This window comes from Eptesicus fuscus, chromosome 2 (assembly GCF_027574615.1).
Source record: "Eptesicus fuscus isolate TK198812 chromosome 2, DD_ASM_mEF_20220401, whole genome shotgun sequence".
NCBI classification, from domain to species: domain Eukaryota; kingdom Metazoa; phylum Chordata; class Mammalia; order Chiroptera; family Vespertilionidae; genus Eptesicus; species Eptesicus fuscus.
This window is the reverse complement of record NC_072474.1, coordinates 102523214-102594803: the sequence shown is the minus strand read 5'-3', so window position 1 is coordinate 102594803 and position 71590 is coordinate 102523214. Positions and strand designations below refer to the sequence as shown.

The following is a 71590-nucleotide window of genomic DNA, read 5'->3' as shown; positions in this document are numbered from 1 at the left end:
ATTCCAAAGACTAGACACACGCAAAGCCTCAGTAAAAGCCTTACTTCCTCTAAAGCTTCAGACAGCCTCATATTTTTCTCCTTACTTGCCCCAAGAATTCTTGGGAAAGCATTAGATGTATATGAATTCCCGCAGCTGGTAAGGCTGACTCATTCCTGCCCCTGGTTAGGCCTGACGTCACCTCTCTCCCTGTATCCGGGTCCCTCGGGGCTGGCAGTGCGGCTCTGCAGGGAGAACCTAATCGGATCCAGTCAGCCCAATGCGCAGGCCAGCGCCTCAAGGCTACGGAGGCCACAAAACAAGAGAGCGGAGGAGAAGAGGTGGGAATTCATTTCCTTTAGGCTCGTCTGATTTCCTTGGGGCCTGAGGACGGCAGGGCATAAATAGATAATCAAAGATTTTTACTTCCCCAGGTAAGAATTATGTAATCAGAGGGTGCTACTTCCTTTGTTATTTGGAAACTTCACTGGAAGAAAATTCTCCTTGCATCTCAATTACACGGAGCATCTCCCCTCTGCTTTGACGTGGATGTCTTCACGCTCAAGTCAACAGCCGCTGAAGCTAATCAGATCATTCTGTGTAAACTAATACACACTGGAGTGTTAGAAATATATACCCCCTTTATGATCTTTTGAAATGTGTGTGTGTGTGTGTGTGTGTGTGTGTGTGTGTGTGTGTTCGGTGGAGAGATAAAGAATAATATGGATAACCCCTTTCAAAAATAGCCTTATTTCCCTCTCCTGGACCCATTAAGCCCAGGAACATGGCCTCAATACCCCTTCACCCCAGAGCTTCAAAGATGCCAAAGGGCCCGGCTGGTGTGGCTCAGTGGTTGAGCATCGACCTATGAACCAGGTCACAGTTTGATTCCGGTCAGGACACATGCCTGGGTTGCGGCAGCTCGATCCCCAGTGTGGGGCGTGCAGGACGCAGCCAATCAATGATTCTTTCTCATCATTGATGCTTCTATCTCTCTCTCCCTCTCCCTTCCTCTCTGAAATCAATAAAAATATATATATTTTTAAAAAGCTGCAAAAGGGCTCTGTCCCACCCCCATTCCGGGAAGGTAAACTTTTTAGCTTCTCTTCGCAGAGGGAATCATTCTTCCCTCAGTGTGTGACTTCTGACCTCCGAGGCTTCAGCTCCCCATTGCACATGACTCCCAACTCTGCTCTTGACTTCTGAGCCCAGACTCTGCCATCTGCCCTCCTCCTGGACATCTCCACATATTGATCCCCCAGGCATCGCCAGCTCCACTTGTCCAAGCCAAGCATCCCCCATCCCACCCTCAGCCCACCAAACCTGCTCTTCTGACAGCACCATGGCTATCCCCAGTCTCCTGAGCCAGGAATCCAATGCCCCTGGTCAGCAAGTCTTTGCTGGGAAACAAGACTCACTCCCACGGTGCCCACGGCCGAGCACAGGCCCACACACATCAGCCAGGGAAGCCTCGCTCTGCTGAGAAGCCACCTCCTTGCTTGTCTCCACATCCAGGCAGTTTTGCCCCCTCCATTTCCTCTCCCCTTGCCCTAGTTCAGGCTCTCAGCTTCTTTCCTACACCTCCCCAAATGTGGGTGGAAGTGTGGTTCAGAGCAGAGCCCAGGACCAGACCACCGGGGTCAGAGCCTACCTCCACCCCATTTCAGCTCTGCAATCTGAGTCACATCAGTTAATGTTCTGTACCACAGTCCCCCTCCCCTTAAATAAGAATGATGCCATGGGGACATTTAGAAAAAACAGGGGTTGACAGGACTAAAAAGAAAAAAAACAGGTAGGGTTTTGTAAGTCAAGATACAACATTAAGGCTATTATATAGGTACTTATATAACTAGAGAGAGAACAAATTTTCACAACATATTTTATTGACAAAGTTCAAAATCTATAATAATAATAAAAGCATAATATGCTAATTAGACTGGACAGCTGAACAACCTTCTGGACGTCATTCCGGATATTCTTCCAGATGAAGCCACAGCAGCAGGGGCCAAGGCAGAGGCAGTTAGGGGTGATCAGGCAGGCAGGCGAGTGGTTAGGGGCAATCAGGCAGGCAGGCAAGTGGTTAGGGACAATGAGGCAGGCAGGCAGAGTGGGTAGGGGCAATCAGGCAGGCAGGCAGGCAGGCGAGCAGTTAGGAGCCAGCAGTCCCGGATTGCAAGAGGGATGTCCGACAGCAGGTTTAGGCCAGATCCCGCTGCAGGATCATCGGCAGTCAGACATCCCCCTGAGGGGTCCCAGATTGTGAGAGGGTGCAGGCCAGGCTGAGGGACCCCACCCCTCCGGTGCACGAATTTTGTGCACCAGGACTCTAGTATAATAATAATGGAGGCCAATTTCATTTTTAACACAGGTCTGCTAATGAGAACAATGGAATTCACTTTGGGGGAAGGATAACATTTTGCTTAATTAAGCTTCAAAGCTAGTGTTCCCCATCATCAAAATCTATTGCAAATGTTCATCTGTGAAAACCATTCTTAGCTCCTGGGCTAAGGGGTAAGCTGGATTTGGCCCACAGGCCATAGTTTGCCCACTCCAAGGAAAGAGTACAAGACAGTGCAAAGTACTTAACACACCATGAATATACAAAGGGTGTTGGTTATTGTAACTACTTCTTACCATCCTACCTACTTTCACCCTTGGCTTCCATCATGTGAATGCTTAGGGTTTTCTTGAAGTGTTTCATCCCTCTGAGCAAAGGCTGTGTCTTTATCTCCTTAAGCATCCTCTCCTGCCCTTCTCTCTTCTTCCATCTCTTCCCATTCTTGAGGGATTTGTCCATACCACCCTCAAGGTCCTGCTCAACATGACCCTTTACAGAGACCCCATCTTTCTGCTGTAACATTTGATCATTAATTTCTTTCTCTTTAAATTATGACTGGAAACTATGCATTCATTACTCATGACGTCTCAGTGCTGTGCCTGATCATATTATGTGCTCAGTAAATATTAGCTGAATAAATAAATGAACTTCCTACATATGGACGGAAGACTCAGCAGAACCCTTCCTTGATGGCCCCCGTTCCCAGGGAGATCTTCATTCTCTGAGTACCTAAAGTGTTTGGCCCTCATCGATTTTCCTAAAAGAGACACATTCTAGAATAATGGCTAAGTGCCTTGGCTCTGGGAACAAGTCCCAGCGTCATCACTTCCTATCTTTGTGGGTTTATACAAATGACTTAACTTCTCTGAGCCCCACTTCCTTGTTGGTAAAAAGAGGATAATAACGATACCCACCTCATATGTTGCTTGCATATTAGATGAGATAAAGCCTGTGAAGCACCCAGCATGATGACTGCTCTATTGCTTTGCTCACATTGAGTAATGACCATGGTTTAAGCCCTTTCATTAATACGTTGAATCTTCACAATGGCCCTACCAGGTAGGTACTATTGTTATCCTCATCTTACAGATGAGAAAGCGGAGGCACAACGAGGTTGTATAACTTGTCTGTGGTCACACAGCCAATGGGGAAGAGCCCGGATTCAAAGCTGTGATGCTAGCTCCAGATAGTAGACATCTCGCTCTGGGTAGAGATGTGCCTCTTCTGCAAGATTTTAGGCTCTTGGAGGGTCAGGAATGTGCTACAGAATTATTTGCACGCTTCCTAGCTACCAGCACAACACTGCCCATGGCAAGGCTCAGTGCCTATTTCCTAATTCATTTGCTCATCGCTCCCCTACCCTGGTCCATAGGAGGGGTCCAAAGAATCTTCTAGAGAGATTTCCTCCTGTCTAGGCCTGAGCACCAAAGAGCACCTTTGTGTGTTAGAGAAGGGGGCAGGAAGGGAAGCAGAAATGAGAGTAACGTAAGAGAGGAGTGCAGGTGGGGTGTCTGGGGAGAATTTCGTCTGCTTCTACAGCCACCGTGGAATTTGAGTCTATCTTGGAGAAGTTCTATTGCCTGCTGGGGGCACCAACCCCACCATCAGTGAGCAGCTGGGAGGATACTGATCAACACAGGCTGATTCCACTGATTGTCTGTAACATCACTGCCCCTCTTAATCAAAGTGATGTCATCCTCTGATTTCGGAAAGTGAAGGATAGCAAAATTAATGATGGCTCAAGTGGGCTCCTAATGGCCACAGACAGCCGAGGGGCTGTGGGGCTGCCGAGCTGCAGAGCTCGCTGCATCCCAATGATGTGTGCAGGCATTTCTTTGCTAACAAGGGTGCTGTAAGTCTTAATTACCCAGAACCAAAGCCTCACCTTGCTGCCTGTCCCCTGGGAGCTCCCTGTGAAGTCAGTGGGAGCTTTGCCTGCAGTTCCACCCATTGAAAACTTGCCTGCAAATGTTTGCAAATTACCTTGAGTGCCTCTGATGGAAACCGGAGAGATTTATTTATTTTTAGAATGCTGGCATAGCCCGTCTCTGCCTTGCCTGGCATATACCTCAATGTTCCTCCGATTCCACTCCCTTTACCTCTGATTAATTGTGAATTTCGGACCTCTTTTCTTTGTGGCTGATGGTGATCGTTGCATCTCTTAGGTCTTGCCCTCAGCCAAACCATCTAGAAACGTCCTCTTGTTCTCACCCCTTGCTTAGCAGCTCTTCCTCAAAAGCCTAATGCATTTTCCATTAGGAGAACTGATCGGCCCTGTCCTTTCCAGAAGTGGCATGCCCAATCTCCCCCACGTGGAGGAAGTTGTGATCCCCCTACACTGCTCTTCCTTCCCTATGCAAGTCCCAGCTCCCCCTGACTGGGGGGCCGCTAATAGCTCAGAGCTGCTCCCTTCTGGAGACTTGCCCTGGGAGAAAAGCACCAGGCATTTTCACCTGGAGGTGCCTGGGAGGCTCTGCCGTCCCTCTGGGGACTGCCCACAGCCAGGACTGCCTGATAATGAGGCACACGGCTGGCCCCCAATGCACAAGAGCTCCCGAGGGGGTGAGGCTGAGGCTAGACCACGTCTCCACCTGCCCTTTTCATGCCTCCTCACACCTTTCCAGGTTGTACCTGAGAGCCCTCCTTCAAGAAACTGCTTGCCCAAGAAGCCAGTCTCAGGCTCAGCTTCTTGGCAACCCTACCTAAGACACCTCTACACCACCCTTCCCATTGCAGGCAGAATTGTCTTTAAAACCTCACCCTGATCATGTCCCTTTCCTTCGTAGAGCCTTCTATTCCTTCCACTGGCCAAACTCCACAGGCCTGGCACTGCTTACCCCTCCTGCCTCACCTCCCATTACACCTTCTGCCTCACCTAAGAGGGCACTTTTTCCAGAGGCTCATCCAGGCCCCCCCCCCCCACCCCGTTGTTGGTCCTGGGGCATCTGTGTGTGTACCCACAGCCCTCTGTACTGACACTACCGTAGCTTCCCTCATATTGGAACTTGTTGCCTGCTTGTCTTTCTCCCCCTCTAGATTGCAAACTCCTCTGGTATTCCCAAAGCCCACCAGGCATCTGGCCCATATGAGACTGTCAATAATTATTTGTTGAATGACGACATGAACCAGTGAATAATTGAACTAGATATTTCATAAATGTTTAGTAATGACATCCTAACTCTAACTTCAAGTTAATGTAACAGGTCAACATTTGCCTACTTGTGGTTTATCTAAAGATTTCTAAATAGAAGACCTCACTGGAAATGTATTAAAAGAATTCAATGTTTTCAATATATACCTATATGCAATTACCTACACTGAGTGGCCAGATTATTATGATCTCTGAACGTGTAATAATCTGGCCACTCAGTATACACACACACACACACACACACACACACACACACACACATATATATATATATATATTCATGCACCGGGCCTCTAATATATATCTTATATATATATCTATATATATAATATATAGATATATATATTAGATATATATTAGAGGCCCGGTACATGAATTCGTGCATGGGTGGGGTCCAGCCAGCCTGGCCAGGGGGAGTGGACATGGGCGGTTGGCCAGGCTGCCTGCTGGTCGAACTCCTGGTCGAGGGGACAATTTGCATATTAGCCTTTTATTATATAGGATATACACCGAGTGGCCAGATTATTATGTGTTCAGAGATCATAATAATCTGGCCACTCAGTGTATATGCAATCTGGCCAGGGTGTCTAGTATAATCAATGTGTGAATGGGCCCCAGTGTCTCAGGAGGTTTCTATTTTTTTTGGTCCCTTTGGTTGGCAATCACAGACCTCCCAGCCCCACCAACCTCTGACTCTCTCACCAATCCCTTGCTGAATTTCAAATCCCCTTGCCTGCTCCCAACAACAGTAAAATAAACAAATAAGAAACAAAACAAAACAACCAAAGCAACTGTGCAATCCCAAGTGCCAGAGCCGCTCTGCTCATCTGAGGAAGAAACCTCAGTGAACAGCAGTGAACCATGCCTTCAAATCTGCCACTTCACAGCCGACTTTTCAGAAAAGCATCACCCTGCGAAGAAGTCGCTCTTCAGTGCAAACCCAGTGCCTGGCAGAATCCCCCCGTGCCCCGACTTGCCTGGCTCTCACTTTGGAACTGGGTGTATCAGTCAGGAGAGGTGCATTAATTCCCAACGTCAACACAGACCGAAACACTGACACATTAGCAAATTACCAGTGATGGGTATGCAAATGGAACAAGAACAAATATTAAAACAGCCCTATCTCTGTTTGCCGCTACCGTGTCTTGTCCAAAATTCATACAAATATTAATCCTCCTGGGATGTTTAGCAATGGACTATGTCCTAACATTAGCATACGTGGTAACATTCTTGAGGAAGTTAATAATTATCTCTTGTTAGCAAGATCAACCTGCTTTCACTGCGGGGACAGAAAAATGTTTTGACTTGCTAAGCTAAGCGAAACACCGTGGTAGGATAAATTAGGGCATTTACACTAACGATAATAAAGACACAGCTATAGTTCCCCTCTACATATAATGGATAAAACTGACAGAAAATAGACACAGTCCTAATAGAAGAATGCGTTATGAGTGGTTGGTTGAGACACAAAGAGACAAACTTTCTTCCACTGCTTATGTTATTATGGCTAATATTTATTAGGCACCCACTGTGCATGGCAGGACTCTTATCAGGGGCAAGGATAAAAACAAATTACTACCTGTCAGCCACGGGCACAGTAACTTCATTATGAGACTAAGCAGTACTCTTATTAAGTCTTTGGAATCTATTAAAAGTCTCATTTTGAAACAATGAACCAAGAGGAACAAATTTATGAATTGTGGATCCTCACTATTAACCCAAAGACTCAGCCTTGGAGAGAGAGAAAAAAAATTCCTAAGAAAAAACAATTAATTTCTGCCAAGGAAAATCTAAGAACATACGTTCGCAGGCCCAGCCAGATGCCTCTGGCGGTGCTGTAACAGAGATGAGGCAAATATCTAATTTCACAGGGAAAAAATTTATAGACTAGACTGAATCAGGCAGAGTCCAGAAACCTTCCCTGCTGGGTTCTCAATCAAACAGCACAATAAATGACAATGTCCTCACACATCCCAGATGTCCCTCTGATTTGGGCTCTGATCAGTATCATGTTGTCACCTCCGCTGATGTATCCAGACATAACTCACCCTTTGCATTCACTAGTTAAGTTTGCTTAGTGAACCGAGTAGATTGTTTGCGAAGTTGGCCATAATAAATCCTCACATCCGTGCGTGCACATCTCTCTGCAATGTCACTTTGCTCTGCCTTCTGTCAAGGGGAAGAGCTTATTCATCCCTGCCTTGAACACGGGAAGGCTTTGCAATGTGCCTCGACCAAAGGAATGCAATGGAAGAGATGTTTTGGCGATTTCTGAGCTTAAGTCTTAAGGGACCTTGCAGCTTCCATTTTTAGAACACAGGGCCACCAGGTAAGGAAGCCTGGGATAGCCATCTTGAAGATGAGAACTCAAATGGAGAGAAAAGCCCAGCCCACAGCTAGTACCAGCTGCCAGATGTGTGTGTGTGTGGCCATCTTAGACTATCTAGTCCCAATGCTATGGACTGAATGCCTGTGTTCCCCTAAAACCCACATGTTGAATCCCTAATCCCCATGGATGTTTTTTTTTTTTTTTTAGTTTGTTTGTTTAAATATTTTTATTGATTTCAGAGAGGAAGGGCGAGGAAGAGAGAGATGGAAACATCAATGATTGAGAGAGAATCATTGATCGGCTGCCTCCTGCACACCCCATACTGAGAATTGAGCCCTCAACCCGGCATGTGCCCTGACCGGAATTGAACTGTGACCTCCTGGTTTACAAGTTGATGCTCAACCACTGAGCCACACCGGCCTGTTGCTATGGTATTTGGAGGTAGGACCTTTGGGAAGTAGTGAATACGGTCATGAATATGGAGCCCTCATGAATGAGATTGGTGCCCTTATAAGGAGAGAGGTGATCTGTTTCTGCTATGAGAAGACACAGGGAGAAGGGATCCATCCACACATTGGGAAGAAGAGTCCTCACTAAATCAGCTGGGACCTTCCTTAATCTTGGACTTCCCAGCGCTTAGACCTGCGAGGAATCCATTTCTGTTGCTTGAGCCACAAGGTCTATGCTATTTTCGTTACAGCAGCCTGAACTGAGTAAGACACTGAGTCAGGCTATCAGGGGACTCCAGGAGAGATTCAGCAGGAGGGCCACCCTGTTGAACCCAGCACACTGCCGACCCTCGAAAGCATGAACAAATAAAATCGTTACTATTTTAAGCCGCTAAATTTTAAAGCAGTTTGTTACACGGCACGAGGTCACCAGACAACGACAATGTGACAGGCTTTAACATTTTGTGCATTATTTTAAAAGAGAGATTCTTCTATAACTCCTTGTACAGAGCAGCAGCTCCCAGGACCATGCTGATTTGTGAAGCTAAGGAATTTCTTCTCATTTCTTTCCCATCATCTCTTACAGAAATGCACACCGAGACTGAACTGTTCCCCTTCCTTTGCCAAGGAAATAATGAAAATTGAAGGCTCAGAAATGCTTGTTCAATGGTTGACTGGTAGTTTGTTTACAGAGAGGTGGGTTGAAAGGCAGCCCCAGGCATTCTCATCTGAAAGTCAGCTCCAGGCCAGCTCCAGGTTGAGGCCTCGCCAACCCTGCCACAACGGCAGCACCATTCCCAAGACCCTGGGGCCAAGGGCAGGCCGCTGGGACAGGGTCCCCTGGATGGTGCATCAGTCAGGGCTCTCCAGAGAAATAGAACTAGAGGAGAAACAGAACCAACTCTCTTTATATAGATAAATACCCTGAGTGCCAGATTATTATGCGTTCAGAGATCATAATAATCTGGCCACTCAGTGTATATCCTATATAATAAAAGGCTAATATGCAAATTGTCTCCTCGACCAGGAGTTCGACCAGCAGGCAGGCCAGCCAACTGCCCATGTCCCCTCCCCCTGGTCAGGCTGGACCCCACCCATGCACGAATTCATGCACCGGGCCTCTGATATATATAAACTGAGTGGCCAGATTATTATACGTTCAGAGATCATAATAATCTGGCCACTCAGTGTATGTATCCATCTGTATACATACAGATCTCTTTTTATATGGATGTATATAGTTACATGTATGTCTATATACATGTATATAGACATGTATATAACTAGAATACAGATATTGATATATCAAAATAGAATATAGGTATAGAATATCTACATCTGTCTATATACACATATGTAGACGCATATATATCTATACATACATATATAAAGAGATATCTATCTATTTAGAGAAGAGGGGAAAAAGAAAGAAAATTTATTTTAGGGAATTGCCTCACATGATTATAGAGACTTGACCAGTCCAAAATCTTCCATGATAGGCTGGAAGATCAAGGGAAGAATTTCAGTTTAAGTCCAAAGGTAGTTTTCAGGCAGAATACCCTCCTTTTTTATGGAGGTCAGTCACCATCTATCTATATATATAAAAGCCTAAGGGACCGGCTGACTGGCCAACCAGGTGACCGGCCAGTAGCTATGATGCACGCTGACCACCAGGGGGCAGTTGCTCAATGCAGGAGTGGAAACCACAGGCACAGATACATAAACAGACTGATGAATCTCAGAGGGAAAGGGGGAGGGGAGAGAGTGGGAGGAGATTAATCAATGATCTTATATGCATACTAGAGGCCTCCGGGGATCGGGCTGAAACCGGCTCTCCAACATTCCCTGAGGGGTCCCAGATTGCGAGTGGGTGCAGGCCAGGCCGAGGGACCCCACCGGTGCACATGCACCGGGCCTCTAGTTTAATAATAATGGCTTTCTTTTCATTGAATAGTGAGCACTTCAGGTACAATATCTCATTTACTCATTCTAACAACCATTTTACAGATGACAGACTGAAGTTCAGAGAGGTTAACCAACCTTCCCCAAATCACACAGCCAACTAGCATTCTAATCTAGGAAGTCTGACTCCCTAAGCCCCAAAGCCCAAATTCTTCACCACCATACTCTGAAAAAAACAAACAAACAAACAACACAAAAAAACCTAGGGACACCAAAGCCCAAATTAAGCTCTGTACTCAATCAGGCCAACTAGGTATCTTGGGCCAGAAATACCCACTTTGTTAGATGTTTTAAAGTCACCAAAAAAAAAAAAAAAAAGGTAAGATTGAGGCCTTGGCCTTGAGGTGTTGATGGTCTAATTGACAGGAAGGCACCCATTTGGGAGATAATTATGACTGACATCTCCCCTTTCTTTCTTTCTTTGGGAGTATGGAAAGTTTAAGTTCATCCACAGGGCACACTTTAGCTATTAGGGGGCTTCACCATTTCTAATGCGTTGGCATTTTGCTCTCCAAACACATCAGCAGGTGAATGCATTTTATTGGAAGAGTTCTGTCGGTGCTGAAAACATAAAGAAGTTGAGCCAATGCTTAAAATGCTAGGCAGCAGGTCCAAATGGTTGCTAATCACTACCCTAGGCAAAGCGCTGATTAATTCCGACTTTATTTCCTCTCATCCAGAGTCTTCTCCCACATCTGTGCTGCCTACCTGACTCGCAGGAATGGGCAGGGGTGAGGGCTGGTCAAATGACAGTGCTACCCCAGCCGGCAACCACGCACTGTGTGCCTTCACTGTGTTATTAAGACAGTGGCTTGCCTAACCAGTGTGGCTCAGTGGATAGAGCATCGGCCTGCGGACTGAAAGGTCCTGGGTTCGATTCTGGTCAAGGGCATGTACCTTGGTTGCGGGCACATCCCCAGTAGGGGGTGTGCAGGAGGCGGCTGATTGATGTTTCTCTCCCATTGATGTTTCTAACTCTCTATCCCTCTCCCTTCCTCTCTGTAAAAAATCAATAAAATATATTTAAAAAAAAAAAAAAAAAAAAAAAAGACAGTGGCTCCAACATCAATCACAAAGGAGAAATCCTGAGACCCGTATCCTGGAAGCGGAACAGCCGTAGAACATAAAGGAAGGCCGACGCCCTGGTATTAGCTGTCCGCTGCCTTCAGGCACTTGCCTGTCCAAAGCAAACAGTGGGGCCCCAGGCAGCCACAGGGGCCAGGATGTGCTCAGAGGGCAGGTAAAGTTGTCCTACAGGGTGGGTCCCGGTGCCAGGTATGCGGAAGCCTGGTGACTTCACGCCGTGGCGAAGGGGAGCCCGCCTGTGAGGTGGGATGGATGGAGAGGGTGGGGCTGTCGGGCTGCTGAGGTTTGTCCTATAGCTGGTTGGGCCACAAGCCATCTTAGGCAAGATTCAGAAAAACATCGGTTCCCAGAAGTGGAACCCCCAGATGACTGCATCAATTTCCTCTGGCTGCCATAACAAAGTACCAAAAATAAAAAACTGAGTGGCTCAAAACAACAGAAATTTCTCGCCTGGCAGGTCTGGAGGCTAGAAGTCCTAAATCAAGGTGTCAGCAGGGTGTGCTCCTTTCTAGAGCTCGTAGGGAGATTCTGCTCCATGCCTCCCTCCCAGCTCCCGGGGTCAGCGGGCAACCCTTGTTGTTTTTGGTTTGTAGATGCATCACACCAATCTCGCCTCCATGCATATGCGGCGCCCTCCCTGAGCGTCTGTGTCTAAGTTTCCTTCTTATGAAGACGTCAATTGTATTGGATTAGGATCTGCCCTAATGATCTCATCTTGACCTGATTACATCTGCATAGAGCCTATTCCTAAAGAAGGTCACATCCACAAATACCAGGGGTTAGGGCTTCAAGATACCTTTTGAAGGGATACAATTCTACCCATAATAATGACACTAATGGGCTCTCCCTCTCTGGACTGTGAGCAGTTGAGGGATGGGCACTATCTGATTCATTCCTCATCCCCAGTGCCAAGCTCCAAGGCTGGCAAAAAGCCAATGTCCAGTAAGTGTTGAGTGAATGAATAAGTGATAGCTTTAGCCAGATCAGTATGATCAGAATTATTTGACCAAAAATCTGAGTGCAAAAGCCTGGCTCTATTACTTCTTTCCTGAGTGGTCTTTGGCAAGTCTCCTAGTTCCTCTGGGCCTCAACTTTCTCCTATCTAAAATGAATATCACACAACATGCAGGATGGCAGTAAGAAGCCAAGAAGACAGAGTCTATAGTAGTAGGTGCCCAGTAAATGGGTGGCATTGTTTTTAAAGGCAAATCCAAACTTAACCCTACATTCTACCCTCTATTTCACATTTCCTTACTTCACGCTCATTCCATATCAATTCTTCAAGACTTTCAAAAACCTAACACACAAGCTAATATAAGTGTATTGATCACGATGCTTTCAGTTGACAGTGACAGATTCCACATTCAAACCACAGTTGTAAAAAGCGGGTGGGTGGAGGGTATCCTATATAATAAAAGCCCAATATGCTAAGTGTCTGACTGTTCGTTCAACCATTCGACCAGTCACTATGACGTGCACTGACCACCAGGGGGCAAATGCTTTGACTGGTAGATTAGCTTGCTGCTGGGGTCAGGCCGATCAGGACTGAGTAAGATGGGCCAGACACGCCCTAGAGTCAACCTCCCATGGTTCCTTCCCAGCCTCTAAAATATTTCTTCTAATTAATTTTCTTTCAATGTGCACGAGTCCATGCACCAGGCCTCTACTTAGCTATAATGCCCTACTGTTGTGGCTTCAGGCTGGCCTTGATCTTGCCTGGTGGGACCTGGTTAAAGCTATAAGGAGTCACCTCACCAGGCCATGTTCCAGTCTCCCTTGCTGGCAAATTCAAAGTTAACCCTACATTCTACCCTCTATTTCACATTTCCTTACTTCACGCTCATTCCATATCAATTCTTCAAGACTTTGAAAAACCTAACACACAAGCTAATATAAGTGTATTGATCAATCCGTTATCAGGGATCTCCTGTCACTCAAGCAGGCTCTCCTCCAGTGGCTGCCAGCAGCCTCAGACTGAAATCTTCTAGCCTAACAACCCCCGAGAAAGACATGGCCTTTCTCTGCAACATCAGAAAAGATCTAAGGAAGATCCTAATTTGCTTAACTTGGATGGTGTCCCTGTCAGAACCTGTCACTATGGCCAAGAGCACAGGGGCTGTGGATTGGCCAGTTCTGGGTCATGTGAATGAGGAAGGGCAGAGTGAGCCTCCTGTGGAATGGGTGCCCTTCAGAAAAGAAGGTTCTGCTTTATTTTTTAAAATATGCTTTTATTTATTTCAGAGAGAGGAAGGGAGAGGGAGAGAGAGATAGAAACATCAGCGATGAGAGAGAATCATCAATTGGCTGGGCTGCTTCCTGCAGGCCCCCAACTGGGGATTGAGCTCACAACCCAGGCACGTATCCTGACCAGGAATCGAACCGTGACCTCCTGGTTCATGAGTCGATGCTCAACCACTGAGCCACACTGGCAGGGCAAGAAGGTTCAGTTTTAGAAAGGGGAGCTGGAGAGATTTAAATAAGAAATGTCCCTGCCCTGTAAACTTCCCATAGAACAGAAAGACCAAAGGTGAGGCTAAAAACCATCAGGTTTCTGCAAAAGTACTCAGTGTAATTTTTGAAAAAACAAAAACGGACACCATAGCTTATATAGGATAACTTGTTGCTTCAATAGAGTGGCATAGATTATTGCTAGGGATGAGGAGGGCTGGTGGAAGTGACAGGCTGATGTGCCTATCAGTGAATCAGCTGTTGTCACTGGGATGTCCCTGCCAGCAAGGGAGACTGGAGCATGGCCTGGTGAGGTGACTCCTTATGGCTTTAACCAGGTCCCACCAGGCAGGGAAGTGGAGTAGGGCAGGGCACAGAGGAAGTTCTGTGGCAGGAAAAACAGTGTGCCCACCCGTTTCTGTGCCAAGGAACACCCTGTCTGAATCCATGTGGGTTTGCCTCACAGTGGTTTTTGTTTTGTTTTGTGTGTGTGTGTGTTTTGTTGTTGTGTTTTTTTTCTTCTCGTGTTAGTTTTATACTAGACTCTGGCTTTATGAAAATACCCCATAACTCAGGTTTAATTTCCCAAGGGAAGACATATGTGAAACAACCATCAGATCTTTTTTCCCTTCTTTTTGCTACTCTAAGCAAACTGGGAAATGTTTTCCCCTGAGGGACGATAGTTCGGTCACTCACACAATAATCATTTTCATGCTATTTGCTTCTTTTCTTTTTAAATTTCCTAACAGTGTTTGCATTTAGCCCTCCCCATTCTATATTTCCACGTTTTTGAAAAAAGATTTTTTTATTAATTTTTTAAATAGAGAGGAAGGGAGAGGGAGAGAGGGAAACACTGGGGATTGAGCCCACAACCTGGGCATGTGCCCTGACTGGGAATCAAACTGGCAACGCTTCTGTGCACAAGACGACTCCCAAGCAACTAAGCCAATGAGCCAGGGCTCTCCATTTAAAAAAAAAAATGAGAAAGACAGATGTCATGTCCATGTTTAGGGTTTTGTGAAAATTCAACTTAACTTGATGGCCAGGGGTGGGTGCAAATGAAATGACTCAGTAATGAAATTAGCTGGCATTTGCAAAGTGTTTTACAATTTATCTTGCACTCTCATTTTATCGTCACATAACCACAAGAGGCATTATCCCCATTTTATAGAGGAGGAAACTGAGGCTCAGAGAGGTAAATTAGCTTGCTAAGGTGCCACACATAGACTTGAACCCACATAATAATAGCTGAACTTTACTGTTCTAAACATTGGCATTCAGGGTCTCATTTAATCCTCTTTAAAAACTTATGAGGTGGGTTATGGCTATTATACGTCCATTGACAGATAAAGAAATTGAGGCTTAGAGGGTTCGATGCATTGGCAAAGATTCAAACCCAGATCTATCTCACTGCAAATGTGTGTCCAAAAGCAGTCCTTCTCCCAGGCCTCACCTGGCTGGGAAAACGCCTCACCAGGTGGGGAGGTGGGAAGTAGGGCTGCACCTCAGGCCACTGCATGGGCTGCGGTCAGGTCCACCCACCACTGGGCTGGAAAGCCTCCACCTGCCCAGCTGGCTCGGTGGACGAGCTATTTCAGACCTTGGGCATTCAGAAGTGCTGAGGCAACCTGGACAGGAGCCCAAATGCAGAAAAGAAGGTGCCCAAATGACAGAATACCAGAGTGAACAGCTGCCTGCCGGCCTCACCCACTGAAAACTTGGGATCCCCTACGTCCATAACGATGCCATAGACAGAAAGAAATGTCTGGTCAGCAGAGCGGTCCCAGCAGGTCCGACCCTGGACTGCAGCCGACATGGGGTGTGGACTGATGCGGATATGCGGGGAGGCAGCTGGTCCATGGCCAGTTCCTTCTCCGGCAGCTAAGCACAGCCCTGGCATCTCTCACCAACCTCCTCTAAATGACAAAGCTCCCGCTTTTACAAGTTAATCAAAATCCTGACCCTGGATGAGAAAGAAAAAAAATATACTCCATTAATTAAAATCTCAAAAGGTGCCAATGGTAACAGCCTGCAGATGCTTTCTAGCTCTGCTAATCCTGTCAGGAGACCAGACACCAGCCATCAGTGCGAGAGTCACAGGTGCTATGATTAGGCCTGAGAGCATGTAACTGTGACAAGCAGAATAAGGAAGATTTTTTAATCCTCCCGAAATCCTTAGCTTTTGAAGGAAATGAAATAATTAATGAGAAGCAAGGCTTTCCCTGCCTTTCCAAGAGAGGTTAAATTTCCAAGAATCTTTTCCATACAATAGTGTCTCTAAAGCGCCTGGAGAACATAAGCAAAGGATATCTCCAGCCATGCGACGGATATTTATTGAGCATCTACTGTGTGCCAAATATTTTGGAAGGTGCTGGAGACACAGCGGGGAGGTAGATAAGTCCGTACACTCGTGGTGCTTACAGTCTAGAGTGAGGGACAATGATTAACATGTGAACAGGTAGGTTGAGGGTGCTATAGAAAAGAAAGCAAGGGGATGGATGGATGGATGGAGAGTGGAGGGGGCGAGGACTACCATAGACTGTGTGGTCAGGGGCAGCACTCTGAGGCCATGTCACTTGAACAGATCCTTAAAATAACAAATAAAACTGGGCCCAGGGCATTTCAGACAGAGGGCCCTGCAGGTGCAAAGGCCCAGAGGCCGGGTCAGACTTGATGTGTTCCAGAACAGACAGGAAACTTGTGCAATAATTGGACCCACGACTGTGAGAGGAGGGAGGGAGATGAGGTGAAGGAGGTAGGCAGGGACAAATGATCTAGGACCTTCTCAGGTAAGATGTTTGGATCTTGTTTGAAGTGATTGGGAAGACTTTGGGATACTTAAGCAAGGTGCCATACAATCTGATTCCAGCTTCTGAAAGTTAGCCCTGGCTGCTGTGTGTAGAATGGTTATGGGGGTGGGTGGCAGGGAGTAGAAGGGACAAATATATTCAGCAGGACTAACAGTCCACATTAGATACTATTGTCTCTGATGCTGCCCAACAACATTTTTGATTGACTTTACTACGCAGGGATAGTAACTAGTATTTTCAGAGTCGATTTCTCCATTGTTTGCAGAGTTCTGTCATTTCAGACTTTCTGGGGTCTTAAGGCAGTATTTTTATTTTATTATTTTATTTTTAGTTGTGGACATGAAGTTTAATGAAGAAATAACTTAACCATGTGGACTTTATAAACTTAAAAAAATGCTTTGTAAAAGAACTCGTTCAAAGAATAAAAAGACAAGCCACACCCTGGGAGAAGATCTTTGCAAAATATATCTCTGAAACAAGATTTCTGCTCAGAATACACCAAGGACTATAAAACAAACAACCTCAATAAAAACTGGATAAAATCTCACCAGACTCCTAGCCAAGGAAGACATACGGTGTGCTTAAGGCAGTATTTTTATAGGCTTATCTACCCTTTTATCCTTCTAGGAACTCAGGAGTGGACCAGGAACAAGGAGAGTTAACTATAAAGAGTTAAGAATGGCCCTGGCCGGTTTGGCTCAGTGGATAGAGTGTCGGCCTGCGGACTCAAGGGTCCCGGGTTCGATTCCGGTCAAGGGCATGTACCTTGGTTGCGGGCACATCCCCAGTAGGAGGTGTGCTGGAGGCAGCTGATCGATGTTTCTCTCTCATGTTTCTCTCTCATCGGTGTTTCTGGCTCTCTCCCTCTCCCTTCCTATCTGTAAAAAATCAATAAAATATATATATATTTAAAAAAAAAAGAGTTAAGAATGTACGTTGACCAGGATGACCAGTGGAATAGTTTTGTTATTCTCCAAGTGTGTAGAGGCGGTATAATTGTATCTTTGAAGTACTGAAGATACACCTGCTCTGTAACATCCAAGAATGTGGCCACCGTTCGTTCCAAGGTGATGTCCTTCGGGGAATGGTGAGCACGTGGGCAAGGGACCGTGGGCCCCAGAAATGCAGGTGCTACAGGGGAGAAAGGCTAAAAAAAATCTGTCTCCATTTCTTGCACCAGCTCTTCACATTCTCATTGAGGGACTGCCATGGTCTGAATGTGTGCCCCCCTGAAATTCACGTGTTGAAATCCTAACCCTCAAAGTGATGGTATAAAGAGGTGGGATCTTTGGGATGTGCTTCCACCATGAGGGTGGAGCCTTCAGGAATGGCATTAGTGCCTTATAAAAGGGTTCTAGAGAGATCCCTCACCCCTTCCACCATGGAGGACACAGTGAGAAGGCACTGGCTATGAGCCAGAAAAGAGGGCCCTTACCCAATTGTGCCAGCACCCTGATCTTATTTCCAGCCTCCAGCACTGTGGGAAAGAAATGCGTGTTGTTTATAAACTATTCAGTCTGTGGTATTCTGTTGGCGCACCCTGAGTGGACCGAGACAGGAGCTGAGGCTGTTTTTCAGACTTTTGGCCCATTGATGCCTTTATCGTCTTGAAAAAAAAAACAGAGGTATAAGAGGTTGTTTAATGTAAAAAAATATATATTGAAATCTGGATATGAAGTTTCCACTTATTTTAGATTTGTGTCTCCTCCTCCACAGAGTGGGACCTTGTGCACATAAATTGATATTCCCAGGATAAAAGCAGAGTCTTCTAAAACTAGGATCTCGCTGAGCAGGGAGATGGGAAGTAAATCTGGATTCATTTCTCGCTGGGAGGAAGCAGACCAAAAATTCCGTGTTGTAGGTCTCCGGCCCAGGCAGATGGGCTAGAACGTGAACCATAAACCTCTATCACTTACCTTGGCAGAGAGAAAATTGGAATTTTGGAGGAAAGTTTCCCACCGGGCATTCAGACCCAATAAATACTCCGACTCCTTGTGGAGCTCCCGGACGCTCTGCGCTCCGTCTGGCAGGCTGTAAAGGATGCTCAGCACTGAACCTCCGGACCACGGTCCGCTGGAGCCACCTGGAACACTGAGGCAACTCCATGCCAGCACTCACTCTCTGTACTACATTCTTTCTTCTTTCCCTTTCGCTCATCTGCCCAGGGACACTTCAGCAACACCAATACAGACCGACTTGAACGCATTTCCTTGGTGCCAAGATTGTGAGATGCAATAGAAGAGAGAATGAGAACACAGGCTCTTTAATGGGTTCCAACCCTGGCCCTCCCACTTGCCAGTTATGTGGCTTTGGGCAAGGCTGAATCTCCATGTGCCTCAGTTTCCCAATCTGTAAAATGGGAATAATGTCTGTCTTGTCGGGATAGAGACTAGATGAGATCATGTGTTTCATTAGATGAGATCAGGCACAGATCAGGCATTTAGTAAATGTTTTTTTGTTTTGTTATTGTGGTTATTACATTGAAAGAATTGGGTTACATAAGATGTATTCCTTCATTGGGGCTTGAAATCTAGTATGTGAGATAAAACACACTGAAATAATTGTAGTATAGGCAAAAGATGACAAACACTCTAATCAATATGTGGAAAAAGCTGCGGAGGATTACAGATAACTGCAAAAGCCTCCACACTGCCTTCATTGAGAGCCAGGGTCTAGTTCCACTCCCCACCCTCCTCCCCCTGCCCTTGAAACTGGTCTGGCCCGTGACCTGGTCTTTAACCAACAGAGCAGCTGAAGTGACTCTGGGTGCCTTCCAAGGCTAACCCATCAGAAGCCTGTGGCTTCCTCCTGATTTTCTTGGGCTGTCCTCTTCAGGAACTGAGCCACCATGCTGGGAGTTGTCACCTCTGGGTATTCCTACCAACAGCCCCAGCGGAGCTTCAGCTGTCAGTCATGGGAGTGAGCTGTCTCACCCGGCCGAGTCCAGGCAGGCCCCCAGGTGACTTCAGCTGTACCAGTGCCCAGCACACCTGTGGTGCAGAAGAACACCTAGTGAACTCATAGTAGTTCGAGGGATAGGCAATGGTTGTTTTTAAGTTTTAAGCACTAAGGTTTGGGTAGTTAGTTATGCAGCCACAAATAATCCAAACAGGACTTTAGAAGAGTCCATTTCAAGTCACCATGGAAGGTTCTGTAGAAGAAGTGGCATTTGAGAATGCCCTTGGAGGGAAGGATGGGGACAGGAGACTCTTGGGAGAAAGCCATTTCAGAGAGAGGGACAGTTAGAACAAAGACCCAGGGGCAGGCCGCATCTAGCACCTGGCCTCCAATGGATCAGGGCTGCTGGGAGACGTGGAGTGAGAGGAAGAAAGCAACGCTGAGAGGGATGTTCAGGGTCAAATCATGGTGGCTTTGAGGACAAGCTTACTTTGTTGCTAGGCAGGAAACTCATTTCTGCTCTTCCGAGTAAATGGCTTTATGGGAAACAATGGGGCTCTATGCATAGAAAGACAGGAATCTATGGGAAGAATGAAAACCATGGAGTAGCTGGACTTCCCAGAAGAAATTAGAAGTAGAAGGTTGCTTGGGATCCCCCCTGTCTCCCCACCACAAACACAGTAACATCCTAAGTCCTTCATGGCTTATGAGGTGCTCTTGCCGCGGCTACCTGGCTGATCTCGTTTCCACTCACTGTATTCTTCACTCACTCCTCTCGGGCAACGCTGACCTCCTTGCTGTTCTTTGAAGAGCAAGCACATTGTGGGCTTAGCACTTCTGCACTGTCCCTGTGAGCTTGGTTTATTTTTAAAATCTATTTATTCTCTCCCTCCCCAACTAGAATGTAAGCTCCATGAGGGCGAGGACTTCGGCGAATGCTTAGAATAGTTTCTGGCATCTAGTGGCTACTCAACAACAACAACAACAAAAAACGGTAGAAAACAAATGAATGGATAAATAAGTCCCTGGCAGTCCTAGGGCTTAAGGTATCTTGTTACATCTCAGCCGCAGGGCTTTCTGGATCTTCATTTTAATTCCCCTCCATCCTTCTCTCTTCCTGCTATTCCCAGGCAATCCTCTCCCCATCTACTCGCCCGAGTTTTTCTCTCCCAGCTTCACTGATTCATTGCCGTGGCTTACTCACAGCTCCCTGCTTACTCACTGCCTCTCCCTGTGCATCTGCCCAACTTCTGCATCCTCTGCTAACCTCCCGATGCTCCCAGACTTTACAGCTAGAATTCCAGAGGCACAGAATCTCACTGGGCCAGCCCATCCCTCATTAGGCAGGGATTTTGGACCTTTGACTTTGTTTGGGATCAGATGCCCATGCTGATTCCGTCAGCTGTGGCATAGGCGCAGAGCATGACAACCTAGACAGAGAGACCTGTCACTTCACTTGGCAGAGGCCTTTAATGACCCGTTGGCCAAAGCCTGAGTAATGAAGTCTGAGTAATGCATAATTTAGGGAGACACTGAAGCTTCTAAGAAGGGCAATGATTGACCAGAGCTATGTTTTCAGAAGACAACTTTGGTTACCCCATAAACGAGACAGTTCACGACGAAGAAGATGGCATACGTAAGATGAGTTAGGAAGCCATGGCCAGGGAGAGTTGATGTAGCCTCAAACCAAGCCAGTGGCAAGGCGAGTGAAGAGGGGGGAGTAGGAACAAGTGCGTCTTGATCCCAAAGATGTCCACCAGGTACATGAGGCTAGAGTTCAGCAGGAAGGCTGGTTCTGGACACCTAGCTCTGGAAGTCATGAAGATATTAGTTATCACTGTGGGGCATGTAGTATGGCAAGAGATATGGGGAACTCTCAGATGTAAAGAGCAGATCAAAGAAGAAAAAGTTGACAAATGATCGGAAGTATTTATTCAGCTGAGTAGGCACTCAGAAAACCAGAGTGCCCGGTGAACACGGAGGAGGGGTTCCCCTGCATTGTCGCAAAAGCATGGGTCCAGAGGGTCCTGCATTAGATCCTGCTCTATTCCAAACCCCAACCCCCCAGCCTGACTGTTTTCCTGCAGAAAGTACTGGTACTTCTTGGGAACCCACAACATTCTAAAAATACATCAGCTGTGCGGCAGTGCCACAATTAGTGGAGCTGCTGTCCCATGAAACCCTCATCACCATTTTGCTTAGATCAGAGAGCGGATTAACTTTGATGTCTGTCTGAAACCCGTGCAAGACACCCTTGGTGGTCTGCTCCCTGCAAGCATTCAATCTTCACATCCAAGGAAGGAAGCAGAAAGTGCTGGGTAGGAGCCCAAACCAATTTTTTTTCTCACTGATTGAGATGAAAATACGCACCCTAGGACTCCTGACATATTTGACTTGCATCATCCTGTCTCCCTACATCCCTGAGCTCTCTCTCTCTCTTTGCACAAACACCTTCCCCCAGACCCACACTCCCTCCGGCTTTCACAGACATTCACACAGCTCTGAAGCCCAAGCCCTCTCTGTCTATGCCATGTGGAAATGTCTGTCTCTATAAGGGCTCTTGGTGCCATGCAAGCAAAACTGACTCTAATTGAAGTCCAAAAGGAGTTACTGGCCCCAGCCGGTTTGGCTCAGTGGATAGAGTGTTGGCCTTCGGACTGAAGGGTCACAGATTCGATTCTGGTCAAGGGCATGTACTTCGATTGCAGGCTTGATTCTCGGCCCAGGTCTGGGTGCCCTAGGCCCGTGGTCAGCAAACTGCAGCTCACGAGCCACATGCGGCTGTTTGGCCCCTGGAGTGTGGCTCTTCCACAAAATACCACGGCCTGGGCGAGTCTATTTTGAAGAAGTGGCGTTAGAAGAAGTTTAAAAAATTTGGCTCTCAGAAATTTCAATCGTTGGACTGTTGATATTTGGCTCTGTTGACTAATGAGTTTGCCGACCACTGCCCTAGGCCATGTATCAGAGGCAACCAATCCATATGTCTCTCACATTGATGTTTCTCTCTCTGTCTCTCCCCCTCCCTTCCACTCTCTTTAAAAATCAACGGAAAAAAAATATCTTCAGGTGAGGATTAACATTAAAACGACAACAACAAAACTGAAAGAGGACCTAAATAAGTTATCGGTCAAAGGGAGTTACTGGAAGCACACTGCACTGGGCAGCCTGCAAATACAATGAACAGTAGAGAATCAGACTGCAAGGGCGGACGACAGAAGCTCCAGGGTTTCGGGCAAGTGGAAGATATGCAAAAACCTCATGATAATATTATCAATGAAAAAAAAAAATCCACTGCATCTGTGCTGTCAGTCCTTGTGTTCCCATCCCTACAAATCTGATTTCTGTGAGAAAGGACAGTGGGACCAGGTTAGCATTGAACTCACACTCAGACAACATGAGCTCACTGACTTTGCAAGGCAGTGTGGAGTAATGGCAAGAGCAGGTCTCCGGAGATAAACAGCTGGACCTGAATCCCAGATCTGCCACTCACTGGCTGTGTGACCTTGAGCTAGCCATTCTTGCTATGCCCAGCTTCCCCCTCTGCAAATGGAGACACCTGTTCACGGCGGTTGGGGAGTACTGCATGGATAAACCTGTAGTCGTGGCTGGCACAGGGAAGTGTTCTACACCTTGATGTTGGGATTGATAGGAATGTACAGGGTGCCTAGATTCACAGTCCAACTAAGAATGCCACGATGAGAGGCATCAGGAGCTATTACGAGGGAAGGCTCAGAGGCCAAACAGCAATTACTATGTGTTGCCACATCTCTTTCCTTCACCAGACTGTGGACACCATGAGGACAGCGGACTCTCCTGTTAAATCACTGCTGCCTCCAACAGCATCTGAAAAGTGCCGGGCACATTGTTCTTGGCTCAGTGAACTTTGGTGAATACACAAATGCTGACTGCTTCCTTTTTGCGTTCCCTGCCAACTCGTTCAGTGCTTGGTCCTGAGTAGGTCCACTATAAGACTTTGCTGATTTAATTTATAGGTCGGTGGGATTCTCAGAAACAGGGAGAACACTGGGATCCAAGAGATGGGCTTATATTTTGTAGGACTCAGTGGCAAGCAAGTGCTGTTTTTGGTGTGATGATGCTAATAAGCTTATACAAATGGCATGGATGGTCTATAAAACAGAGCAATCCTTGCCTCGCCGCTCAGGGAGATGTTAAGCAAATGAAATCACACCCATGGTGATTTCATCTGGGATTCCTTCTGCTTTCAAAGACAGAAATTCCAACTGGCTCCAGTGAAGGAGGGACTTTGTGCTACTGAGAAGGTCAGGGATAGATCCCACTTTAGGCACAGCTGGCTTCAGGGGTTCAAATGTAACATCCGCATCTGATTTCTCTCTGTCTCTCAGGCCTTCCTCTGATGTATTGTCCTCATTCTCAGTCTCTAAATGGTGGTCCCCAGCAGCTCCAATCTCATCCTCTCAAGTTCAAAGTCAGCTTTCCAGCAGCTGGGACACACTATGGTTGGCTCAACATGGGTCATGTGGCTAGGAAGTTGCAGCTCTATTGGAGGATCAACTCCTCTGGTGAGGGAGCTTAGTCAGGCGTGGTTATATGCTTACCCTTGGAGCAGGGGAAAAATAAGGGTCTGAGTGGGGAGAGAAGCCCCAGCTTACTTCATGGATTTAGAATGGGAGAGGAGTGATTTGCCAAAAGATATTCAGGGTACTATTAACCGGGAGCGAAGTGGATGCTGCTAAAATGACAAATATGCACTACAGGGATTTTCGTATCACATGATATAAAGCATGCATCACTTTATTCCCTCTTTGCTAGGAAGTCTTCTGTCCTCACCCTAACAAGCTCCTGCTAGCGCCTGAGGAGCGGCTGCCGGACCGCACAGTCATCCGTCTTCCTCCTCTGAACCTCTGTAGCCCGCAGGACCATATCACTCACTGGCAACATCGGGTCATTAGTTTTCTTTTTATGTCTATGTCCTGTCTCTCCATCCACATGGCAAGTTCCTGGAGAGCCAGGGTCACCTCTTACTCATCTTCGTGTCCCCTGTAGCACTTTGCCTGGTGTTTGGGGCATGGCTGATAGTTCATAAATCTGCTGACAGATCAAACACCTGATTTATATTCTTCTGGAGCCACAGAAGTAGACAGTAGCTTGACTCAATGACAAAACTACAAAGAAAGAGGAACTTGTGCTCTGACAGCACACCATTTCTGAAAGACCATAGATCTTCTCTGGACTAAATAATGCTGCTGGGGTCAAGATAAATATCCTCTTTGCTCCCCAGCTCCCAGCTGCAGGTATCATTCTTAGTTGTAAAAGATTGAGTGACGGTCGGGTCTGAGGAATCTTAAGTCTCAGCAGCTCAGTATATCCCTGGGCAGGTCATATGCAGGCATAGCCCACCCAGGATGGAGGATGGCCATCTCAGAAAGAGAAAGCAGATGTCTGTCCTCAGTGGCCTGCCACCCCAGGCAATAAGGCAGAGCCCCAAGGTCCCTTCTGTGGGACTGGCCACAGGCTCACTGCCCTGTGCTGATTCCCATTTACTCCCCATCCTCACTGGTAAAGGGAACAGGGAGACAGGAGGGATGGAAAAGCAGAGTCTTTAAAAGTCTTCCTGGAGCATGCATGTTGAGACAACATGCCTCCCAGGATAGTCTCGGTCCAGAAGCTCCTGTGGCTCGGGTTTCCGAATCCACCTGCGGGCCATGCTGGGGCAGGCGATTTGCCCCTTTGTCTCTAATCCCCTCAAATCACCCTCAGGGAGGCCAAGGGACTCGTCCAAAGCCAGGCAGCCAAATCGTGGTTGCCTCGCCGGTGAAATGGGCCGACTAATATGAGGATTGAGTCAGCGAGCCACAGAGAGCACATGGCTCATGGTAGACAGTTGCTAAAATCAAATGAACGGGGGAAGGACAGGAACGCGTGCTTGGCAAAGGAGGGTGGGGCACAGGAGGTCAGAAGAGTGGTGGGTGGGGCGGCTGAGGTGGAAGCCAGGCCGAGGGAGGGGCAAGGCAGGGAGCAGAACCGCGTAAGGGAGAGCAAAGAAACTCCACTCTCCAACCGCGGAGCGCTGGCCCGAGGCCCCGCCCCTAACAAGCCCCGCCCCCAGAGCCCGCCTCTGACCCCACCCACCCTGGCCTCGCCCCGCCCGCCTCCTGGCCACGCCCCCCAGGCCCGGAAGCGAAAGCGGCTCCGCCTCTTCCGAGCCGGGTCGGGACCCGGCCGCGCGAGCGGGATTCCGAGCTGCGGGGTTCAGAGCCGGTCGGGGCAGTTCCCTGCGGGCGCCATGTCCCGGAACCTTCGGACCGCGCTCATTTTCGGCGGCTTCATCTCCCTGATCGGCGCCGCCTTCTACCCCATCTACTTCCGGCCCCTAATGCGGCTGGAGGAATACAGTGAGTGACCTCTGACCGAGGGTGGTGACCTAGCCCCAGGAACGCCCTGTCCCGTCACCTCCACGTGGGGACGCGGGCGGATCTCGGCTCCCGGGTCAGGCTGACCTGGGTCTGAATTCTGCCGTGTGCAGCTTCGTGACCTTAGATGAATGATGACCCAATCTCTCGGACCCTGAGCAAGTAACTATTTCTCTGGTATCTAAAGTCAAACCCTCGCCTCCCCTGAAGACTCAGAGGTGGGAAGGAAAGTAGCCTGCACCTAGTAGGTCGACACTAAATACTAGTTCATACTGACAGTCAACATTAACTGAATGCTCAGCATGTGTCAGGTTAGGAGTACGTTGGATCGTTAAATGTTAACCTCACTTTGAGGCAGGTATTATTTCACGTTATACAGGCGGGGAAACTGAGGCTCAGAGAGGTTGTATAACTTGCCCAAGGTCACACAGCTAGTAAGTGGCAAGGCAGATATTCAGACCCAGGCCTCTGTCTTCAGGGCTTGCACACACTGTAGCTGAAATAATGATGTTGGGGGGGGGCGGGGGAGGGGGTAGACAGATTGAACCCTAATCTTCCTGAGCTTGAAGATGATTTTATTGGCAACTTCATTTCCACTCCCAGGGATGTCTTTGGACGGAAATGTTTCAAACCTCAACTGCCAACCTGGATTTTTTTTAGTTTTTCCTCTCTTTCCTCAAATCCTTTTTCAGATTCTGCTGTCTTCATTTGAAGCTGGTTGCTCACATGACAATGGTGAATATCCTGGGAGTAATTTTCCTCCTTAATCATTCAAGTCCTATCATACTAAAAGCCAAACTCTCCTTCCTTGAGACCTATACCTCAGCAAGGATTAGCACTTTGATACATCTGAAACCATCTGTCAGAGAAAAAATATTAGGCATTAGAGGCTCATTTTGTTCTCCAGGAAACCTGAATCATCTTGAAGATGGAAGAGGGCCAACCGTGCCCCTCGAGAATATTAGCAGAAGCTGATAGCTTGGCGATTTGAAGGCAAAAGCTCCTATAAATGCTCTGCCCATTACAAATGCTACAACCTTTGGTTTATGGAGGCAGAGCATTTTAAATACACATTTAAATTCCCTTGTAGCTTCTATTCATCAGCCAAGATTGAAATGGCCTCTGCATTCTGCCTTCCAGCCTAGGTACCGAGCCTGGAGGGGATGGGGGAGGGGGGGAATGTCAGTCTGCGGGAAGCCCAGCATAGTCTATTTCCATCATCCTTCCTTATTGGATCCGAGTCACAGGCTGTTTTATTACAGCCTCTAGAATTGAACATGGGACAAGGGCGCCTGCTTTGGATCCCACTAGAAAAGTTTCAAGTTTTTAAAATTTCTTTATTGATTAAGGTATTACATATGTGTCCTTATCCCCCCTCCCCCGCCCCCCCCCCCCCCATGCCCTCACTTCCCTGCTGTCTGTGTCCATTGGTTAGGCTTATATGCATGCATACAAGTCCTTTGGTTGATCTCTCCCCCTTACCTCCACCCTCCCCTACCTTCCCTCTAAGGTTTGACGGTCTGATTGATGTTTCTCTGTCTCTGGATTTGTTTTTGTTCATCAGTTTATGTTGTTCATTATATTCCACAAATGAGTGAGATCATGTGATATGTATCTTTCTCTGACTGGCTTATTTCACTTAGCATAATGCTCTCCAGTTCCATCCATGCTGTTGCAAATGGTAAGAACTCCTTTTTTACTGCAGCGTAGTATTCCATTGTGTAGATGTACCACAGTTTTTTCATCCACTCATCTGCTGATGGGCACTTAGGCTGTTTCCAAATCTTAGCTATGGTGAATTGTGCCGCTATGAACATGGGGTGCATTTTTGAAGACTAGAGCAGTGGCCTTTAACTGGGGATGACTTTGTCCCCCCAGGGGACGTTTCATTCTATCTAGAGACATTTTGCTTGTCAGAACTGGGGGTGGAGTGGGGTGGGGTGAGTGTGCTACTGGTTCTAGTGGACAGAGGCCAGGGATGCTGCTGAACTTTGTGCAGTGCACGGGACAGATGCTCACGATCACCCAGCCTCAAATGTGCATGGTGGCAAGGCTGAGAAGTCCTGGTCCAGAGCAGACGATCAAGGTGTGGGTTTGTGCCGTATGTCCCAACAACAGTCTGAAAGGGATACTCTAGAATCCGTGGCTATCTGAGTCACTTGAAAACAGGCAAATCGGGCCTTTTAGGTGAACGCTTTGTGAGTGGCCACAATATCTGCATTTAAATTGGAAGGCAGTCTACGCCTGCCCACTTTTTTTTTTTTTTTTTGCCTGCCCACTTTTATGGTTCAGTTTTAATTCGTTTGCCCAACTCGTATTTGAGAGTCACAACTGACTTTTTTTTTAAACAGGTAAAATAATACTAAACAACTAGTATTTACTGAAAGTTCATTATACATACTATGTGTGGCAACCTTCCATGCATTAACGCATTTAGTTCTCAGAATAGCCCTTTGTGGTAGCTGCTATGTGAGCATCATCCCCATTTTATATGTGGGCAAACTGAGGTCTGGAACAGTGAAGGATTTGTACAAGGACCTACAGTTGATGAGTCTACAGACCTGGGATTTGAATCAGTGCCTTAATCGGTGCACTGTGGCACGATACTGCCCCTCTAAGGGAGTGAGAAAAGGGTGTAAGGCAGATGAAGGTCTAGGATGAGGACCCGTTAAGGTAAGTCCTTAACCTCTCTGAGCTCAGCCTATTTCCTCATCTGTAGCAGTGGAGCTCACAGACTGACTTTACGGGTTTTGGGGTGTTTTTAATGAGATAACAAGTGTGGAAACACCTAAAACAGTCTTATATTATCCACCCCATAAAAATGTTTAAAAGATAAGGAGCCACGGGGGCAGAGATGTGAGACAAGGAGATTTCAGCAGGTTGACACACCCAGGGCTGGTGGACTGGCAGGAAACTAGGATCCAGGCAGGTGAGGTGTTCGTGACTGTGGGAAACCACTGGAAGGACAGACTTTAAGTTAATTTCAGCACATTCAACTAGCATTTGTTTATCTTTAAAAAACAGCTTTTTAAAACCTGGATTGTAGCTCTGGCTGGGTGGCTCAGTTGGTTGGAGCATCATCCCGTACACCAAAAGGTTTCGGATTCCACTCCTGGTCAGGGCACATATGCTAGGCTTCAGGTTCGATCCCCGGTGGGGGGGCTGACAGGAAGCAACTGATCAATGTTTATCTCCTACATCCATGTCTCTCTCTCCCTTCCTCTCTAAAATCAATAAAATAAAAGCATACCCTCGGGTGAGGATGAAAAAAAAACACAAACCCCAAACCCTGGGTTTTCGTAATTACTGTGCACCTGTCACTGGTAGGTGCTGGGTGTACCTGATGGAACAAGACAGTCAGAGCACTCCTCTGTCTCACTTCACTTTCACCTTCACCCTCGACCCACTGCTTGGGCTCTGAGCTGGTCTCCCTGCTTCCACCAGGCCCCAACTACTACCCATTCTCTACCAGTAGCCACGGTGGTCTTTCTGCTTACTTTTTATTGCTGATTTCTGCCTTATTTGCATCTGTAGTCAAGGAATGTGGACTGTGATTTTGATTCTTTGATATTGGTGAAGATTTGCCTGGTGTCTTAGTACAGATCAATTTTTACAAATGTTCTCTATGTGCTTGGAATGCTGTCTCGTCTCTGGTTGTTGGATATAGGTTCTACATATGTTGGTTACAGATCAAGCTTCTTAACTCTTTTAGATATCTTGAGGCCATGTTATTGGGTGCACATGATCTAGAATATTCTGGAGAATTGTTTTCAATTGTCATTATATAAGGGTCTTTTTTATCCTAGATGTTCCTCCCCCACTCTTATTTTATCTGATATTATTATAGTTAATCAACTTTCTTTAGGTTAATATTTTTCTGATGTATCTATCCTCTTATAGTCAGCCTTTATTTTTTTGTTGTTATTGTTAACACTCACCTGAGGATATTTTTTGCATTGGTTTTTAGAGATAGTAGAAGGGAGAGAGAAAGGAAAGAGAGAGAGAGAGAGAGAGAGAGAGAGAGAGAGAGAGAGAGAGAGAGAAACGTCGATGTAAGAGAGATACATTGAATGGTTGTCTCCTGCATTGTGCCCTGACCAGGGCCAGGGATCAAACCTGCAACCCAGGTGCCCTTGACGGGAAATTGAACCTGAGACCCTTTGGTGTGTGGACTGAAGCTTAACCACTGAGCCACACCGGCCAGGGCTAAACTAGATTTGTAATCCAATCTGATTATCTCTTTAACTGTTGCATTGAATTCATTTTCATTATGTTTACTGTTGTGTTTACTTTTATTTTTTCCATCTTATTTTGTGTTTTCTATTCCAACTCTATACTTCCTTTTTTCTCCTTTTGTGCCTTAAGGCTTTATTTTTTTTTCTCTCCTGTACTATGTAGTTTGAAAGTTTTACATTTTATTTTTATTATTTTATGATTATTGTTTAACGTTAGTCAGTATCTCTACCCTCCTATGAAATATACAAAAACGTTAGCACGCCTGAGCCCCATCCTAGTCTTATGTATAACCTCAGTCCTGCCATGTGCTTGATACTCCCTACATCACGGTGTGTCTAGTCGCTGATCGTTTCCCTTCACCCGCATTCTGTAGGCACCAGGCCTTCTTGCATCTCACTCCTTTCGAGTTTCAGCTTTCTTCACTCTGAAATACATCTTAATGTTCCTTTGGTGAGACTTTGTAACCGGAAAAATTCGTTCTTGTTTGTCAGAAAGTATAGAGAACCAGGTCTTCTGCTGTGGCTGTTGTCATGCCATTTGTTCTTTGAATTTGATCATCTCGCTTGACTACAATACTTCAGTAACCCTCTGCCGTCCTGAGAGTCCAGCCAGGGGAGGATCACTGAAGCATCTGAATCGGGAGAACGAGGTGATGAGATTCACTCTTTATAGGCGTTGCTCTGTAATGTGAGGGAGGGCTGGAAGGGTCAGGGCTGGAGGCAGGAAGGCCAGGCTCAGGAAGGCTGTACGTCCCGTGGGCACAGGAGAGCAGGGAGAGGTGACTGGAGCCTGAACCAGGGTGGTGGCTCTGGGACTGGGAGGTGTACTGATTTTGGGAGCTGTAGTTAAGAAGTAAACGCTGCATGGATTTGTGACTGAGTAGCCACAGGGAAAGGGAGGGAGAGGAAGGAGCCTGGCACCCAGCTCTCTGGCTCCAGCCTCTGAGGAGATGGTGGTGCAGGTCATTTAGTAAGGAACCCAAGAAGGAATCAGTTTTGGGGGTGAGGACGAGCCAGTTGCATTTGGGGTGTGTTGAGTTTTAGGTGTCAGGATGTGCTCTTGGAGATTTCCTAGAGGCAGGGGGAGGTGCCAGTCTGGAGCTGAGGTCCTGGGTCCGAGCAGGAGCTAGACATGCAGTGTTGTCAGCAGTGGATGGGGTCAGAGTCACTGAGGTAAGGGCTCCCAGGCAGCATTCAGAGATTGAGAGGGTCAAGCTGGCCGAGGACCAGAATGCTGGCGGACACTGAAGAGCAAGCTGTCAGGAGACGGGGACCCTCAGAGGGGACCAGGAAGGGGTGCCCCAGAGCGAGAGCATTTAAACCAGGAGAGGCTGTAGTCACAAGCCCCATGAAGACAGCTCTTCATGAAAAGGGGTGTGGTCAGCAGGGTCAGGCTCTTTGGAGACAGGAAGATAAGTGAAAATAGCCATTATTTTTTTAAAAAGGTAAAGGTCATTGGTCATTTTGTTAAGAATGCTTTAGGTGGTTTGATAGTGGGCAGAAAGCAGATTGCAGTGGATTGGAGAGTAAATAGTGTATGAAGTTGACTAAAGGTGCTTGGCTGTATGGGGAGGAGAATGACAAAGTGTATTTGCGGCAGGTCCAGGGGCCTGGGGAGAGTTAGGTTTTAGTTTTGTCTGGGAGGGAAGGGAGAGCCAAGAGAGTCTCTGGACCAAGAAAGATGCTGGAGAGAGAAGACAAGCCATGGAGTGGGAGGGGCATGGGACCGTGAGACCAGATGGAGGAGAGAGCCTTGGGCGGAAGGCAGGACACTTCCGTGAGCTCAAGAGGAAGGGCAGGTGTGGACGCAGCTAAGTTAGGTTTGAGGTTGGGAAGCTGTGGGCACTTTCAGGCGATGACTTCTGTCCTCTGTAATACAGGAGGTCCGGTCGTCTGTCAGTGTGAGGCACAGACACCAGCCAGGCACAGCTTCCTTGCAACCCTCTTGTCTCTGGGCTTCTGTGACTGCCCGCTCCGCCAGTCCTCTTGGTTTTGCTCTTTTGCTCCTGCCTTTCAGCCACTGCTCTTAGCCTCTCCTGTTAGGCCTTCCTCTCTGACTGTCCCGCATACGTTTATATTCCTCACAATTCTGGGCAGACCTAGGAGAAACCCATGGTTCTCGGAAGGGCAGGGCAGACATCCAGCCCTTGAGAATTGCCAGCGGTGGAAAGGGAGGGGCCGAGGCCATGTGGGGCTCAGGTGTAAAGTCAGGGTGGGCCAGTCAGCTGGGCTGGCCTGACGGATGCTGGCCGGCTCGGGTGTGGGGAGTGCGGGGTCAGGGGGGTTCCAGGGCCTCTGCCCGAATAAGCCACAGGGCAGCAGAAAAGAGGAGAAGGCTGCCTAGGTAAAATCAAGCCAAGGAGAGCTTCCATGCTTTACAGTCAGGCAAGTCTGTCACAGGACTGCCTCATGGGATTTCACGTCCACAGGTCAGTTCTGCACGTGCTGCGTCGGCACTGAAGTGAGCACTGGGATGATGCGGTTGGCCTTCATGGTCAGTGATCCCAGACAAGAAGTATGGAGACCACTGTGCTTCTGAGGGAATCCCAGATGTGCCTTTCAGCTTTCATCCTGTTGGCAAAGCGTGGCTTGTCGGAAGAGCCCATGCTCAGGGACGAGAACAGGTGCTGCAGCTTGAAGCCTAATCTGTCTTCGTATAGCAGAACTAGACAGTGATTCTGAACATGGCCTTTTCAGACAACCTGTCTATGGCATTTTTAGGCCAGCCTGTGAAATGAGACAGAATCAGGTCCTTTTCTGCGGTCCTGCTCGTTTTAAAATTTATTAGATCTGCAGAAGCATAAAAGCATAGTTTTGCCAGAGACCCTGTGCTCCTTGTGTCCTCTCATTTAAGGGACTTGTCCAAGGTCACATAGCGTATTGCTGGGTGGACACAACCCTAACTCCCCAACCTTGTCTGCTGCTTGCTCCTGCGCTTCTCACCTGACAGCAAGGAGTGTTTAATAGCAGAGTGCGGGTTACACGTAAGAGCCGCGAGAACCTCAGTTCTCCTACCTCTCGGTTGTGTTTGCTGCAACTTGCTGCTCCCAAGTAGCAGTATATTGTACAGAGTCCGAATACGGTTACACGAAATCACTTGGTGTGCAAATCATCCCAGAAGGGCATTTTCCCTACCACATGCGAGGTGCTTAGAATATGCTTTTTATTCCTTCCACCGTGGAGTCCAATAAGATGCACAGACAGACAAGTCTTATTTTCTAACCAGCATTACAGAGCTCTCGGGATTCGACTAGACTCTGATGAGGAAGCAGAAGTGTTTGTGGGGTTGGGAGGAGCCAGTGCTTCTAGTGGCCATTTGGTCCCCTCGGCTGCTGGCTCACACTCACACTCGCCGCCAGTGCCCACCTGGTTCTGGATCACCCCGTGTACATCTGGATGATGAACGTGTCCAGGCAACCGCAGCAGATGGGAGCCTGGGATAGTAGTTTTTAAAATTTATATTTGCTATTTGAAAAAAGCTGCTTTGAAGTAATCATCATGGAATAGTCACAGTGTTGTTGGACTTCCTTACACTTGTTTTGCAGTTGTGTATTTTTGTTATTAAAAAAAAAAAAAGACGGAACAAAACAGAATTGTGCAATAAATTCCTGTCTATCCTTCACCTAGATTTACCATCACTCATGGATTTTTTTAAAATTGATTTTTAAAGAGAAAGGAAGGGAGAGGGAGAGAGAAATATCGATGTGAGAGAGAAACATCCCCGACCAGGGATTGAACTCACAACGTAGGTATGTGACCTGACTGGGAATCAAACATACAACCTTTCGGTGTACAGGTCCACGCTGCAAACCGACCTAGCCCCTGGCCAGGGCATCAGTTAACATTTTGCTACATTTGCTTTCTCCCCATATGTAAAATATAACCAATCTATACATACATATACAGAGAGACACATATACATATATACTTATATCTATGATTAGAATTATTACTATTGTTTTGCTGAACCATTTGAGAGTAAGTTAAAGTCGTGAGTTCTCATTCCTAAACACGAGCATCTATTTCCCACGAACAAGGACAACGTTCTCTTACATAATCACAATACAGTTATCCAATCCAGGTAATTTAATATCGATACAATGCTATTATCTAATATTTAGCCTACAACCAAATATTGTCATTTGTCCCATTACTTAGGTTGTGCGTTGCTTTTATTTTAACTGTTTATTGGCAGGAGGAGATGGGGTTGGGAGGTCCTGAGGTCATAGTCTACACCTGGACAATATGGCCATTAAATATAAGGATATGTTTTCATTTTCAAAGACTTAAAAATTATTAGGTGATCTCTGTTACTACCATACAGAAACCTCCTGGTCTGCATGCATTACCAGCTTAATAATGCACTTCGGCCCTATGACTAGAGATAAGGATCCTCAATTAAAACTACAAATCAAACCTCTGCCTTAACACTAGGGGGCAGAGTCGGGCTTGCTGAAACTCGGAACGGGGCCTTTTCCAGCCGGCATTGCAGAGCCCCAGGCCCAGTATCACATATTGCGTTTTAATCATTTCGCTCCTGATAGAAGCACACACTCATTGCTGAAAAGTCAGTCATGAGCTTATCCTGATCTGTTCCCATCGTTAAACCCCCTGACTTCTGCGTTGCCCTTTTCCTGAGGTTTATAGACACCTGCTATTTCTCTAATGATAACACAATAGAAACCTAACTGTCGGCCTCATCAAGATGTACTTGCTAAATCCTAAGGGACCAGTTTGTTTTCCTTTAGCGCATAATGCATTCACAAACAGTGTCTGTGTCCTGTCGTGAATTTATATAAGACTGCTCTGGCCTTAAAAGTATTTATAAAACATTAATGGGTTGAAGAACCAGGGATGTAGATAGGCTGCTAATTCCGGTTATCAGTTGTTAGGAACTGGTTCAGCAAATTGGTTTAAATTGCCTGTCCAAGCCAGTTTAAAAAAAAAAAAAAAAAGAGGTGGTTGCATAAGGACAAGGATTATAAAGTGATTATGGTCTATTTAAATTAAATCCTCAGCCTCTCCAACCTCATTAGCAATTAGCAAGAATGTGTGAGGACAGGGATTCCTTTCTCTTTACTCGGTTCTCCATCGCATTATAAGAGCTTAGACACAGTTAGGCATTCTGTCCTTGCCTCAAAAGTCAACTTCCTGAGATGGTTGGCATTCCGCCCGCTGCTTTGGCTTTGCAGTACCTGCCTCTCAGAGAATGTGTTCGGTACACCAGGATGTCTGATTTCCTTACATCTGTAGGTCTAGGTTGCTTTCTTTTTATTTTTTAAAAATATATTTTATTGATTTTTTACAGAGAGGAAGAGAGAGGGATAGAGAGTTAGAAACATCGATGAGAGAGACATCGATCAGCTGCCTCTTGCACACCCCCTACTGGGGATGTGCCCGCAACCAAGGTACATGCCCTTGACCAGAATCGAACCTGGGACCTTTGAGTCTGCAGGCCGACGCTCTATCCACTGAGCCAAACCAGTTTCGGCTCTAGGTTGCTTTCTGGCAATCAGTTTTTTAAAAAACTCACTTCCCTCTTCCATAATACTAGAGAATGGACCTTTTAAGTGTGGAAAAATATATCTTTTTTGTTTGTTTGTTTTTGTTGATCCTCACTCAAGGATATTTTTCCATTGATTTTTAGGGAGAGTGGAAGAGAGAGGGAAAGACAGAGAGAAACATCGATGTGAGAGAAACACATCAGTTGGTTGCCTCCTGCAGGAGCCCCAACCAGGGCCCGGGCTAGGGAGGAGCCTGCAACCAAGGTACATGCCCTTGACCGGAATCAAACCCAGGACCCGTTGGTCCCCAGGCCACTGAGCCAAACTGTCTAGGGCAGTGGTTCTCAACCTTTCTAATGCCTCGACCCTTTATTACAGTTCCTCATGTTGTGGTGACTCCCAACCATAAAATTATTTTTGTTGCTATTTCATAACTGTAATTTTGCTACTGTTATGAATCGTAATGTAAATATCTGTGTTTTCCGATGGTCTTAGGCTCTACAGCAGCGGTTCTCAACCAAAAATAATTTTATGGTTGGGGGTCACCACAACACGAGGAACTCAAAGGGTCGGGGCATTAGAAAGGTTGAGAACCACTGGGGTAGGGTGAAAATTATATCTTTTTGTTCCTGGCACAATCAAGGACAGTGTAGTCTTTTACTCACTAGCATTCCCTAAGGGCATGTTTGAGACACATCCAGACTTCGAGACTTCCATGTAGACACTGGGGTAGGGCCCAGTCTTTTAGGACTTGAACATGTTAGGAAATGAGACCACCTGTTGAGTTATAGTAGAAAGACTTATGCCTTAGAGCAGGGGTGGGGAACCTTTTTTCTGTCAGGGGCCATTTGGATATTTATAACATCATTCTCGGGCCATACAAATGATCAACTTAAAACTTAGCCTGCTATATTTGGTCAAACATGTAATTAACTCACCCCTAATGCCTTGGCAGGGCCAGACCAAATGATTTCGGAGGCCTTATAGGTCCTCAGGCCAGACGTTCCCCACCCCTGCCTTAGAGGCTCCATCATCATCCCCTCCAGGTGGAAGACGTCTTTGGCACATCTTGGTCCAGAGGGTCTTGGCTGCCATTCACCTGCTACTCTTCCCAGAGGCCCAGTGAGACCACAGCCGGCCATTGTCTGTAATGAGCTTCATTATGCTCTGTCTTCTCTGTGCCCCTCTTAGAATTGGATATCAAGATCCACGTCATCCCTAGTTCCCAGTTTTTTATTTGTCAAAGCAAAACTTCGCATTGATAAAACTATCAGGCAGGTCACTTAGGATTGACTTTCTGCCACATCGCCGGAGAAGCAAATTCAATGAGTATTGGCTTGGGCAAAACCCTGTTTCTTGTACCTTTATGCCTGTGTAACTTCATGAGAATTCAGAGGCCAGAATAAAGAAAATGGCCTAATATTAAATAAGAGCTAAATGTGGATTTAAAGAAACACTGTCAGCCTGATTACAGCGCAGGTCTGATTACAACGTTTAATTACTGTAATTTAGTAGTAAACATCCTCTGGCTCCAAGTCTTTCCCCTGAAAAGCCACCATTTGTTTTTCACGATACTTAGAATAATAAGTCTTTGTCTTCACAGACCTTGGGTTTATTCTAAACCACTTAGAAAGATGTGTCAGGGTGCTTGAAGCCCACAGATATAAAACGCCCAATTTCTCTTGGCCCTTGCCTGTTGGACATCTCCAAAGAGCTCCGCCAAGCCGCTGTAGCTGACACGCACTTTCTAATTGGCACAGCACCTGCAATCAATTAGGGAAGCTTCAATTACCCAAACCAAAGCCACCCACCCAAAGATTAATTTTCTGCTCTATTTCCTATCAAAAACATAGCATATTTAGCTCTGGGCCTACTCCTTCAGTGGAGTACATTTTAGACATATAAACTACATCGTTTTCTGTTAATTGTACTTGTTCCTTCAATTCAGCAGCCTTCCCCTCATAATATCATGCCCACCAGTTCTTTCCGAATTGTTTTTTCGGTTGTTTTGTTGCCTGTCCAAAAATGCTGAGCGCACAGAGAAAAGATGTTAGTTGGGAGCTTTTCTCCTGAAATATGGCTTGCTTGCTTTTCCTGAAAATACCCAGGCTTGTTGCTATAGGATCTGTCTTCCATAACATAAAAACTTTTCGTAATGGCATCTCTGAATTAAAAGCACTCATATAAAGTGGTTTCTAGTTGTCCTGTCGTCCCATGTAAACACAAGTCTTTCCACCACCCCTGTCTCCCCTTCTTGCTAAAAAAGTAATTTTTCTGTTGTGTTTCTCAGAGAAGGAACAAGCTGTAAACCGGGCTGGAATCGTTCAAGAAGACGTGCAGCCACCAGGTAAACTTGAAAATCAAAACACAGTCTCAGTTGTACGGTTGTGTGTGTGTGTGTGTGTGTGTGTGTGGGCTTTGCAATGGGAGAAATCTTTTCTGTTAGACGCTGGACTGTGATTTGCTGCTTATTTCACAACAGTTGCCACCTCATAGGTGCCTCCTCCAGATTTCATTTTAATATTTCCCTCCAGAATATTTTCTGCAAGTTTGCACCCTCCTCTTTAGCCTTTGATAAGTAGGCTTAAAAATATAACATGTCCAATTACATATGGAGGGAGAATAGCTGTTGTGCAGACTTATTTGCCAAGCACCTATTTAAACACTACCCTCATGGGAAAATACTGTTTACTTGTGAGCTGTTTTAATTGATGCGGGATTCTGCTTTGTACAGAAGCTCAAAAGTTCCCTTTATGGCTGGATGGTTAAGTTACTTTATGATGATCCAAGTTGGCTGAGAATGAGAGGTTTCCAGCTTATTAACCCAAACTCTTGTAATCTGCGGCAACATTCTTTTTTATTTCGTTTTTAACTAGGCCAGAGGCATCTCTTCCTGTTTGGGGCCTTTTCTGAGCCATTTCGAAGTCTCTCGTGGCTGCCATGGCTTCCGAGCCGTTCATTCCAGGGCTCCGGCAGCTTGCCGCCTTCTCAGACTGCATGTCAATTGCACAACGCAATTCTGATGTCACTTTGTTTGTTGGGGGTTGAGGGAAGTGATAGGAAGTTTAAAAACGAACCCTGTTTTTATTCCTGTTTCCTCCTATAGGGTTAAAAGTGTGGTCTGATCCATTTGGCAGGAAATGAGAAGGCTGTCACCAGCTCTGATTATGAAATTAGACATCTTCATGCTCTCCATTCTGCAGCAAGTGCGATAAATCACCTCCTATAGAACGACGGCGGGAGAAGAAAACTGTAATGCCATAAACATTACTGTGCACAAGGACTAATATTTCCCTTCTTAATACCCAGAGAACCCTGGAACAAATCACACCATTAGGAAGGTTTTCGTGATTCGCTTTACTTTCTACAAATGAAGCTGTCTCACCCAGCTGTGTTTGGAGAGCTACTTATTATTCAGTCTCTACTTCTTACCCAACCGTGTGCTGTGATATGAATACAAGCAACCAGGAGACCTGGGAGGATCCTAGTCTGTTTTGCCATCTTCCAAATAGAAGATTGCAGTGAAAACCCACCATGCTGAGGAGCCTCAGAGGTCTCTCTGAGAATGTTAAAGTTGATAAAACTCTTTAAGGACAGCGTTCATTGTCTCTTTAAGAATAAACAGTTCAGCTGAACTAACTCGCTGAAGGTAGCTGCGTGTTGGAAAATAAATAGGAATCAAGTCAAACTAAGTAGGAATGCATGCCTAGTAGGAATCAGTGTTGAATTAATAGAAATGAAGCAGGGCATATTAAAATGATTTCTTTTTACTTGACAACAGTCTAGGTTCTTTTGTAAATCCTTTCTTATAAATGCACTAAATTATACCAATGAAGTGCTATTTGACTAGATTATATTTGACTAGATATTTGAGTGTGTGGTTGTCAGTTTGTATACAAGTAAAAATTTTAAAGGCAAATAGCAGATTTGTTGAGACAAATACTCACTGAATGCGATTCTCTACCAGGTGCCTCACCAGGTGCTACGAAATGAGTGTGAGAATACTCACTTCTCTCTCTGGTGCTCAGTCTGGCCCCTACTAGATTATATGGTGCTTTTGAAAAGACACATCTTTTCCAGTTGTAGATTTCCCAGAGTGCCTTGCACATTACTGTAGTCTCTCTTTAGATGAGCTGCCTGATGACATAATTTTATTATTGTGTACTGGGAGTTTACTTAACAGACAACTGGCTGGATTCTGTAATTACTGTCAAAAAGAAATAGGATTGCATGGATGGACCTGGAGAGAATTATGCTAAGTGAAATTAGCCAATCAGAGAAAGATAAAGTATCCCATGATCTCACTCATATATGGAATCTAATGAACAAAATAAACTGATGAACAAAATAGATCCAGAGACATAGAAGCATGGAATAGACAGTGGAACCTCAGAGGGAACGTGGGAAGAGATCAACCAAAGAACTTACATACATAACCCATGGACACAGACATAGGGTGGTGAAGGGCTGGGGTGGGGGTGGGGGTAGGGAGTGGGCTAGAAGAGGTCAAAGGGGGACATATGTAACACTTTGAACAATAAAGATTTAAAAAGAAAAGAAATAGGATTATTCCAAAACCAAAGTCATAATTTTTGGTAGGATTCTCCTAACATTTAATTGACTTATAGTTAACAACACAATAAAAGAAGCTCATTCGGGGTACAATTTGATCCCTCTTTTCCTTGGAGGGGCCACCAGGAAGTTGTGTAACGTAAAGTCCAATGTTCTGTTAGGTGCTTAATTGACATTTCTATGAGTGAGGCAAGCGCGTGTAGCTTCTGCTTTGGATGATACCCAGGCTGAGATGACTGTCTCGGAGAACTTTGGGGCCTGGGCTGCCAGTTTGTCAGATGAAACAGACTCAGTTTAGTCTCCTGAGTGGGATCTTTGTCCTGGCCTTGACCCTGCCCTTGGTTCACCTCTTCCCCGAGATAAAGGGGGCTCTCTTGTTCTGCTCAGCTGCCTTGATGTTTATAAAAGGATCACTCTTCCTGTTGTCAGAGGGGTAACGTAATATCACACTTTGCTGCCCACACTTAACAAAGGCTGGTTGTAAGAGACGCTACTCAGAGGATTGACTGAGGGATTTGCAGTTCATTCATCCCAGGTGTGCCTCCTGGCTGCTGAGGAAAGCACTGGAAAGAGGGGATCTTAGTCAAATACATTTAGGAAACAGTTAAAGTTAATTAACTACTTCTAATTTGATGATTTTTGAGAGAGGCATAACATTTCTCAGATGTGTTTGATCACAGAACATCTTTCACGGATTATCTTCTGGGATTAGTGACCGTCAACATCCTTTTGGGGAAGTCTTCTTCTAGACTGGTGCTTCTCCAACGTTTTGGTCTCAGGACCCTTTAACACTCTTAAAAACTTTTGAGAACTCCAGAGTGTTTCTCTTTATATGGGTTATATCAATAGATACTGGATTAAAAGGTAAAACATTTTAAAAATATTAATTCATTTGAAAATAACAACAACAAACTCATTAGGTTAGTATGACATATATTTGTGTAAAAAGTTTATTCCCGAGACAAAATAATTTGCTAATAATGTCCAGCTTAATAGAAGACAGCTAGATTCTCAAATCGGCTTCTGCATTCGATTTGTTGCTAGATCACATGTCATGTGGCCTCTGAAAAACTCCACTGTTACACAGTCAGAAGAAGATGAGAGTAAAAAAAGGTAAATGCTTTTGTGGCCTTGTACAAATAGTGTTGGCCGTACAGAGCCTCTATAAATGTCTCAGAGACCCTCAGAGGTTCCTGGACCGCACTTAGATTCTACTCCCCCCACCCCCAATTCCCTGTGGATATAGTCAGAGCTTTTGAGAATTGTGTATCTGGTTGCAGTAGTTCCCTAATTGTTGCTTATAGTGAACTGTGCTTTGGCATGCCCTTATTGAGGGAGATTATAAAGGAAGGGGAGACACTGACAATATTTTATGTTATTACTGAAATGAAGTTGGTCCTGTATTTTTGATGTCCAATAATATTATTTTTTTATGTTTGTAACGATTTCAGAGAGGAAGGGAGAGGGAGAGAGGGCTAGACACATCAATGATGAGAGAGAATCATTGATCAGCTGCCTCCTGCACACCCCCTACTGGGGATGGAGCCTGAAACCCAGGCGATGTGCCCTAACTGGGAATTGAACCCTGACCTCCTGGTTCATGGGTTGAAGCTCAACCACTGAACCACACCAGCTGGGCCAACAATATCCTCTTTATAAAGCCTTGGGGTGACATTTCGTTTTTATTATTAACTAGAAGCCCGATGCATGAAGATTCGTGCTAGAATGGGCTTTCATTTCCTTGGCTGCCGGTACCACCTTTCCACTCCGGCCCAGCCCCTTTCTGCTCCAGGAGCCACCTCTTTCCACTCCAGCCCTGCCTTCCCACGCTGCCCAGAGGCCCTGAGAGACTGGGGGTGGGGCAGAACACCTGCGTCGTCGCCATGGTGATGACGCCAGCATCCCACCCTGTCACTCGGTGCCTGTGTATGCAAATTAACCAGCCATCTTTGTTGGGTTAATTTGCATATCACTCCTGATTGGCTGGTGGCGTAGCAGAGGCATGGTCAATTTACATGTTTGTCTATTATTAGGTAAGATGTTTTCATTGATTTTTAGAGAGAAGAGAGAGAGAGAGAGAGAGAGAGAGAGAGAGAGAGAGAGAGAAACATTGATTGACTGCCTCCTGTATACCCCACACTGGGAATAGAGCCTGCAACTGGGCATGTGCCCCTGGCCAGGAGTCAAACCTTTGACCCTTGGTGCACAGGATAATACTCAGCCAGTTGAGCCACACTGGCCAGGTGGGGTGGCATTTCTTAAATCTCAGAACCAAAAGTAGCCACGCTGCGGAACAGTTGGTACATCTGTCCAGTGAGCATGATTTGTCACTTGTTTCCCTCTTTGTATTGGCTGATAGGAAGCTCAACCACATTTGCAGTCAGCTTCTTAAAAAGCACCTGAGACCTGTGGGTCATTACATTCACTTTATCCCTTTTCCCCCTGGCCTTATTTTCCTTTCTGCTTTCTCACTTCAGTTTTCTACCTCATATTGTATGGGAGACCCCTCATTTGAAAGTGAGGCAGGGCATAGACAGTATTTCTCCAATTGAAAACCACTTCTAACCTAATAAGGGAAATGAAGTAAATTCACAACAAAGATTAAAATAATACGGACTATGAAAAGTGCCTTTAAAAAGGTTTAGAGTATGTCCTGACGCTGGACACCTGCAAACCCCGTGTCCTGCACTTCTAGTTATTCAGGCAGCAGAAATGCATTCACGAGTTCACCAGGAGACACGCTAGAATGCCCACAGCAGCCATGGAAACTACTCCAATGCCCATCAACGGAACAATGAATAAATGAACGGTGGTGGTCACACGGACGGAATACGGTATAACTATGGGAATGAACCAACACAATCTCCGGAACAATGCTGAATGAATGGAGCCGGTTGCCAGCGTAATACTTTTTAGATTCCATTTAGATAAAGCACAGAAACAGTGTAAACTAGGCCATGCAGTTGCAAGTCCGGGTAGTGGCTACTCTCACTTAGGAAGGGGAAGTGTGACGATGGATTGATCATGAGAAACGACTGGCCTCTGACCTGGAGGATGAATCTGAGAGGATGTTCTCGGGGCGACGCCAGACGGGGCTCAACAGTCCTGTGTGGTCAGCAAGCTGCCGCTCCCTGCCTGCCTGTGCCTCCCGGGTTCTGTTGAATCCGCAGCCCTGGATGGGACACCATGGACAGGTGATTTCACTCTCCCTATTCACCCACACCTGCTGAGAATTACCTTCTGCAGCTGATTCTGCCTGTTGGTAACAAAAGACACAGCTCATTGGCAACCCCTTGTGGGAAGGCAGCAGGAGTTGCCTGCTGCCTGCTGTGCTGAGCAGTGCCTAAGAGGGGGTGACTCCGCTGCTCTCCTCCCTGGAGCGGGGTGCTCAGCAAGGCAGTGTCAGCCAGGTCCCCTCTCCAGGATCTGCCCCCTGATTAGAAGCAGCAGGGTGCCCATCATTCCTCTACTTCCATTCTGCTAAGTGGTGTTTCCCCAAAGGGTCATCTGAACACACTGGGAGAGACGAGAATTTTGCTCCTTACAAGAGTCGGGGAACGGTCCACAGCAGTCTCCTCCTCCTGGTGTTCGCTTTCCGTGACCATACCTGATTAAAAGAAAGTGCAAAAATAAAAAATGGGATGCTTTGTCCAGACTCTTTTGGTTGCCAGTGACAGAAAACGAAACCCCAAATGGTGCCCTTCCCGATGGCTCAGTTGGTTGAGTGTTCTCCTGTGCACCGAGGGGTTGCGGGTTCGATTCCCAGTCAGGTTGCTGGTTTAAAGGTTTGATCCCTGGTTGGGGAGCATATGGAAATACGGAAAGTAACTAATCGATGTTTCTCTCTCTCTCTCTCTCTCTCTCTCTTTCAGCATGTCCGCAGTTGAGGATTAAAAAAACCAAAATGGTGCAATAAGAAAAGTCAGTTATGTAATTAAAAACTTCAGGAACACCATCATTTTATGTTATCACAATCAGTTTTTAAAAATATAAGCCATAGGTCACAATCATTTGTGAATATATAGAGTAATTATACCCAGAGCCCTCAAGAAAGAGCCCTGCTGGATAGCCTAGATCAAGCATGTCAAACTCAAAGGCTAACATGGGCCAAATAAATGGCATGCAGCCCGCCAGCCGCGAGTTTGACATGCTTGGCCTAGATGGTTACAGGCTTTGCCCCTCCTGGTAGACTAGCTGCTCTCTCTGTCCCACTTCTTACTCCCTCTCTCATGGGAATGCTTACTCCCACCTTCCACCCCCAATTTTGCTCATCCCTCTCCCATTCTCTCCCTGCTTTGGGTGGAGCAGACGTACCCTCTGCTCCAGGAGTAGTTTCGTGGTCTGATTTTGACCAATCAAATTGTTGTGCAAACTTCTGGCCACAGGGATTGGACCTGGGATGGGCATGTGACCCAAACCAAGCTAGTATCTATGCAGGCGTTAACATTGCTTGCTGGCCTGCGTGGTCAGACTAGGGGAGGGTCTCTTTTTCACCAGATTTGGAGCTATGGGCGGCAGTGGTTCTCAACCTTTCTAATGCCGCGACCCTTTAATACAGTTCCTCATGTTGTGGTGACCCCCAACCATCAAATTATTTTCGTTGCTACTTCATAACTGTAATTTTGCCACTGTTATGAATCGTCATGTAAATATCTGTGTTTTCCGATGGTCTTAGGCGACCCTGCTAGCGGTTCTCAACCTATGGGTCGTGACCCACAGGTTGAGAACCGCTGCTGTAGAGCCTAAGACCATCGACCCTGCTAGCGGTTCTCAACCTGTGGGTCGTGACCCACAGGTTGAGACCCGCTGCTGTAGAGCCTAAGACCATCGGAAAACACAGATATTTACATGACGATTCATAACAGTGGCAAAATTACAGTTATGAAGTAGCAACGAAAATAATTTGATGGTTGGGGGTCACCACAACATGAGGAACTGTATTAAAGGGCCGCGGCATTAGAAAGGTTAAGAACCACTGATGGGCAGCTATCTTGCCACCAAGAGGGCAGAGCTGGCCGGAGACTAATACCGTCATAGAAGGAAACAACAGGAGATGGAAGGCAGGTCCTGAAGACACTGCTCACATGTCCTAGGTTCCCTGTGTCTGAAGCAAGGATATCTCTGAATCCACACATGATGTGAAGAAATTCTCTTTTTGCACCAGTTTGGGTTGAGTTTTTGTCACATGCAATCCAAGAGGGTCTTGACCAAGCATCTCAATTTCACATTTTAATCATTTTTCTAAAATGTATTCTGCATGTCATTTCCACCTTAGATAAAAGAGGTTAAACACAATCCAGCCTTTCTTCATGGCTTCGGTTTATTGCTGTTGTGCAGTGTGTCTCAGGGGCGGTTGGGTTGGGTCAGACGTGTACCTGCTGTGCTTGTGAGATTTCTGTGTTCCTTATCTCTGCCCTGCCTCACAGCTGTAAGGAGCAGGCTCTGGCTTCATCTCAGGTTTGCTGCTTCTAGTCCACAGTGAGATGGGAAATCAGCCAAAAATCTGGAATCTGGCATCAAATGAAAGCAAACCCCTTCATGTGGAGTTGGAGGCTCTGGTATGGATACATTCATTGCAAGGCTTTGTGGCATTCCGGCTGCTCTGAGGTTTCGGGTGAGGGGGAAGGGGCGGGCGGGAGGGGACAGGGGAAGTACACATTTGCTTTCTGATTCTGTATGGTTCTGGATAGATGAGGTTTCCTGATGTTCCTGTTGGTTGAGACTTTTACTCTTAACAAGATTTTCACACGAAAGGATGGCACAGCATGGGCCAGGGCACGAGGGTTGAAGTGCCTTATTACTTAGCAAAGTTCTTCGGTTTCCTTCAGAGCAGGAACAGTGACCCACTGCAGTGTTCCGAACCTCAGGCTGACCTTTCACATGTTTTTCTTCCTTTCTAAAATAGCCCCTTTATTTCCAACCTCTAATGGCATATGCTGGCTTGCAAGGGGAGGGGGAAAGCAGGCACGCGTGTGTCAGAGGGAGCGGTTTACTTAAGGCAGATGTGGAATCAATTTGGGCCAATGTGAGCTGCCAGCTACTGAACTTTGCTGCGAAGCAAATGTGGCCTGGAATACGGCGGGGCCACTTAAGCCTCATAAACGAGATGCTAGACGGTTGGGTAAACATGTGGAGGGCACGCAGCTTGCCGCCCTGGCTGAACTGAGTGAAAATCCAAAGGGGCACACTCCTCTGAGAAGCACAAATGAAGACAATTGTGTATAGGAAAAACATTACCGGTGTGTGGTTCTGAAATGACTAGGAAAATGGCAGCTCTGGTGATTGATCTTACAGAATAAGCAAAATCTGCCTTCTAAAATGGCTATTTTTTATTTTTATTCGTGCTCCCGCTCGATGTAGACTCACATTACAGACATCAAATAGCCAAGCACAAAACTATTATTCGGTTTTTTAATCAAGAGAGCAGGATGTGGTTTATTTTGCAGGTCCCTGCCTTTGAAAGTTCAGTCTGAGGCTTTGGGGAACAAGCGAGGTGGCGGGTGGAGAACCCCAGAGGGGTCACTCCTGTTTCTTCACTAACTAAACACGTGATGCCTCGCTCCTTGATGGCTCCCCATTAACTTTGCATCAGCTCCTGCCAAACACCTTGGTTTCTAGTGGTGATGAGAGTAATAGCAGCGACTGAGTGTCAGAGAACTTGGTACACCCAGTCCCTGGGGCCCTGGCCTCCTGGATGTGTTTCCAGTAAAGGGAAGGGAAGACAAGGGATGACAGTTGCTTCTCTGGTCTCTAGAATGCCTAACACATTTACACAAACACTGTAGGTGGCATGGGCTGACATGTGTCCCCTCAAAATTCATATGTTGAAATCCTAACTCCCAGAACCCCAGAATGTGACTATTTGGAGACAGGATCTTTAGGGAGATGATTAAGATAAAGTGAGGACGTTAGGGTGGGCCCTAAGCCAATGTGACTAGTGTCCTAAGAAGAGGAGATTAAGACATAGACCCACGTGGAGGGAAGACCATGTGGAGACACAGGGAGAAGACAGCCATCTATAAGCCAAGGCGAGAGGCCTCCTCGGAAGAAACTAACCCATGTGGATAACCTTGATCGTGGGCTTCTAGCCTCCAGAACTGTGAGAAAATAAATTTCTGTTGTTTAAGCCACCCAGTGGGTGGTACTTAGTTATGGCGGCCCTAGCAACTAATACAGTAATGACAGAGTAAACATCTACTGGATATTGTTGTCTCATCTCTTGTGAATGTTTCTTTAAAGCAACATCTCTTTGTCCTATTGGATCAGTGTTCACCCTGCCAGCCTTCCCATATTGCTCACCCACTTGACCCTGCATTTTAGCCCAACTAATCCACTCATGACCCTCAAAATACCTTTAGTGCCCTCCTGTCCCTCTCCATCCTTCTGCCCACCTCAGTCCTGTGGAATACCTCCCTTTCTTCTCTTCACCTACCTAAACACTACTGTTATTTGTTCCTACCTTCAAGGCTTCCCTGACCTTGCCTTTGAGGGGATCACTTTCCCCTTTGGCCTGGTTCACACCACTCACTGGCATCAGGTGGCATGGCTACCATGGGTTGCGATTTTATTGCTAGCTAGCAGATGGCAACCTTCAGCTCAGGCTAAAATCCTTGCCTCTCTCTTTTGCTCACACCTGACAGTCAGTCTGACAGGAAACTAATGGGCTCTGCCACCACCAGACTCTGACCCTTTCCCATCCCCTCCACTGTTACCACCATGTCTAAGCCCCTGTCTGCTCTTGCCTGGGTTATGAAGACAACCTCAACAGAACTTGGCTTCCATCCTTGTCACTGTGGTAGGCAGAATTCTAAGATGGTCCTGTATGCTCCCCTCTCCTGAGGTGGGACTTATAAATATGAGGGGTGTGGTGTCACCCCCATGACTAGTTTACTGATCTGTTGACTTTGATGGATATCTTTGTTGGTCCTTACCTAATCAGGTGAGCCCTTCAAAGGGACTGAGTCCTCCCTAAAGAAAGAGGTTTGAAGTGTAAAGAGAGAATTCTCCGTCTGGCTTTGAAGAAGCATCCGTGTTGTTAATTGTCTGTGGAGAGAACCACATGGCAAGGACTTGTATGGCTTTAAAGATCTCAGAACCATCCCAGCCAAAAGCTGGAGAGAAAATGGGATCTCAGTCCTGCAACCACAAGGATCTGCTCAGGCACAATGGCCTTCTCACTACTCCAGGAGTGCATCGGGCCAGCTCATGTTTCCACCTCAAGGAGTCTGTCCTATCCACCTGGAATTCTCTCCCACCAGATTTCCCTATAGCTCCTGCTACCACCTCGTTCAGGTGTTTTGTTTGTTTGTTTTTTGTTTGTTTGTTTGTTTTTTTGAAGAGGCTCACCTCATCTCTACATTGAACAATGCAACCTCTCCATACTGAACCCAGCACTCCCAATGCCCTTTACCCTCCTTTAGCTCTGTGTAGTTTACATGTTTATTGTATTATTCTGTAACACAATGTATAATTCATTTATTTTTCATGCATATTATGTTTCCTTCTCCTGTTGGAATATACACTCCACAAAAGCAGGGATCCCTGTCCCTTTTGTTCATTGACATCAGTAATCAATACTTGTTGAATGAATGGATAGTTGTGGCTTTTCACAGTGAGATGCTTTCTGTTTAGTCTCTCTGGAAAAGCTGTAATGTCCCACTGATATTCCCTCCACCTGTCTTAGAGGTCACCTACAGATAGTTCCCAAAAAGCAGATGCATCCTGGGCCTCTGACTGTGCTCATGGGGCAGTATAAATTGCCAAGGAGCAGCCCCCAACCAGCGAGGGATGGGAGTTGGTGAAGAAACTGCCCAGCTTTCTTGCCCCTTCATGGTACTGAGCCCTGGTGTGCATAGCAGCAATCCACTCATTAACACCCCTTAACTGGCTTTATTGTTTTCCCTGTTCTACTTCCTCCTTCTCATATCACCTTCCAAATAAATGATAGGGACCTTGTTTCAGGGTCTGCTTTTAGACTAAAGGAACCTAGACTAAATGAGTCTTCTGGTTTGAAGTATTATGGTTTTATGTTTTTAAGTCACATTCTTAAAAACAAGCTTTGGAATTGACCAGCAGATGAAACCTCAAGTATTTACCCCCTCGGAAGAGCGCAGGATTTACACCCTAAGGATATCAAAACCAGAGGACTATAGAGAGCTTTTAGCCCAGTGGGTCCTAAGACTTCTTGGAGCTGGTTAGGGATGAAGTTCCATCAAAGAGAGAATGGAGATATAAGAACTGCTCTCGATATTCTGATAGCCTGAGAGAAATCATTCATTTACTAATAACAAAACCATGTGGGATTAATGTAACAATTGCTCTTGGGGGCTGAAGGCATCTCTCATTCTTTTCTTTTTTTAAAAAATGAAGTTGAATATTTTCTTTTTGTTGTTGTTGTTAATCCTCACCCAAGGAAACTTTTCCATTGATTTTTTTAAAGAAAGTGGAAGGGAAGAAGGGAGAGAGAGAGAGAGAGAGAGAGAGAGAGAGAGAGAGAGAGGAAGAGAGGGAGAGAAAGAGACACATTGAACCTGCAACCCAGGTACATGCCCTTGCCTGGGAATCTAACCCATGACCTTCAGTGTGCAGGCCAACACTGTAACCATTGAGCCACAGCAGTCAGGTCAGCATCTCATTCTTATGGCATACTAGAGGCCTAGTGCATGAGATTCATGCATGGGTAGGGTCCCTAGTGGCTGCTGGCCACCGCCTCCCTTCCCTGGCCTGCCAGCCACTGACCAGGGCCTTCCTTCCTTCCGTGCCACCCCCTGGTGGTCAGCGCATGTCATAGTGAGCGATCAAATTCCCAGTCGGTCGAACTCCTGAGGGGACACTTTGCATATTAGGCTTTTATATATATAGATTATTCTGATCAAAAGCTATTACAGTTATGGAACTATGATTAATTTTTACAAAGAGGGGAGACACCTTATTAATTCATCAAGGGCATTAGTGTTTGAAGGAATCTTTCTAAGTAGAGGGTTTGGGTATAAGCACAGTTGGAAACCACTCAACTAATTCAATCCCCTCATTCTACACAGAAAGCATCTGAGGCCAGAGAAGGCCAGGGACTTGGCTAAGGCCACTCAGCTGGGGGTCGAGGGCCAGGGCAGAACGTGGGCCTTTAGCTTCCCAGTTCCACAGTCTGGTCACTTCACACAGGAAGGGAATGGCCTGCACTGGAAAATCTGGAATTGATGTTTCATCTGGAGAATATTTTGATAGAGCCAAAATTTTCCTTAAAACGCACAGTGAGTGAATTTTACCCATTAGGAGATAAATTAGCAGTAATGACAAACTGCTGAATATTTGCAACATCAAATGAGCTTCTCTGTGTGAAACAGCTGTATGCCATATGAAAGAATAGTACTAAAAACATTCACTCATTCTGGAGGCAGTGTGATGTAATTACATGCCTGGCATGGTACCTGGCGCATAGTAGGCTCTTCGTGTCTAACTCCTTGACCTTGAACAAGTGACATGACCCCCTCCAGGCCTCTTTCTCCTAATGTATAAAATGTGGGGAGGGGGAGTTCATGAATTTCAAGTGGGGAGACCTGGTTTCAAGTCTTTTTTTAAATCCTCACCCGAGGCTATTTTTCCATTGATTTTTAGAGTGGAAGAGAGAGGGAAAGACAGAGAAATATCAATGTGAGAGAAACACATCGATTGGTTGCCTCTTGCACATGTCTTGACCAGGGCCTAGAGTTGGGGAAGAGCCTGCAACCAAGGTGCATGCCCTTGACTGGAATCGAACCCGGGACCCTTCAGTCTGCAGGCCAACGCTCTATCTACTGAGCAAAACCAGCTAGGGCAGTGGTCAGCAAACTCATTAGTCAACAGAGCCAAATATCAACAGTACAACGATTAAAATTTCTTTTGAGAGCCAAATTTTTTAAACTTAAACTTCTTCTAACGCCACTTCTTCAAAATAGACTCGCCCAGGCCATGGTATTTTGTGGAAGAGCCACACTCAAGGGGCCAAAGAGCCGCATGTGGCTCGTGAGCCGCAGTTTGCTGACCACGGAGCTAAGGCATCAAGTCTTAACTTTGTCATGAGATTCTGGGTAAGTCACTCCAGCCCTCTGAGTCTCAGTTTCCATGTCTGTAAACAGAGAATTGATTATAAGCTAAAATGCCTTTTAGTTCAAAAATTCTGAGTCTGATGGCCTAGATGTTTCCACACATCCCTTTCCCTTTTCCAGCTCTCACAATCTCTGATTTTATTGGATTTGTAATTGATTTGTTTCTGAGATTGATTTTTTTTAACCTAAGTGAAAAGAAAATGACACCTTCCCCACCTTCCTTTTGGCAGTTGGGCTAATCCCAAGCAAGCAGCTCCAGAGATCAACAAAGAAGTGTCAAGTAGACAAATAGAGATGAGGCCAACCACAGCAGGGGGTGTTCCAAAGCCTGTTTCCTTCAGCCAAAGGTGATCCTGGGGCAATTACTCTTCTTCGTGTGACAGCAGGTAGGTGCTGACAAACCCAGGAAAGGTTATGAGCAAGAGGGCTGTTCAAGTATGGATTTCCTCAAAGCCTGTGCTTAGATTTCTTTTGAAGAGAGCATACTGCGGCAGGGGTGTCTTCTTCCTGACCAATATCTTCCTAGAACTCTTAGCAGGATGTCATGTCACCACCCCAACCTGATTTCTCTCAAGGAGGGTGTTCCCAGGGCAGAAACTGGGAACACAGATTTTTGAAAAAATGCCACATACAGTAAATCCTGCTTTGGAATTTCATTCTTGATCTGGTTTGCAATATTTCTCTCTCTCTCTCTCTCTCTCTCTCTCTCTCTCTCTCTCTCTCTCTCTCTGTGTGTGTGTGTGTGTGTGAGTATGGTAGAACTTTTAGGCCCTGGCTGGTGTGGCTCAGTTGGTTGGAACATTGTCCTGTGCACTGAAGGGCCACAGATTGGATTCCCAGTCAGAGCACATACCCAGGTTGTGGGTTCAATCCCCGGTCCAGTCGGGGTGTGTATGGGAGGCAACTGATCAGTGTTTCTCTCTTTCCCTCTCCCTTCCTCTCTCTGAAGTTAAAAAACAAACGAACAAACAAAGAACTTTTGGAAGTTGTGTGCCCAAAGACCAGGCTCCTTGGGCAGCCATGTTCTTATTTTGTTGCTGTTGTTTTTGTTGTTTAGGGTCAAGTACTTATTTTTGTTGCTGTTGTTTAGGACGGCCATGTACTGACACCAGCGGTGCCACAGCTGGAGAATAATTTTAAGAACTCCCCTCTCAGACTTGCTTTCCGAGTTGAAGAGACAATCTTTGAAATTTCCTTAATGGTAGAGAAACGAGGTGTTTTAGGAGTGAATCTGAGTTTTAAAAATAGTCTTAAGTCACTCAGAGGTAGACTTGAATAAGGTCAGTTCTCCAGCTCTTTAAAACCAGGCAGAAGAATTCTGCCTGACAAATGGGGAAGGAATGAGCAAATTAGAACATCATCATTTTGTAACTCCTAGGGAAATAGTTGATCCAGGCAATGATCATTAACGGATGAACTCATTAGGTGAAAGATTGGTGGCGAACTTGACCATGGAGGGATCAGGCTGTCACTACCTGTACCAGTGATCAATCTCAGTGTCACCAAAAGTAGGACATTGTGGGTCTCCCCATGTGCAGCTCACAGTCCTACCAGCAGGTGTCCCTCCACAAAGGCCAGCCGTGCCCTGCCCTGAGAGCTAACTTCCATTCCCAGGAATCATGGAGGGACAGCAAAATGGCTTACATGACACGACAAGGGAGCAAAGACACAAATTCACAAAGTGGGCCATTTTACAGGACAACTGACTTGACTTCTGCGAATGAGTGGAGTGAAATAAAGACGGCGGTGGGATTATTCAGGATTGAAAGAGAATGAAAAAAAAAAATGAAAAGAGAATGAAGAAACACAGCAACCAAGTGTCATATATGGATCTTTTTTAAAAAACTGTCTATAGAAGGGACACTTTGGAGGCAATGGGGGAAATTTTCTATGGACTAGGCATAAGACAAGAGCAGAGAATTCGTATTAACTTTGTTAGTGCAATCATAGCTTTGTGGTTATGTGAAAACAGTGCTGGCACGTCTCCTGCTGTGCAGGGAAGAATGTAGGGGTGAAATGACCAGAGAGATGCTGGAATGCATCAGCCAAGCACAAAAGGCAAAGAGAAGTTTTAAATAAAAATAAAGTAAATGCCACAGAAGCTTGATAATCACTGCATCTGGGTGATGGTATATGGTTCTCTGTTGTACTAGTGTCCTATTTATTTTTAAATTCTCATCTGAGGATATGTTTTCATTGATTTTACAGAGAGAGAGAGGGAGAGAGAGAGAGAGGAACATCAATGTGAAAGAGCAACATCGATTAGTTACCTCCCGTAAGTATCCCAACCCTGGATTGAACCCACAACCTTAGTATGTGCCCTGACTGGGAATTGAACCCACAACCTTTCAGTGTATGGGATGATGCTCCAACCAACTGAGCCACCTAGACAGGGCTAGTGTCCCCATTTTTGTTTGAAATTTTAAAAGCAAACAGTTGGTGGGGGGTATGTGGGGGGAAGTGGTGGTGACTTTAAAAGCTGGTTATTCTGAAGGCGGGTGCCAGGCCACAGGCTCTCTATGTCCCTTTCAGGTCAGGTAGCAAATATATTTTTCTACAAGGGAAAGAGGAGAAGAAAAGGAGGGGGGAGGGGGAGAAGAAGGGAGCTCACCTAATATTTGGGGCTGTAATGATCTCCAGGACATATTTTTGGTGACAAAGCAAGAAACAGAATAATGGGCTTAGAATGCTACCTTTTGGGTAAAAACGAAAGGGGGTGGGGGAGAAACCTACTTTCCCCTGGAAGGACACAGAAGAAACCAGTGGTTGCTTGAGAGCAGCGATTTTCAACCTTGTGCCATGAGCATTCTTAAAACATGTAACACCTGACTATTTAGTCAGGGGCACTGACCTGTTTTCCCTCAGATTGTCAAATAAAAACAAATGACAACAGCCAACGCAACAATAGCCGTCCCATGTGAATGAATCAAAATTATATCTTTTTTTTTTTTTTTGTCATATCAGGTGAAAAGGGTTGAAAAAATTGCTGCCTTAGAGGAAAGGAACTTGTGGCTGAACAGGGTTAAAGGGAAATTCACTGGTACACCACTTACCCTTTTGTATTTTTTGAATTTTGGACAGTATGCCTGTGTTCCTATGTTAAAATTACAATTTTAAAGAAAAACACCCAAACAGAGCCATGCATTTATTCCTCTATTTTAAGCAGGGTGTTCGTAGTCCAAAGCAGGCCTTAAGCCTTGAAGGATTTTAGATTTGGGCGATTTCCCCCTCGTTTATACTCTTTCTTTGGGAACTACCTCCCATAGACCTATGTGGGTGGGACTCATTGTCCCAATATGTATGAGACTCTGTTCCTTAACCTGTGGGTTTGAATGTGGCATAGTAGATAGATATTAAGAGCAAGGACTCCTAAATTAGACTGCCTGGGTTCAAATCCAAGTGCCGCTATTCAGAGTTGTGTGGTTCTAGGCAAGTTACTTATCCTCTCCGTTTCTTTATTGGAAAATAACACCATCTATAGCAAAGGGTTATCATAAGGATTATATTTGTCAATATAGGAATTTATTGACAAGGATTTAAAATGGTGCCTGGCACCTAGTGGTTACTATTATTGGGGTAGGGCTGGGGGATAGTCCTGCTCAGCTGATCCTTTCTAATTGGAAAGAAGGTTTGTTTAAGGGGAAGCTGAAAAAGGTTAATGAAGACAAAGATGCCATTTTCTGAGGCTTGGGTGGAGTTGAGGGAATCAGTAAAGGATGATGAAGCCCTCAGGGACCAGCCACAGCAGGATGACACAGGGGCAGGGGGAGGAAGTGGAGTTAGTGGGATCTGATGAGCTCCATAGGGAGAAAAGCCACCTCCCAGGTGCTGTGCTGCAGGGAGAGGAAGCAGCTGCTATCAAACCAAAGCTCCGCAGGGAGAGATTGGGGGTAACAGCACCCTCTCTCCCTCCCTCTCCTCCAACTTCCTCACTTCCTGCTGGTAACTTCCAGTTCCCTCTGGTGATTTCCTGGTGCTCCCTTTGCACTGAAGTCAAAGGGCAGAGGAACCAGCAGACTCTAGGTCCCAGAAGGATAGAGTATGGATCTGGAAGGGTAAGTGCAGAATTAACCGCACACACACCCCCTTCCCACAAAGACAGGTCTTACTGAGGAATCCAGGGCAACATCCTGAAAGCAGTACATGCTCCCTGAGCCACACCAACTGGGAGGGGGAGATGTAGCAGTTGAGGCTTACCCACAATTCCACGTGCTTCCTATGGTCAGCTTCAGGCCAATGGACTGGGAGCAGAGATGACAAGCAATTAGGAGCCGGTGACATGGGACTTTGGAGGCTACAGTTTCAAGACAGTGCAGCTTCAAATGCTTTATTGGGGTAAGCCTCTGAGATTCGGGGATGTACCTGTTACAGCACTGAGCCTATCACGTCCTGACTAATTCAGGCTGTGACTAGGCCTGGAGGTGCCCTCGCCAGTGGAGAAAAAGTCCCAGCAGAGACTTGGAAATATGTTGGAAATAGTTTAAAACAAAAACATCGCCCCACTCACCTTCATCCCTGGAGGCAGTTGGAAGTTGACTCTGTTTCCTAAGGATCTGAACTGTGTTGTCTGAGTGAATGGAACCCAAAAAGTAGATGTTGGGGGCAGAGAGTGTGGGGACTAGACTGGAAGTGCTATGGGGGAGGTGAAGCGGGGTCTGAGGCAGCAGGGAGGGAGGAGGAAAGACAGAGGGCGTTTCCACAGTATCCTGGCTAAGGCTCTACTTAGAAATGATGCATTTCAGCCAGTGGATAATTTTTTTTCTTTTAAGGAGTGGAGGCGCTGAGGTAAGCATTATACCCTTTGAAGATCTGTTTCTGTTGTAAACATCAAAGGGTAAGGAGGGTCCCTTTCTGAAATTTAAATGTAAGGTTTTGCCTCTCAATGCCTTGCTTGTGTTTTAAATTGATGCCTAGAACATCACAGGATTCAGGAAGGAAGCAGAAGCTCAGATGTGGAGCTGGGCCCAGAGGGAGCAGGCCCTGGGGCAGGTCCCAGGGTGAGAGCCCGCCCTGCACCCAGGCCGAGGCATAGGCTTGAGGATAGCTTGGGTCCTTGTCAGGTTAGAGCCCCTGGGGTCCAGGGACTCAGGAGTGGAGCTCCCACCCTGCCCTGGAAACAACAAGAGAAATTGGGGCCCAGAGATGGAAGCCAGTCAGCAGAGACCTGCCAACTCAGTCAGTCTTGGCTTAGACCTGGGGACTGACCTTGAGGCTACAACCTTGGGGCTATCACCTTGGGTGGGGACCTCACAGGACCGGGCATGGGCAATGGGAAATGACAAGGTGGAGAAAGCCAGGCGAGGCTGAGAGAAGGCACCCAGGCCAGGAAAACTGTCAACTGAGTGTGAGAGCTGGACTCTACCGTCTCTGGGAGAGTGGGTGGCTAGGAAGGCCCAGTCCCTAACTCGGACACCGCAGTCACTGCTTGCCTCAGTCCTTACAGCTTTTCATTTACTATTCTCACTGCTAACTGTCTCACTCTTTTCTAATGTCTCAGTTCAAGTCCTTGAAGAGGGAATCTGATGGCTCAGCTCACCATTTTTGCCCTTGGGTAGTGCTGAGGGAGCTGGGGCAGGAAGGTGCCAGAAGGTTTTAACGGCCAACCTGGAGGAGAAGACTGTGGAAGTTTAGCTTCTCCCCATTCTCTTACATAGACAATTGATGTTTTTGCAATTTTATTTTATTTTAAAATATATCTTTTTTATTAATTTCAGAGAGGAAGGGAGAGGGAAATAGAAACATCAATGATGAGAGAATCATTGATTGGCTGCCTCTTGCACTCCTCCTCTAGGTCCCCTACTGGGGATGGAGCCTGCAACTGGGCATGTGCCCAGACTGGGAAATGAACCGTGACCTCCTGGTTCATAGGTTGACGCTCAGTCACTGAGCCACACTGGCCAGGCTTTGCAATTTTATTTTAAATGTAACTTCCACTTCTTCCCAATCAGAAGTTCTGAAGCCTCCATGGTTTGTACAAATTAAGACAGGGCCGCCTAGGAACTAGCCCCTCAGCCAGGCTGTGGGCAGGCCCTTCCCTGGGAGAAGGCTGTGTGTATGAGGCCAATAATGTACGTGTCAGGGTTAGTACTTCAAGCTTTCTGTGAAAAAGAAATTATTTTTAATGTTTACAAAAACGCTTGGAAACTACTGAAAGCACAAAGGAAGAGAATAAAAGTGCAAAGAAAGATAATCACTCCTTGCATTCAGGGCCTTTCCTTGTGTGTGTGTGTGTGTGTGTGTGTGTGTCTACATTTAGAGGGAAATATTTCTTCCCCATAATAAGAGAATTGCCCTACATATGCTGCTTTTTATAACCTGCTTTTTCCACCTTATCACTGCACATTTTTATGTGCCATTAAATATGCTTCTGCGGCCTCTTTTTAGTGTCGCCCCAGCTTCAGGCTCGGCTTCCTGCCCTGCTTAGCTACCTTCTCAGCCCCTCCCTCCCCAGGACACTCAGCTGGGAAAGGTACCCATGTAGGTAAATCTAATGAGCTCCTCCAGGCCCCCGCTGCAAGATTTCAGCTAATCCTACGTGACAGCTGCCTTGTGGGGCCTGGGCTGGCCCCTGCGGAGCTTCCCCAGTGGCCCCGGACTCTCCCGGGAAATCAGTCAGCTCTCTACAGCTTCCTCACTCCCCACATGCTATCTGCAAAGCGGACTCCAGTCACCGTGAGCTCAAATCATCCCAAAATTGGAGCTGGAAGCTCCCTTAGGAGGCTGCTCCAGTCCCTCCTAGTTAGAAAGGGGGAACCAGGCCAGGAGAAGGGATGTTATAGCCCACACCGGGCCAGGGAGTGCGTGGCAAGGTGGGGACTCAAGTTGGTGTCCCTCTGGCCATGCCCAGTCTCTTCTTACCGCCACCTGCAGGGTGAGGTCTCCCTGGTGTTCCTGAGCCCCAGCCCCAGGATCGGCCTTGGGGATGTGGCTGCCTGTCAGCCTCCTGGATCAAGTCCGGGTTCACATCCCGGGGTGTGGCTCTCTGCCCTGGTCCTGCCTCGGGCTGAGTAAACATTCCAGCAACAGGCCTTCCTGTCTCCTGGCCGAGCTGCTGAAGTGTCTGGGCTCTGGGGGAGACAGCAGCTTTGCAGACGCGCTGAGCCACAGAGCCTCCTCCCAGCCTCAGACTCTCAGTCATAGAGTGGAGCGAGCAGATTGCAGGGTTGGAGCAGCCCCAAGAGTCGGGACACCCCTGCCCTTCCAGCTGCACTGTCAGGCAGGGATGCCCTCAGGGTCCCACCCCGGGAGTCTCTGGTTTCCAGGGGAACCCGGAGGAGGCTGTGCCCTTTCGTGATTAGAGGAGTCGCAGCCCAGAGGGTGCCTTGGGGATGGTTCTTCCAGCCAAAAGCCAGCTCGCTCAGTGTGAAGTGGGAGGAGATGATCCCAGCTCCCCATCTGCCGTTCTTAGGGTCTTAGGCTCCGAGCCTGAATGCAGTCCCCCCCCCCCCCCCCGCCACCCCACTCCCATGTATGTGAGCAGTATGAATGGAATTGCAAGGCCTTATTCCCCTCTTTGCTGAGCCTGAGCCCCAGGCTCGGGTCCGGCTGACCCCTGCTCAGTCTGGCAGCTGCCATGTGTTTCCTGCCCGCCCAGGGTTCTGCTTCAGAGCCTCAGGCCGCTTTTACTGCATGTCTAGCTGGTGTCTTTCTTCCCGGGGAACCACTGGTGCGGTGTGAGCCTTCTCCAAGCCCCAATCCCTCTGCTCTTTTCTGCATCTTAAAGCACACGCTGCCTCATTTCATCTTCAATCCACTTGCTTCTGCAGAATTTCTTACGTGACACGCAGGACCCAAAATCCTTGTTGGCCATCAGGTTTGCTGAGAACTAACTCAGTTTCCTTATCTTCTTAGAGACAAGAGAAGCAAGACAATGACTGACCCCGGGGTAGTGGCAAGTGGGCCAACTCTCCAGGTTAACACACAGTAACAGATCGTGCCTGGCTTCCATGATGAGCCAGAGCAAAGCCTGATGCCCACGAATCCTTCAGTGGCGCATGCCTTCTGTCAGGGAGCCTCGGCTAACTCTCATACCGCCCCCTCCAGGCGAGGAAACCAGGATTTTCACTCTACAGTCTTCATGGTTTTATAAAGGCCCTGTGACTCCACTCTGCAGAGACAGGATCCATTTTCACCACTGCAAACTGGGGGTGGGGGTGAAGGTGGGGGTAGGGAGGTTGTGGGGGGGGGGGGAGTGAGGCCTCTGAAGGAGGGAAAATGCCCTTCTTGGTGGGCATGGTGCCTGGCACACCTGGTGCAGGGCAGAGGCACAGTTCTGAGCTTGGCTGCCAAGCAGGGAGAGTGGGAGGGAAGGGTGGAGACCAAGGGATGGGAAGAGAAGGTGCAAATGAGAGCCGAGAAGGTGTGCACCAGGCAACCAAGCCCCAAACTGGTGCATGTGGTGGCGAACTGGGCCAGAGGGAGGCCCGGGCTCTGCGGAGGGCGGCCTGCCTAGCTCTGCTATGCACGAAGGCCAGAGGCCAGCCGTGCCAATTTTCCAGGCAGGGCCAGCTACACAATTTGCGGAGCCCAGTGCAAAATGAAGTTGCAGGGCCCCTTGTTCAAAAGTGATTAGGAATTTCAAGACTGAAACTGCAGAGCATTAAACCAAGTGTGGGGCCCCGGGCGAGTGCACAGGGGCCACCCCAATTCCAGTGCCGGCATGGGTGTTCGGAGATTAAACACAAACTGGGGGATGGGCATGATAGGATACAGCCAAGGGATGGAATTTGCCTCAATAACAGCTAATTAACGAGCACCTGCTATACCAGGCTCTCTTCCAAGTCCCTTGTTTATTCAATCATATGGCAGCTATAGGGTGTATGTACCACCACCACCACCACCATCATCATCTCCCCCAAATGAGGAAGCTGAGGCACTGAGCGTTTAAGCAACACGTAACCACTGTGATGGTTAATGAACTGACAGGTTAAGTCATTTTGCTCAGAGGCCTAGAGGTCTAAGGGGAGAGGTAGGATTTGAATGCAGGCCCAGGGCCCAGGACCTAACCATCTGATAGCACTACCTCACCTGTCTCCAAACATAGAGCACATCTCAGCAAAGGGAAGCTCCTTACAAGGGACCATCTTGTTATAGCACAGACTGTTCTGTGAGAGGTATGCAGACAGGCATGGGCCGGAGACGGCGTTGCTGGGGACTTGGGTGAAATAACAACAATGCTAATAAGAGTTTCTACTCTCTCAGTAGCTGTGATGAGTGAGGCACTTTATAAGCTGCTTTAAATCCCAGGATGGTAGCACCTGGTCCCCATTATACAGAGAAGGAGATTAGCTAAGGTCTCAGAGCTTGGAGCTGGCCTTCCCCAGAGTCAAAGAGGTGGGACTCGAACCCAGATCCATCTGCCTCCAAAGCCCTTGCATCCAACAGTCATACATTATGATCTGACTTTGAAGGTTCCTCCCACTCCCTAGACACTCCCATTCTAAATCTCCAGGGGGGATGATGCTGTACCCGCCCATGCGATTGCATTTCAGCCCGTGTTGATATTTTTACCGAGAGCTCAGAGATGGCAGGGGGCCTCCGGAATCGTGCCCATCCTAAATCAGTCCTCTGGAATGTTGGCCCAAACCGTGGCCGGATCCTGATTCTTTCTCCCTCGTATTTTACCACCAGGGTTTCACCGAAGTGCTGGCGGAGGCCTGAGCTTTAGATTCCATCTGTATTTGGATGGGCGGCTTCGTGAGTGCTGCCAAGTGTCCAGAAAAGCATGTGCACTCTCACTGTCTCCGAGCCAGGAAGACTGGGGCAGCCCCTGTGTTCAGACTAAACCCCAAGAAGCCACTTGGAAGTCATAGGGCTAAACCCATAGGCTGAAAGGGCTCTGGTTTAGGACTAAACTAGGGCCTTCTCCAGTTTTATCTCTCCGCTTCCAAACCCACCCCCAGGGATCTGATCATCTGACCCCAGAACTGCAGGCATCAGCAGACCCCCAAAGATCTGATCGTAAAACACACAGCTCTTTGGTCCCAGCTTGATCCTCAGCTCTTCCGGAGATACATGTCACCTGTATTAGTTGCCTGTGGTCGCTGGAACAAAGCACAACCAACTGGGTGGCTTAAAGCAACAGAAATTTATTATTGCCTCGTGTGCTAGAGGCCAGAAGCCCAAAATCAAGCTGTCCACGGGGCCATGCTCTCTCCGAAGGCTCTGGTATGGAATCTGTTCCATGGCCTCCTCTTGGCTTCTAGGTGCTCCTTTGCTTGTAGACACATCACTTCAGTCTGTCTTGTGGTCACACGGGGTTCATCCTGTTTGTCTCTCTGTCTGTATGTCCCTCCTCTTCCAATACGAACACCAGTCACACTGGATTAGGGCCCATACTAATTGACTATGACCTCACTTAACTTAATTACATCTGCAAAGACCCTATTCCCAAATAAGGTCACATATACAGGTGACAGGGTTAGCACTTCAGCATATCTTTTTGGGAGACAGAATTCAACCCTCAACACCCCCCAGAGCTCAGCAATGTGCATACTGCTGGGGACACTTAGGTGCCATTTCCTGTGTGGCCAGCTTTGTTAATCATGAGATCCTCACCTCCATGCTATGAAGTTGGTTCTACCAACATCCCCATTTTACAGATGAGTAAATAGAAGACCAAGAGGTTAAAGCACCTTGCCAAAAGTCACACACAACTCCCAACAGCCTATCTAAGATCTACACCTGTGACACTAACAGCGCCCTTCTCAGCATGCAGTGAGCAGGGGAAAAGGAAGTCTGGGCCCTTGTGTCAAGAGCTTTGGGCCTGTTGGGACCCAGGCATGCTGAAACAGCCGGACAATTCTACAAAAGGGCGCTCTGGCTCTGTGCTGGACACCTGGCTTCAGACTCCTTCCTTCACATCAGCTGGGAGGATCCATACCAAGACTTGTGCTGATCCCTCAGAAGCCCCACACACATGCGTTATCGTCGCCCACTCACCTGGCCATTGCTTTCACAGGTCTTTGCTTCAATGGCACCGTAATAGAGAGAGCTGCTCTGATCACAATTTCTAAACAAATGCCATCCACCCTACCATCCACTTTATCTCTTGACCTGAATCTCTAACTACCTGGCAAATTGATTTAGTTGGTATCCTATCTGCTGTAGGATGTGAACTCTGAGGGTAGCAAGGCCTTTGTCGCTTCTGTTCCCTGTTGCAACCCCACTGCCTACAACAGTGCCTGCTACATAGTAGATACTCAATAATACTTGTCAACTGACTAAATGCATAGGTTAATGTGAAGTCGCATTGGAGCTGATTGGAGTGGAGGAAGAAGAGTTTTCCCACTAGAACCCAAGCTCTGTGACAGCAGGAAACCATTTGACTGATCGCTATATTCCCTGTGCCTGACACACACAAGGTCCTCAATCAACATGACGGACAGAGACCACGCTGTCCCCAGCTCTGGGAAGTGGGCAGCCCAGGGAGGCATGGTTGGACTTGACCTGGACCTTCAAGGATTTGGGAAGGTGGGGAAACGAAGAGGAGTCTTCCAGCCCAGGAGGCAGAGAGGATGGTCTGTGTGAGCAGGCGGGGTGGCAGGGAGCAAGGCCTGTGTGCAAAGTCCGGACACCTGGCTGATTCGAACAAGGCCGGTGGTGAACCTAGAGACGCACAACAGTTGAGTCTGATTACGAATGGCTTACATGCCGGGGAAGTGAAACGGTATTTTCTTCAACCGTAGACATCAGGGATTACACTAATGCATCCTTTGAAGAGTGGAATGATGAGAGTTATTGAGTTTATCTTGTTCTCCCGACCCCCTCCAGTATCACCAATGATCTCAGGCTCCACCAAGGCCAGGGCACGTCTTGAAATAACTTCTTTGCAGACAATTAAACCACATCCGATTTTGTAAGTCTGAATGTGTCAGAGGATCCTGTTACCTCCATCCCTGGGCCTGGAGGCCAACATTTTCTCATCAAACCTAACGGGCTTGTAAGCGGAGCCGGCATCGGGGTCCTGGCTCCCAGTGGCTGACCAGCTTTTGTCTGACTCTCAGGGGTGCTGGGTTTCAGGAGAGAGATGCGAGGGATTCCTTTAATGCAGGTCAACACCTTTCATTTCATTTCAGAAGGAAGCCGCCTAAGACTCTCACTGCCCCGGGAGGAGCGACATACTGGTTTAAATTAATACTAACCTGCAAAGGACTAAGCACAGACCTTTGGTCCCTGGAGGGCAGGTTTTAAAAAGCAATGAGAGGAAAGGCAGTATGGGAAAGAGAATGGACCTTGCACCAGCCCATTCCGCGCACTACCCGAAGGACTTTGAACAAGTTAATTAACTTCTCATCTGTAATAACACGAGAGCCCTGCTTCAGCCACACAGCTGCCTGCAGCGCCCTCGCTGTGCCAGTGCCCACCCCCACCTCTGTGCCATTTCCCAGGGACCCTTGATCTGGAAAGTTCCTCTCCCCTTTTCCACCTGACTCTGTCTTACCTTGCTGATTCTCTGGGTGTTTTTTCAGGGCTGGGTGGCCAACTCTGCGTTCACATCATAAAATCAACTATTCACACACACACACACACACACACACACACACACACACACACACACGCACGCACACCAGGCAGGGAGGACGCAGAAGGCAGGGGCCATTTCTTATTCTCTCCTTCAGGTCATCATTAGGAATCTGCATCGTCTCTTCAAACATTGAGAATTATTTCTGCTAAAAATATTTTTCTGAAATGTGAAAATAAAGCAAGAAAATGACTGCACGCCTTTTCGGTGCCACACCCCAGCATCCAGGCTCACAAAACATTAATTAATTCTCTAGGAAAATGTGCCCGTGTTGGACTTTGCTGCTTACTGTTGAGCAGAAAGAACCAGACGCCGAGTGTTACATGTTAACGTGCAGGGTTTTATGCCCCATTGAGATGGAGGTGGTTTCTTCCTGGTAGAAAATATGACCTATGACTTTATTGCCACGCAGAACATTAACCAGCTCTGAATCTAACATAGAAATCTGCCTCTAACCTTCTTTCTTCTCTTGTTTCCTTTCCTTTCTCTTGCCTGTCTATAAATACCTCAATTATTCTATACATCAGCTTTTCCATCTCACTAGCTTCCTCATTATTTACTTAACGAGTTGAATAAGACTTTGATTTGTGTTCATTCTATCCTATATAATAAAGAGGTGATATGCAAATTAACCCTCATGCCTTCACAAGATGGCTGCCTACGACCAGGCCGGCAGTGGGGTTAGTGAGGGATGACCGAACGACTGAACAAGCAGGTTGCATAGGGTGACCAGGCCGGCAGGGGGGTTAGTGAGGGACGACCCAATGACTGAACAGCAGGCTGCATGGGGCAACCAGGCTGGAGTTGGGGGCTGTGAGGGGTGACCAGGCTGGCAGGGGAGGGCAGTTGGGGGCGACCTGGCTGGAAGCGGGGGGCAGTTAGGAGCAACCAGGCTGGCAGCGGGGGCAGTTGGGGCAATCAGGCAGGTAGGCAGGTGAGCTATTAGGAGCCAGCAGTCCAGGATTGTGAAAGGGATGTCCGACTGCCGGTTTAGGTCCGATCCCCATGATCAGGTCTAAACCTGCTGGCAGTTGGACATCCCCCAAGGGGTCCCAGATTGGAGAAGGTGCAGGCTGGGCTGAGGGGACCCTCCCACCCCCCGTGCACAAATTTTGTGCACCTAGTATTGTATAAAAGCTATGTTTTTAACTTTTAAAAAATTATATTTTGACACCTTGCAGGGATTTTGAGAGGCCAAAATAATAGAGAGGCTCAATTGTCAGGTTTCCTTAAAAGCTAAGTATTTTGTGCTAAACACTTTACATATCATCTTATTTAATTTTCATCACAACGTTACCAGTATATAAAACAAATCTTTATTTTAATGATGAGGAAACTAAGACTCAGAGAGACTCAGTAGTTGACAAAGCCAGGGACACACACTGTGTATGGGGAACTTTACCTGCCCTCTGGTCTAATCCCCATGATTAAACCTATGCCTGACACAGGTGTCATGAACCCCATCTTGTCAATTAGAAAACAGGTTTAGTTACTTGTCCACGGTAAAATCATTTGTACATGGCTGCTTTAGGATTAGAAACCCAACACTTACCTGTTACTCTCCACTTTTTCTTCAATGACCAAGTGATTTGGGTTACGAGACAGTCCATAATGTCTAGCACATTACAGAAAATGAGCTTCTGTTGAAAAGTTCGGGGGTAAGAAGGTACGCCCCATGAAACTGTATCCATTTCCCCCTTCTTCTGTAATAATCAATCCCACAATTTTTAGTGGGCCCTGACCATCCCAAAGAAAGATTCCCTTTTCCAATCTGCTTTGTAGCTGCATATAGCCACGCGATTAAATGGGAAGTAAGCAAAATTGTCATGCGGTTCTTTTAGGGGCCTTCCTCAGAAGATGGTTGATGAAGACCATTTTCTATGCCTCCCTCCTCTTAGCTTCCACTAACAGGGTGTAATGTCTGGAGCTCTAGCTATGACCTTGTGCCATGTCGATGAAACCTGGCCCTGAAGACTCAGAGGATTACCTGGATGAAGGCTGGGTTCCTGGAGACTTGGCTAAGCCTTGGACTTCTGACTTACCAGCTTTCATGTGACGAAGAGATCAACAGCTGTCTTATGTGAGTCAATGTTCTTTAAGCTCTCTATTGCTTGCGTCTATCAACAAAAGAAGAAGAATATTAATAAACTAGAGGCCTGGTGCACAAAATTTGTGCACGGGGGTGTGTGTGTGTGTGTGTGGGTGTGTGTGTGTGTATGTGTCCCTCAGCCCAGCTTGCACCCTCTCCAATCCAGGACTGCTGGCTCCCAACTGCTTGCCTGCCTGCCTGCCTGATTGCCCCTAACCGCTTCTGCCTGCCAGCCTGATCACCCCCTAACCACTCCCCTGCCAGCCTGATCAATGCCTTACTGCTCCCCTGCTGGCCCGATTGCCCCTAACTGCCCTCCCCTGCTGGCCTGGTCGCCCCCAACTGCCCTCCCCTGCAGGCCTGGTCCCTCCCAACTGCCCTCCCCTGCTGGCCTGGTCGCCCCCAACTGCCCTCCCCTGCAGGCCTGGTCCCTCCCAACTGCCCTCTCCTGCTGGCCTGATGGCCCACAACTGCCCTCCCCTGCCAGCCATCTTGTGGCAGCCATCTTGTGTCCACATGGGGGCTGTCATCTTGTGTGTTGGAGTGACGGTCTATTTGCATATTACCTCTTTATTATATGGGATGGAGCCACTTTCAAATGGAGCTGGAGCTGGCATGCCAGAGGAACTGCCTTGTATGGCTTATGCCTCAAACCTCTGGAATGTTAAAACAGGGCAATAGAACCTTTGGACTGGGTCTAAAGTAACATCGCATCTTAAAGAACTATTTGCAAAGATAACAAGAAAGCAGATGTTGTGCCTACTGGGCTGAAAATTTAAAACATTTTTTAGAACTTGTGTCATATATTACGTTATCTGTACCCATAGAACTGCCTTCCTTCCATTCATGTAATTATCTCCTTTCCCTTTTTCATAAATGCCCATTGTCTTTGTCTTCTAATTGAACACTATTTGGGCTTCTGTCTGAATCCGTGTGTTCTGAATAGGTAATCTTTGATCTCACACAAATGCTTGTTGCCTCTCACTTTGAAAGGCTTTTTATTTTTAGGTTCATACAACCAAGAGTAACCCTCATTGATAGAACACCAAGGGAGGGAGAGGGAGGCTCAGAGGCAAAGTTGACCTTCTTCACGGATGGACGTGCCCAAGGATGGGCTTGATAACATGATCCAACAGAGCCCTGGGCATCGGCCTGTGCACTGAAAGCTTGCTGGTTCAATTCCGGTAAGGGCACATGCCTGGGCCTCGCTCTCCTATCAATGTTTCTGTCTCTCTCCCTCTCCTTTCCTCTCTCTAAAAATCAATAAAATATATATTTTTAAAAGAATATGAGTTCAGAGACTCATAGTTTGTTGTTATTGTTGTTTTAATCCAACCAGAAGGGCCCTGGAAAGCCCAGCAGTTGGAGCTCTCAGGATACAGATGTGGACGGGGTTCTGCCAGCCATGGCTCGCCCTGACTTGTGTCACTGTCCCCTCTGCCAGGCCTGCCCTATCCCCCTCCCCCCCTACCCCGGTTCTATGGCATTATTAGGAGCCGTCTGCAAAGGCTCCACACAATCACCCACAGTCTCTCCCCTTCCTAGTGGAAAGAAATGGTGCATCACCAAACTGTAATGAGGAGATCTGTTCAGCGCAGGGTTCTCCGCCAGTGAGCCCGAGGAGGAAACACCGTCTGCTCTGCTCCTCCGGGCTTTGCCCCTTCGGCAGTTTAAGAATAAAACATGTCAGTCCTCAGCAGAGACCTGGCACGGGAGCCTCGGAGCTTGCTGAAGATTTAACATTCAGCGTTGCCTCTGGGGGAGGAGAAGGATTTGGTTCCCTGCAGATGTGGAGCAGGCTTGGGAGGCCCGGGGCTGCGTTATTTGGTGTGTGTGTGTGGTGGTGGGGGGGGGGGGGGGGGAGAATGGGAGGGGTAGGTCTTTGGGGTGCCTTGAATGAAGGCACCCACAGAATGTTCTCTGCCAAGACTGTGTTGGCCTCAGCTGCCAGGCAGGGGTCCACTCCTGGGGTCCGGCTGCCTCGGATAGTGTCCCGCCTTGGCTGTATCCTTGGTAATGTGTCCTGGACACAATGTCCACATGCCTCGGTTCCCCAACTGTAAAGTGGAAATTACCACCGTTCCTGTCTTAAAGGCTGTTATGAGACTAAATATAATGTTCCAAGGAAAGCTTTTAGACGCCTGGCACATAGTAAGTGCGTGAGAAATGTGGCTTGTTATTATTGGTATGAGTAACACAAGGGAGCAACACTTAGGGCTCTTCCTATGTGCAGGGCACTAAGTTCCCCACATATGTGTATCCTCACAGCTGCACGAGAACTACTATTACCTCTCCCCACCCCCATCCCTGCCACTGTTTTATTGATGAGGAAATCAAGGCACATTTGGGGCCCAAACCCAGGCTCCTGCTCTGCTGGAGGAAGGAGGTGTCTGCCTCCTCATGGCCTGCAGTGTCAGCATAGTCTCAGCTGTGCTTCCCCAGCACAGCTGGCTCCTGCCCGCCTCAGGCTTTGAAAACATGGCAGCCTCACCCAAGTGCCCATCAATAGATGAGTGGGTAAAAAAAGCAGTGGGACATCTATACAGTGGAATATTACTCAGCCATAAAAAGAATGACATTTTACCATGTGCAACAGCATGGATAGATCTAGAGGATATTACACTGAGTGAAATAAGTCAGTCAGAGAAAGACGAATACCATATGATTTCACTTTTATGTGGAATCGAAAGAACAAAATACACAAATAAACAAAATTGAAACAGATTCATAGACACAGAGAACAGGCTGATGGTTGCCTGAGGGGCACTGGGGGTTGAGGCACTGGATGAAAAGGTGAAGGGATTGAGAAGGACAGATTGATAGTTATAAAATAGACACAAGGATGTAAAGTACAGCATGGATTGTGAGAGGGCACAGGCCAGGCCGAGGGACCCGGTGCACAGATTCGTGCACTGGGCCTCTAGTATTGTAATAACTAAGAATGGTGCCAGGTGGGTACTGGAAATATCGAGGGGAGCCACTTTGTAAAGTATATGATTGTCTAACCACTATGCTGTACACCTGAAACTAATACAAAATAATACTGAATGCAAATGGTAATTGAAACAAAAAATAAAACGTCATTCTTCCCCAGATCCGCCTCAGCTGGCGAGTGTGGAGCCCTGGCTGCAGGCCTGGCCCTATTCAAAGCATCTCACAGGCATCATCTCATTTAACCTCTCAATCTGCTCGGGATGCCATAACACAGTACCATGGATGGGTGGCTTAAACCAGTGGTCTGCAAACTCACTAGTCAACAGAGCCAAATATCAACAGTACAACGATTGAAATTTCTTTTGAGAGCCAAATTTTTTAAACTTAAACTTCTTCTAACACCACTTCTTCAAAATAGACTTGCCCAGGCCGTGGTATTTTGTGGGAAGAGCCACACTCAAGGGGCCAAAGAGCCGCATGTGGCTCAAGAGCCGCAGTTTGCTGACCACGGGCTTAAACAGCAGACATTTATTTTCTCACTATTCTGGAGGCTGGAAGTCCAAGATCAAGGTGTTGGCAAGGTTGGTTTCTTCTGAGGCCTCTTTCCTTGGCTTGTAGATGGCCTCCTTCTCCCTGGTCTTCCCTCTGGGTGTGTCCCCTAATTTCCTCTCCTTATAAGGACACCTGTCTTATTGGATGAGGGCCCACCCCAATGACCTCGTTTTACCTTAATGACCTCTTTAAAGACCCCGTCTCTGAATATAGTCACATTTTGAGGTACTAGGGGTTAAGATTCATCAAAGATATGAATTTGGGGGGGGGGTGGGATACAACTCAGCCCATAACAGGTGGAAGCCATTATTTACCTCATTTTTCAGTTGAGGAAACTGAGGCATAGAGAGAATGAGTAACTCACCCAGATCCACAGCCAACAGAGGACAGAATTCGAGCCAGAATAACTTGACTCTGAAGCCAGAACAGGGAACCACTGCCCGCGCCCCACCACTGCCCCCGCAGAGGCAGGTCTCAAGCCATTGGCTTCTCTCTACGGCTGAAGAAATCAAGACTCAAGTGAAAGCTCTCTCCCAAGGCCACTCAGCTGACTGGAGGCTGAGCGAACACTCCCACCCAGGTGTTCGGGCTGAGCCCAACTTCCTTCTATTCCCTCCCTCCCCTCCCTAACTTAGCTCCTACCCCAGGAAAAGGGGATAGTAATGGGTCCTGAGAAGGTAGAGAAGAGTTTGGGAATCAGGAGCAACTTTGACTTTGGCGTTACAGTCAGGGAGATTAATGGAAGTGTGTTTTCCTCCAGCTCCTCTGGCACCTGCCTTTTATGAATGGCACCTGCCATGGCTCAGAACTGCTCCAGGCAAAGCTGGGAAGCAGGCAGCGCAGCTCACCTCCCTCCGAAATGTCCTCTCCCTGCTCCCTGCAGCCCCTCCCCTCACAACAGCAATAGCCGCCACAATAGTGCCAGCACATTTCGAAAGATTGTGGTGTGACAGGCACCCTCCTGGGTGTTTCTATGCATTAATTAATGTCATCCCCGCAACAACTCTATGGGGTAGAGGGTGGCCTTATTCTCATTCCTTATTTTATAGGAGGCAAGGGAACCTGGGAATTGTAGTTCCCTGTGATCCAGAAAGGAGCAGGGGAAGGGCCAAGGTAGACTGAGGACAAACTGGCAGTTCCTGGGCAGAATGCTGGTGTGCCAGAGACCTTGCTGTGGTGCATGGGTGCATGCACGTGTGTGCGTGTGTATGTGAGTGAGTGTGTCCCTATGAAATAATTAGGGGAGGTTGGATGAAACCCAGGCAGCTGGCTCCCAGCCTAAGCTCTGGTCCACATCTCCCCACTGTGGGGTAGATGGCTGACAGGAAGTCAATGGGTTAACTCTCCCCAATGTCTCCTCCCCCCACTCATTGCTCTTTCACCCAGGGCTTGAGGTGAGGGCTTGCTGCACCTACCCTGCTTGCAGGCCAGCACCCGGTTCCTCTCTCCAGTCAAGGTGGCCTAGGAAGCAGGACATGATGTGGCTTTCCAGCCTGAGCTCCCACCTCCTAGACTCATCTCCCACCCTGTCTGCCTCCAGCTCCACCTGTCTTCCTGCTCTTCTCTGAACAGGCCAAGCATATGACCTAGACATTGGACTCTTCTCCCGTCTAGTGTAGTTCTCTTCAGTCAGCTCATTGCATTCAGCGGAGCGAATGCTCTCAATGAACACTGGCTAAATGAGTGAATGAGCTGACTTTATTATATTCCAGCTCATTGGCGGTAAGTACATATAGAGACAGGCTGGGCCGTGCCATTGTGCTGGATCATTAGCCAGGACGCACTCTCCCTCTTTGGACTGCCCTGATGGCCCCAGTTCACTCGGGGGCTGTTCCTGGTTGCCAGCACGACACCAGAGCAAGGCTGTTTCACAACTGAGCCGCTCCTCAGCCTGCAGCTGCATCTAACAACCCTGCGGCCACAAACTCGTCTCAGCTGCAGAAAAGATGCTGTGAAATGGCCCGGATTGAGAAGCTGATGGGAAGGTCGAAGGCGCTTGTCATAACCCAGCCTAAAGTGGGAGACAAAATTCCCCCTAGCACCTTTGGCATATGGCTGATGTTGGAAATGCAGGGAAGGGAAGTCTCTCCCTCGTCTCCCTAAGCTTCCCTTTGCCTGGTCCAGAGGGCGGGGAGCTTGGGGAGAGGGAGGGACGAGGGAGTCACAGGAGCTGCTGTGTGACCGTGGCCTTAGGACGAGGCGAAACCCCTGGCTGAGTAACTGGGGATAGATGGCCAACATAGCAATCAAGTCTG

At 47.1% G+C, this 71590-nt stretch overlaps 1 protein-coding gene and 1 long non-coding RNA gene across 2 annotated transcripts; both read left to right on the top strand.

Annotated features, from left to right (window-relative positions):
• Window positions 1–25615: 25615 nt before the first annotated feature.
• SMIM20 (small integral membrane protein 20) lies at window positions 25616–39359 on the top strand. Its single transcript, XM_008140198.3, has 3 exons — window positions 25616–25824; window positions 37872–37928; window positions 38688–39359. The coding sequence occupies exons 1-3, from the start codon at window positions 25716–25718 to the stop codon at window positions 38723–38725; spliced, it is 204 nt and encodes a 67-aa protein (XP_008138420.2). The 5' UTR covers window positions 25616–25715; the 3' UTR covers window positions 38726–39359.
• A 6235-nt stretch (window positions 39360–45594) lies between these two features.
• Window positions 45595–67082, top strand: LOC129150887 (uncharacterized). Its single transcript, XR_008557670.1, has 4 exons — window positions 45595–45711; window positions 51468–51623; window positions 65659–65840; window positions 66843–67082. It is a non-coding gene; the product is annotated as an uncharacterized LOC129150887 (long non-coding RNA).
• Window positions 67083–71590: the final 4508 nt, after the last annotated feature.

Excerpts from the sequence above, each read along its gene's own strand:
- SMIM20 (XM_008140198.3), top strand. The coding sequence starts at position 25,716 with ATGTCCCGGAACCTTCGGACCGCGCTCATTTTCGGCGGCTTCATCTCC. Across the intron at positions 25,825-37,871 it reads AATGCGGCTGGAGGAATACA|AGAAGGAACAAGCTGTAAAC; the intron begins GTGAGTGACCTC and ends TGTGTTTCTCAG. Across the intron at positions 37,929-38,687 it reads AGAAGACGTGCAGCCACCAG|GGTTAAAAGTGTGGTCTGAT; the intron begins GTAAACTTGAAA and ends TTCCTCCTATAG.